The sequence below is a fragment of the Bidens hawaiensis genome, unplaced genomic scaffold (assembly GCF_021521415.1).
Source record: "Bidens hawaiensis isolate Kalapana, Puna unplaced genomic scaffold, B.hawaiensis_p1.1 tig00011819_1, whole genome shotgun sequence".
NCBI lineage: Eukaryota > Viridiplantae > Streptophyta > Magnoliopsida > Asterales > Asteraceae > Bidens > Bidens hawaiensis.
The window spans coordinates 336015-397678 of record NW_027491940.1 but is presented as its reverse complement, the minus strand read 5'-3'; the positions used below and the strand labels follow the sequence as shown (position 1 = coordinate 397678).

The window sequence follows — 61664 nt, the reverse complement described above, 5'->3', positions numbered from 1 at the left end:
CATAGAAAAACATTTTTTGGCTACACTGCTTGTTAGGGCATGGTTTAACTATACTAAATCCAATCACTAGTCATTATTTTGCTAGATGATTCATATGCATGGGAAAATTTTACTTTTTAAGGTTTTAAGGAGAGCATATGTGGTATTATAAAAAAAGTAAATATGTTTTACATGGATGATCAAAGATGGGGTTAGTTTTATAAGGATGAGCGATTGTGTTTTTAACTATGGTTACTTTATACATCACAACCAAGATAGGTCACTGGTCAGTCCAGGGGCGGATCTACGTATATGAATGCGGGTTCACGGGAACCCACTGAGTTTCGGATTTTATATAGAATACCAATATAAAATATGAGAGTGAACCCATATATATTTTGTGGGTGAACACATAATCAATGTGGAACTCTGGTTGGGTGGTAACCTCCTCTGCTTCATACTCTATGTTTCTTGTTCTTTTCCTTTCTCATTTAGTCATTTATTTTTCCGTACTCTTAGTTAAACATTATTCCGTCTATTTTGTTTCAATTGATGAATAATAAATTAAGTTTAGGATTTGGTTTTTTAATTGGTATGAAGCTTTGACTTTGCTTTTTTTTTTTTTTTTAAATTGCAAAATTATGAAGTGTAGCCATTTAGAAACAAGAACATGATAGCTTTGGAGAAATTTAATTCATTCTTATAGCTGCTTAAGTAACTAGCAATGTATGTATAGCCTCACATAAGATACTAAACGTGAGTTAAAAAGAAAGGGAAATGCTCAAATGCTTGAAAGAAACTAAGCACTACTCCGTTAAATACAACCAACTTGTTTCTAGGAGGTGCGGAGGTAGAGATTTTGGTATCAGTGGCTTTACATTAAAACTTAGTGACCCGACCCGGTTTGCTCCGAACCGAAAAGTATTTTAGTTGAGTTAATAGACCTCGAACACTAAAGCTTAGTGAACCCAGTGAAAAAAGTTCCTGGATCCGCCAATACTGGTCACCTACAACTACAAATAAAGGTTATCAAGTTATCATAGGGGCATGACAAGTGGTATATATAAAGAGTGCATACCTGATTAATTTGGTTGTGAACCTCACACTTAAGGTCGGGGTGTGTGGTATGGTGATCGGGACCTTCCTGTTGCCACGCGGTCTAAGAGAAAAGACGATATGATGTGGAAACGAAGAAGGAAGTGAATTCGATGAGTAGAAAGGGATTTGGGTACGATTGGACACATAATTTATTTTTAAAAAGTTATTTAGGTAGGTAGGACCAATTTCACATCCACCTGAGATTATTTCGAGTGTTCGTTGATGACAATGTCCAAACGTGCTATAGTGGGATAAAAGGCTATCACCAGATTTCCAGTATTGGCTATACCACATAGAGAATTCACTTAATTATATATGCATAAATAACGCTACAAAACTTATTTATTATATATATGAGAAGTAACTTTTTTACTATGTCGTACAGTCGTCAATGAAAGTAAAGTTGGTAGTAACTTGAGCAGTGACAAATATGATCAATTATAACTTACCACTAGGCAGTGGTTTGAAACTTTCTACGCAAGTACCCATTCGTGTATTAATCACAACTCGATCAATCACTACTAGTACCCGTCAATAATAACGACAACAACTATTTAAATAATAAGTCAACCCATCATGTCAACTTTTGACTTAATCACCGCAATAATACATTTTCTTTTCTCTCCAACACACACATATGGTTACTCCTTTGTTCATGATATCACTCTCCTAATAATATGTGGCCTTCGAACAACATCAACTCAGTTAGCGGCAACTATTCATGATAAGTTTCTATTTGTGACTTCTTAATCAGTCACCATCTTCCTCTCTTTGGTACTAAATTACTAAGGTGCATTGCATTGGTGGCGGTAACTTAGTTCTTCATTTTTTATTGATGTTACACCGGGATTCCTTAGGTCTTCATGACCGATTCAATGTCAAAGTCCCCCGTTATGAACAATGAGAATCATTCAAGTGTTGGCAGTCATAGACAATATAAAATTCAGTAAATGGTTGATCTATTAGTAACTACCTTCGCTCCTACTCGTAACTATGCTATTGTGTTGTGTTTGCTCGTGTCTCGAAGCAACCCATTTAATGTTTATTTGCAAATATGAGTAATACATAGTGACCTAGTGACCAATTAAACAACCAACTACACCACTTCAAATGAAACATTTTGTAGGTGGTGTATTTGTAATTTTTTGTCTCCGTGTTCTCTATCCTTTATTCCCGATTAACAAGATATATTTTAAATAACTAGCTAAACAATACAAGAAATGAATATCAAGTATTAGAAAATGAGTAGTTTAGAACTAATGAATAAAGTCATCGAAAAGGTCATAAATATTTCACGATATTAAATTAATTCGAAAAGTTAAAGTTAAAAAGGGGAAAACTAAAATATCAAACTTTACATGTTAACACTTTATCCCATCTTAATCTAAACATGAACTCTTTTAAAACCACATAACCGGGTTAATAGGTTAACTAATTATGTGTTTTGCATTAACCCCGTTTATTAAACAGACAATGTTCATCGTGTTCAGCTTGACCTCTTTAATGAAACGATTTATATTAGTTTATTAACTTTTTTCGTGTCATGTCAATTTATTTTACTGGCATCAATGGAAGTCATATAGTATTAGTTGAGAATAGAAATTTTTTTCAAAATTGGGAAAATTTTAAGTGTGAAATGGTTTTTAGGAGAGAGAAAATGTGTCGATGGTAAATAGGAGATCCGTCATTTGAAATGACGGATGTCAAACATGTAGATCATGTAAGATTTTGTCTGGTGAGTTGGACGATTACTAGGTGTTTCGCCATTTCAAATGGCGGATCTGGTATATTTTATTCGTGTTCTGTCATATGAAATGGCGGATATCAATTTATGTGATCCGCCAGTTTGACTAGCAGGTTACAATTCCTAACGTGGGCTGCCTCTATATGTCAAAATGTATTTTTTTCAGACATCCGCCATTTGAAATGGAATATGTCTTCTTGACATCCGTCATTTCAAATGGAAGACGTGAATAATGTACTTGACTGACTGATTTGACAACATCACTACCTTTTCTTTTTATATCAAGTTTTTTATTTTTTTTAAACAATGTTATTTCGAAAAATAATAAAAAGAAAAAATGAATTTTTAAAAGTTACATATATTAGTGTTTTTAATAAAAAAAAAATCTTTTTTAATATTAAACATTTTGTTTTTTTAATAATGTTATTTAGGAAAATAATTAATAATAAAAAGAAAAGGTAGTGGTGTTGTCAAATCAGTCAGTTAAGTACACTATTCATATATGTCATTTGAAATGACGGATGTCAAGAAGACATCTTCCATTTCAAGCGGATGTCTGAAAAAAATACATTTTGACTTATAGGTGTAGTTGGGAATTGTAACATGCCAGTCAAATTGGCGGAACACGAATAAAATATACTAGATCCGTCATTTGAAATGGCGGAACACCTGGTAATCGTCCAACTCACTAGAAAAAATCTGACATGGTCTACGTATTGTTTGACATCCGTCATTTTAAATGACGGATCTCCTAATTACCATCAACATATTTTCTCTATCTTAGAAACCATTTCCCACTTAAAAATTTTCCTATTCTGAAAAAAATTTCATTGACATTATGAATTATTACAAACATCTCACATATGTGATTGACATTTCATTGATTTTAAATATCTAAACATCTATGACGTCGAAATTGGAGGCGTTTAAGAATTCCATACGACTGGGTTAAGCCAGCTGGTGATAACTTTTTGTCATTGAGTCACGTCGCATGAGTTTGCTGGCCACTAAAAAAAGAAAAATAGAAATGCATGCGACATATTTTCTTAACACTACAACTTTCAAAACTCAACCACCAAAGTATTAATTAGATATATTCATATTTGGATGTTTGGGCAACAATAAGTTAATGTTTTTCAACTTAAATAAATGGTTGACTTTTGACAAAAGTTTGTTGAGTGAAGCTTGCAACGTGTATAATAGCTGTACTCTTGATAAGCTTCACCGCATGTATTTTGCATCATCTTTTCAACAAGAGCTAAAGTCTCAAACGAGTGACGATATATATGAAAATTTAAGATGTATCCTAAAAAAAAACTTTATGAATTTAGAGATATATAATATTTGGTTAGGGTACATAAAATGTTATAACCAAACCACTCAATTATTAAAACACAAATGAAATAATCAAACAAGAACTAAAATAACCGGATTGAGTAACCGGTAGTTGAAGGAATTTTTGAATAAATATATGGTTGATACGTCCGGTTATAGTTTTAAGTGTAAATAATGTATGAACCGGAAATAAACCCAACATTCATAACTAATCATAAATAATACATATATGGTGGAAGAGTCTGACGTAAATTTATATAAAAAACATGCTAATTAATCCTTATTTTTGCATTAAACAAAAAAAAAATCTGCTCATACTTTATACAACCAAATGCATTTTCAAATTTACTAATTAAAATTTGCTTGAATCCATAATGAAGAGGTATGTACCCGCCTCAACATCGAGCGGGGCAGGTCAACCCACAATATATATACAAGACATTAGAAATCAAAGATATTATCAAAGCACAAAGCCAAAACTTATGCTCAAGCATCACATGCTTGCACATATCACATATGCTCAAGCATCACATATGCTCACGCATCACATGTGCTCATGCATCACATATGCTCGCGCGTATCACATGCTCACGCATCATATATGCTTATGCATATCACATCGTGCGTGGCGCATCCGCGCGCGGCGCATATCACATGCTCGCGCATCATACATGCCCACCCATATCACAGTTGCGCATGGCGCAGCTGCGCGTGGGGCATCCGCGCGTAACGCGTATTACATGCTTGTGCGTATCACATCTGCGCATGAAATATCTGCGCGTGAGAATAAAGAGAAGACCTCGCGCATCCTCAGGATGGGCGCATATTACACATGCACATAATCAACCTCGTCCTTATCCAAATCAGGATTAGGGCAACCTTGATTGTGCACGTCAGACAACCTTCCAGAAGACATCTTTTTAAGGAATAAGGATATGCTGATGTTGACAGCTGCTAAATGAAAGGTGGACAGCTCAGCATGACTCATGGGTTACCATGTGATCATAACCAATGAAAAAGCACCAGGTGTCTCCAGGGACACGTGGCGCAAATCGATTGGAGGAGGCCAACAAAACCCTAATTTGGTCTCAGCTCAATCAGTGGAAACCCTAGCACTATAAATACATCATAACGTACACAGTTACAGACACATTGATTCACATTGAAGCATATTCAATCACATAATCATACAGAGTAACATACAGTATTCAGCTATTAAGCAATACTCTCCAAATTCCCTTACTCTCACATTATCATCTTCTCCTACATATACTTATTCTCACGCCGGAGGGTTACCCCAAAGAGGACCCCTCTGTCCCTTTCTGAGGGGTAAGTAACGGCGCTGTTCATTTTGTAGGTGGAAGAACACAGATCCAGAAGAACCATCGGTGAAATAGTATAATCACACCCGAGGAAAGTAGATCTGCTACCAGTGAGTAGATCCACATTTCTTCATTGGCGCCATCCACTGTTACATCGGCAATCAGATCTCATCAGATCTACATAAAAAAAATCAATCACCATGGTTTCTGGCGTTCGTAACGTTGATCAAGCTCTGGAGGATATTGAACGTGAGGGTGTTAACGACGGACAGCATGTTCTGAGGGTTCCGCGTGATTCTACGCGTACCACCAGCAACCGTCCCTTCGTCACAACCCCTCACGGCCAGACTGAAACTCCTCCAGACGATCTCACGTTACAAAATCTGGCCGGCGCGAAACAGAAAGGACCAATGGGTCCAGAAGAAGAAACAAATGATCCGAATGAATGGCTCATAAACGAGCAGCGGCGTCTGATGGAAAAATACAATGAAATGGTCAAACAGAAGAAGCTAGCCGACCAAACACAAAGGCAAGCGTTTGATAAGCAGACTACAAAAAGGCCGCGCGCGCCGGAAGAAGGACATTCTGTTCACACTGCACACACTGAGTTCAGTGATGAAGAAGTGCATAGCATGAGGAAGACGCGGGATACTCATGCAGGAGGCTCACAGCTCCGCGCGCCTGTGAACATGGCGCCTGGAGCCAGAGCCGATCTGGATCTGCACATGCCGTACAGCCCACCAGTCAGAGGGCAAGTGGACGTAACCACACCCTACAGACCAGCCATCTTGGTGAAACACTCAAAGTTCACTGCGCGCATCGCGCAGGCTCCCATCCAGCACAAGACCAAGATGCCAAGTGGTTTGGGTAAATATGACGGCACGACAGATCCAGACGATTTCTTGCAAGGTTTTTACAACACGGGAAACCTAGAGAGCTGGACGATGCCAACATGGTGTCATATGTTTGCTCGCTGCCTAACGGGCGCGGCGCGGGTATGGTTCGAGAGCTTGCCGACTGGGCAAATTGATGGGTTCGAGGAACTATTAGAAAAGTTCCAAGCCCACTTCGTACAGCAGCGCAGGCACACGCGCGATCCTGATGACATCATGCACTGCGTACGCAGGAATGATGAAACGATTGAAGATTACATCACTCGGTTCAATCAGGAGTCTCTGGCAATCGGAGGTATAACCGAGCAACTCCTGCGTGTGGCCTTTATACAAGGCGCGCGCAGTGATCAACTACGACGAGCTCTCGTAAGCAAAGATGGCATGCCCACCACGTGGGCCAAGTTAATGGAGGCATCGCGAGTTTTCGCGAGAAATGAAAAACAGATTGCCCAAGATAGGGCAAGAGAAAGAGCGCATCAGGCTGAATCACCGCGCAGCAAAGAGAAGAGGGCCAAACAGAACTCTGTATGGTCCAGGTTGCAGCCAACAAGTTTTTCTTCCGCAGAAAAGCAAGCGCAACCAAGCTCACCCCAGCCCCAAAAAGATGTTCGTAATCGCGGGGAGGGTGACAAGAGGGAGGGCGGCAGAGATCCAAGCAGACCTCTGCCAAGAATATGGACTCCCCTCACTAAAACACCTTCACAGGTGTTAAGTACGGAGAATGTCCAATTCAAGCCCCCCAAGCAACTACACTACAAGGGACCGCAAAACAGTGGCAAATATTGTGAATTTCACAGGTCCCCGGGCCACAACACCGACGCATGCCATCATTTAAAGGATGCGATCGAGAAGGATGTAAAATCAGGCAGGCTGGCTCACTTGGTGAAAAACCAAAGAATAGAAGATGAGCAACCGGAAGGAGCCTCTGCCAGCAAGAAATACAAAAGAATCTGTGTGGCTGAGGGGGGACAACAAGGGCAGACGTCAAAAAAGAGAAGCGCGCAAATCCACGGAGATTGGCGCGAGCAGCAAGTCATCTTCCCAAGAATCAGGGGAGGCCCTTCAATCAGCAGTCCTCTCGTCATCACCACACACATTGCTCATTACGAAGTGTCAAAAGTCCTGGTGGACACTGGAAGCGAATCTGACATTATGTATGAGCAATGTTTCAGAAAGTTAGACCCGGCAGACCAAGCGCGGCTCGAAATTGTGAACGCACCAATCTGTGGTGTTTCAAATGAAATCATCCATCCCCTAGGCCAGATTCAGTTTGAACTAACTATGGGGGATGATGAGCACAAGCGAGCCGAAGTTGTCAACTTCTTGGTCTTGCCCACCACGTCATGCCACAATATGATCCTGGGTAGGGGAACGATTGCCCAATTTAATGCTGTACCGTCGCCAGCGCACGGCGCATTGGGGTTTCCTACACCAACAGGCGTAACATTTGTTTACCGCGATCATTTGTGCGCAGTGACAAGTACGCCGCGGGAAGGGAGAATGAAACTTCCAATGGCGGACAATGCGCCAGAGAAGTGGATTTTAAACCCAAAATTCCCACAGCAAACGGTCACAATTGGCGCTACCATTTCAGACGAAACGAGATTGAGAATGAAAAGGTTGCTCACAAAATACACGTCGGTCTTCGCGTGGCAACACTCCGATATGACTGGGGTCCCGCGAGACTTGGCGCAACATTCTCTTAACACGTTCAAGTCGGTGGAGCCAATTGCTCAGAAAAAGAGAATCATGGGGGATGAAAAGGCGAAGGCCATGAATGAGCAAGTTGAGGACCTGTTGCGCGCAAACATCATCCGCCCGATCCGATACCAGACGTGGGTAGCCAATCCTGTGATGGTAAAGAAAAGCAACGGGTCATGGAGGATGTGTATTGACTTCAAGGACCTCAACAAAGCATGTCCGAAAGACTGTTACCCCCTCCCAAACATCGACGCAAAGGTGGACTCCGTGGCGCCATTCAAGCTCAAATGTTTCCTGGATGCCTACAAAGGCTATCACCAGATTCAAATGGCACCACAAGACGAAGACAAGACTGCCTTCAGAACCGACAAGGGTGTTTTTTGTTACACAAAAATGCCCTTTGGTTTAAAGAATGCGGGCGCCACCTATCAGAGACTTATGGATTCGGTTTTCAGTGAACAAATCGGAAGAAATCTAGAAGTCTACGTTGATGATTTGGTGATCAAGAGCAGGGAGGAGAGACAAATGCTCAAAGACATCGAGGAAACTCTTCAGCGCCTAACGGAAGTTAACATGAAGCTCAACCCGAGCAAATGTACTTTCGGCGCGGAAGAGGGGAAATTTCTTGGTGTAATGGTCACTAAGGATGGTTTCAAGGTGAACCCTGAAAAGGTGGAAGCCATCCTTGACATGCCTTCACCATCCACCATGAAAGAGGTTCAGAAGCTGAATGGTAGATTGGTGTCAATCAACAGGTTCCTAGCGAACCACGCCAGCAAATCTACTCCATTCGTTAACACTTTGAGGAACTGCTTGAAGAAGAGCCAATTCAAGTGGACGCCTGAGGCTGAGCAAGCTTTCAGTGAGATAAAAGAATGTCTCATAAAGCTGCCCGCGCTCACAGCTCCACTTCCTGGCGAAACCCTAACATTGTACTTGTCAGCTGGAGACCGCGCCATCGGCGCAGTATTATTGGTGGATCGCAAGGGGATCCAAACGCCAATATACTATGTGAGTCGGGTGCTGACAGACCCTGAGACGCGATATTCCATCATGGAAAAGTTAGTTTTGTCACTAACACACGCGTCGCGCAAACTTCATAGATACTTCAATGGTCATCCTATTGAAGTTCTGACTGGTTACAACATCCAGCAAGTCTTGCGACGCCCCGCGCTCTCCGGAAGGCTGACAAAGTGGGCGCTGGAATTAGGTGAACACACGATCACCTATAAGCCCCGTCCAGCAATAAAGGGTCAAGTTTTAGCGGATTTCATCACGGAAATCCCAGAGGGAAAGATTGAAGAAGCTCAGCGCGAGGTAGACCCTCCGCGAGCAAATGATGAAGAAGATGTTTGGAGGCTATTCACTGATGGAGCCTCCAACAGCGAAGGGTCCGGCGCAGGCCTCAAACTGGTGGACCCTGATAATCAGGAATATACTTATGCTATTAGGTTGGACTTCAAGAGTACCAACAATGAGGCTGAGTATGAAGCCCTGCTGGCTGGTCTGCGCATTGCGCGCAAGTTTGGAGTTAAAAGGCTAGAGGCCCATGTTGATTCTTACTTGGTAGCTGCTCAGGTCAACGGCCTTTATGACGCCAAGGAGAACACAATGCCTCTATATCTAGAGCAGGCAAAAAAGCTCGTTGAGCAGTTTGACTTCTTCAAAATCATACACATCTCGCGCAGCGAAAACAAGTCCGCTGACGCGTTGAGTAAGATGGCATCAACTAATTTTGATCACTTTGGCAAAGATGTCAGGGTGGAAGTGATGAGCAACCCGTCAGTGCAAACGCAATCTGTCCTTGTAATTCATACAACCCCTTCATCCTGGATAACTCCAATAATGGAATTCCTGAAGGAGGGGAAGTTACCGGACGATCGCGCACAGGCGAGGAAGATAAGACACAAGGCGCAGAACTATGAACTACTTGAGGGTACATTATATCGACGCTCTTATCTTGGACCGCTCATGAAATGCCTGGATGCTGAAGAAGCAAGCTATGTGATTAGGGAGATTCACGAAGGAATCTGCGGAATACACGCCGGCCCGCGCATGGTGGTTGCCAAGGCAATGAGCTCAGGCTACTATTGGCCAGGCATGTACTTGGATGCGCTAAAAGAAATCCAAAAATGCAAGGCATGTCAGAGCTACGCGCCAAACACCATGCGGCCAAAGAACAACTTGATTCCAGTAACCTCCGCATGGCCTTTCCACAAATGGGCCATTGATATTGTGGGGCCCCTGCCGCAAGCGCAAGGGCGAGTGAAATTTTTGGTAGTGGCGGTAGACTATTTCACAAAATGGGTTGAGGCCAAGCCACTAGCAAAAATCACAGCTGAGGCGATGAAGCAATTTATCTGGAGCCACATCATTTGCCGTTTTGGCCTTCCTATGGAAATTGTGAGCGACAATGGCAAACAATTCACTGACAGGAAGATATCCAGCTGGCTCAAAGAATTGCACATCAACCAAATCTTCACTTCGGTCTACCACCCTCAGGGGAATGGCCAAGTGGAGCGCGCGAATCAAAGTTTGTTAAATGGGCTGAAGAAAAGGTTGGAGGGAGAATCCCATTCTTGGGTCGAAGAGTTACCTAATGTCCTGTGGGCGCACAGGACATTAAGCAAAACTAGCAATGGCGAATCCCCGTTCAGCCTAACCTATGGGACAGAGGCTATGATCCCAGCAGAAATTGGATGCCCATCCCATAGGGTACTCATGATGAGCAAGACTGATAACGAGCGCGAAAGAAGATTGGACCTCAACCTGCTTGAAGGGCGCAGAGAAGCGGCTATCATCAATGAAGCCAAATACAAGAAAAAGCTGGAAAAATATTATAATCAGCGCGTTAAAGAATGCCACTTCAAGAAAAATGATTTTGTCCTTCGAAACAATGAAGCTAGTCGCGCAATACCCCCAGGAAAAATGTCCCCCAATTGGGAAGGACCTTATCAAATCTCAGAAGAATTGGGGAAAGGCGCGTACACTTTAAAAGATTTGAATGGAAAAAAGATACCGCGCGCGTGGAACGCGGCACAGCTTAGAAAATGCTTCATGTAAAAATTCAAATATGTAATCAAGGCTTTTAAGCCATCATGAATGATGATTCGCACTATCTTTCAATATTTGTTCTATTACCTTTGCATACATGTTTCACACTTCCTTTATTAATTTGGAGCAATATGACAACACTATATTGACTTCAAAACAAAATAAAACGAAGTAAAACATACATGCGCGAGCCTTAGCTCAAACACGTTAACGAGTCTTAACTCTAAAAACGTCAGGGCCTTAGCCCAAAACAAAGAGCCTTAGCTCAAAACACTCACAAACATCCATCTTACATCCCGCGCAGCCTGATCATAAAAATCCCTAAACACAACTAAGGCAAAGTACATGCCAAATCATAGTTGTTAAGGTCTCAGGTCGAGGTCGCGCGCGGAATCATAGTGGATATCTGAGTAACACATGCTGACATGTAATGGCTAAAATTCATAATTCCATATAAAAAACGCGCGACAACGACGCGCAAAAAAGGAATACTGAAAAGTCATCGCGCGTGTCAGCATAAACAAGATACTGCGAAACCACTTACAAAATAGGACTATGGTTAAGTAAATAATTTCCTTACAACCTTGTTCTTATTTTAACGTGCAAGCATATCTTATATCTATACAAGCAAACATGAAGAGATGAATGGAAATGCGCAAGATGTGAAAAAGGGAAAACAAATTTCATTCCATAGCATTGAAATTTACAAGTGTGATGAGTTACAAATTACAAGTATAACAAAAAACAAAAAAAAAAAAATTAGAAAGATGAAGGGCTTCTCAAGTCTCCACGTCCACGTCAGCCACTTCATCACCCTCATCATCTCCCGCAGCATCTGGCACGGCCCGCTCCTCATCTCCAAACTGACCATAGTCAAGTTCTTCCTCCTCAATGGAGTCTTCTATCACGACGGTGTCAGGAGCAGATTCTTTCGCCGCGCCAGAGCCGCTGGCAGGGGCAACATCCCCCGCGCCACCATCATCGCCACCAGCCCTCTCGCATTCATTGAGCAACTTCTTTAGCGCGCCGAGGTCGGGCTGGTCAGCAAGCGCAGCTATCTGCAAATCATTAGAAAAGTATTGAGTACAAAACACTTGGAAAATTAATCAAGAAAAACTCATTAAGGTCAAGGTACCTGCATAAGGATGGGGATGGGAGTATTCATATACTTCTCCCCCACCGCGGTCATGTCCGCGCAGGCCGCGTCGCTCTTGTAAGGGTACTCGGATGGGTTCTTCTTCAGCATGCCATATTCATACCCATCCGTAAACCCTTCAGCTCGACCCACCAAGCGCGCGGCAGCATTGCAGTCCATCACAAGGGCCTGAAACTCGGCAGAATATTTCATCGCCAAAGCGCAACGAGTCATGCCCTGTGACACCAGCCATTGGCGATCCTGCGCGAGGCCAGCAACAGACGTCTCGAGGGCAGGAACCTGGGAGTTTAATAACTCAACAGTTTCCTTGGTCTTTTTTAGCTCCTCTTTATCAGACGCTGCTGCCGCCAAAATTTTTTCTTTCTCCGCCTGCGCAGCATCAAGTGCTTCCTGGCTAGACGCTGCCGTCGCCAAGGCCTCATCTCTATCGGCCTGCGCGGCCGCCAACTCCTTCTTCAGGCGCGCAACCTCACTCTCCAGTGATGATTTCTCAGTGATACTCTGGACGATAGCTTGGTCACACGCCTCCGCCTGCAGTTCCAAGACACGCACTCTCCGCGCGTACTTGGCAACTTCGGCCTCCGCCACCTGCTGCTTCTCCCGCGCAGCTTGGAGCTCATGCCCGCGCTTAATAAAGGCGGTGTTGGCACTTGCTCGGTTTTCGCTGAGCTCTGCTTGGAGTTTCTCAGCTCGCGCGCGAGCATCAGAAAGGTTCCAGGCGGCCACCTTAGCCTCTCGCTGGGCTTCCACAAGAGCATCGCGTACTTTAATATAATCACGATGAAGCTCTTGGGAAGCAGCAAAGAAAGCCGACCCAGCGAAAATATGGTCATTCAGCAAGTCCGCGCGGGTGCGCTCCTCCTGATACCTCCTTTCAGTAGGAGGCACGACATGAGCCCAGAAGTCCTCGCATACGCCCATGGATTGGAAGGAACTGTCTTCATTAATATTCCATCTCGGGCGGTAAACGTGGTCACCTTCCTGCAAAACACAAGAAATGTTCTAAGTCATAAAACATACTTATATGGAGGTACGCGCAGCGGAGCAACAAATTAAAACATACCTGCGGGGATGAAGCAGAAAAGTCAGCGCCAGCCCCACCAGAAGTCTGCGCTGCGAAGTCTTGTGGCATCGCAGGGCTGGCGCGGTCTCCCAAGGAGTCTTCAGCTTGAGCCCCCTCATCCTCCTCATCTTCTTCAATAGGCCTCTTCTCCTGCGACCTGGAGGGCTCCAAACCAGTCTCGCGGGGAGGGCTGCGTGTAGGAGGAGGCGAGGGAGGTCTCGACGCCGCCAGTTCGGCGCGCAATACGGCTTCCTGCTCCTTGGTAATCCCAATAAGGGGAGACTCAGCACTAGCAGGAGCAGGAGCAGAACCAGCGGCGCCGGCAACGGCGCCAGGAGTGTCACCAGCAGGTTGTACGCCAGCTACAACTCCTATGAACAAATCAACAACAAAAAATGGTTTATGACTTGATCAAAACAAAAAATTCAGAAGACAAATGCGCAAAATATACCTTGGCGCAATTCTGTTCGCGCGGCGAACATCGCCATAAAGTTCATTCTACCCTTTTCTGAGGGTAGAACAGGGGACTTCGAAGCAGCCCCAGGCGCAGCCTCAGCACCTTGTTGCGTCTGCGGCTGATCTGCTACCGTCGCCGGTCCTGCAAACATTCAAAGGAGCAAAGGTTTAATAATAATTCAATTTGATGAAGATAAGCAAAGTATACATGTCGTAGGCGCGGCACTGCTTCTCTCTTCAGCCGCGCGAACGGAGGAAGTGACGCCACCATACCTCAAGTGGACAGGAGGTCTGCCCACTCTCACAGGCAGGGAAGCTAAAGAAACCTTGGTGGTAAACACCTGGGTTTCCTTAGGTCCCTTCGTTTGAGCATGGGGATGAGCGACAGGGGTGTCATCTTTCTTCTGTTTCTTACTGGCCCCTGCGCCAGATTTCCCCTTAGCTTTGCGTTTTAGTAGGGGCGCCTCCTCTTCCTCCTCCTCCTCTTCCGCGAGCTCCAGCTCGTAGTTTTCGAGCGCATCTGCAAATACAAGCAACAGAACTGTTAATAAACTTTGGTATTCTAAAGGAATAAGCATAAGTGCGAAGGCTTACCAGGCGCGTCGCTATCAAAGTCAAATTCCAGATCCACAGGGATGAACATGTCATCGAAGCGATCTGGGAAGCCCACCTCCCCAGCGCCCAGCGAGATGGAGCCACCCTCCACTTGATCGTCGTAGGCGGCGTGGAAAAACTCCTTGGTTACTGCGCAAAAACAAGACAAATAATATCAGCAAGGGCAAATTCTATTAGCGCGGAAATAAAGCAATGCGATAACTTACGCAAGACGTCCACTTGGATGACAGGCTCCAACGCGCTGTCGGCCCACAGCCTACTCATGCCGACCCCCACCAGCGCCTCCTCGCGAATTTTCTTGGCGGGGAATGGTTCGGCGGTCAGTTTCTTAACCCAGGCGCCGGTTGGGTTCTTAATAACATCCGCATCTGCGGGCGCAGAATCGATCGCGCGCATCGTCATGCGGATGGGGATTACACCAGCCCTGATGTAGAAGAACCTCTCAGACCAGTCATGAAGGCTCTTGAATGACACGGTGCTGCACTTAACCTTCTGACTGCGAGGAATAAAGGAGATCCAAGAATCTTGGATCTTGGGCTTGTAAAAAAATTGAAAGCGCCGAGGGGTGGGCTCCTCGCGCTGTGATTTGCACATGAACTCGAAATGAGTCATGCGCACAAGTCCAAACGGATGGACTTGGGATATATGAATCCCGAAAAACCGTAACACCGCGCCTACAAACCTTGTCATCGGAAGACGAAGGTTGCAGTGGGTGAAAAAATGGGTGTACAGTGAAATATAGCCGGGAGGCGGGTCCGCCGCCGTTTGCCCGGCCACAGGCAACATGCAGCCAAACACAGGGAGAAAACCCTGTGACGAGATGAGGCTGTCGAGATCGGCCTGCCTCAATTTGCAGGGGATTTCATTCCACCTTTTCGTGGCCTTGGTCCTCCCTACTTCCTCCGATGTGGTCTCAACAACCCTCTTCCCCTTGCCCTTTTGCTTCAATGTCGACATCACCACAGATTTCACACGGCATCTTCGAGAGGCAACAGAGGTGATTGAGGGGTTAGAGGAGTCTGAGCTATCAGACATACAATAACAACAGCAACAGATAACAGGGTATTTGGAAGCAATAACCAGAAAATCGGAAAGACAGAAGCTTTGGAACACACAACAATGAAGATGAAGATAAAAATTTTTTCCTAAGGGCCTGCTTTTATAGGCCCAGGAGAGAGAAAATTGGCAACTGAACGGATTTCACGCGCCCCCACTCGCAGGTGTAAGCCAACACGGGCGCGGCACGTGTCCCTAACACTGTTGAGGGGACATAAAAACGTCACGGAACTGCCACGGAGCAGAGACGCGCCCCCACTCGCAGGTGCAAACCAATGAGAGCGCGACACGTGTTTCAGACAGCTGTGCGAGGGGACATGAAAGGCAACTGTAGCACCTCGAGCACACGAAACGTCTGACACGTTTCCGGCGCACGTCACCACCAACCAACCACGTCTTTGGACCCTTCGTTTCAACCAAATGGATAGAACTTCGCGCAACGATGGAAACAACCATGAAAACGACAAAACCCCATTAAAAGGCCAAATCAGTAAGTCTAATATCTATCTTACCGCGCTCGCGCGAGATAAGACACACATTAGACTGGGGGGGCTTGAAGAGGTATGTACCCGCCTCAACATCGAGCGGGGCAGGTCAACCCACAAGATATATACAAGACATTAGAAATCAAAGATATTATCAAGGCACAAAGCCAAAACTTATGCTCAAGCATCACATGCTTGCACATATCACATATGCTCAAGCATCACATATGCTCACGCATCACATGTGCTCATGCATCACATATGCTCGCGCGTATCACATGCTCACGCATCATATATGCTTATGCATATCACATCGTGCGTGGCGCATCCGCGCGCGGCGCATATCACATGCTCGCGCATCATACATGCCCACCCATATCACAGTTGCGCATGGCGCAGCTGCGCGTGGGGCATCCGCGCGTGACGCGTATTACATGCTTGTGCGTATCACATCTGCGCGTGAGAATAAAGAGAAGACCTCGCGCATCCTCAGGATGGGCGCATATCACACATGCACATAATCAACCTCGTCCTTATCCAAATCAGGATTAGGGCAACCTTGATTGTGCACGTCAGACAACCTTCCAGAAGACATCTTTTTAAGGAATAAGGATATGCTGATGTTGACAGCTGCTAAATGAAAGGTGGACAGCTCAGCATGACTCATGGGTTACCACGTGATCATAACCAATGAAAAAGCACCAGGTGTCTCCAGGGACACGTGGCGCAAATCGATTGGAGGAGGCCAACAAAACCCTAATTTGGTCTCAGCTCAATCAGTGGAAACCCTAGCACTATAAATACATCATAACGTACACAGTTACAGACACATTGATTCACATTGAAGCATATTCAATCACATAATCATACAGAGTAACATACAGTATTCAGCTATTAAGCAATACTCTCCAAATTCCCTTACTCTCACATTATCATCTTCTCCTACATATACTTATTCTCACGCCGGAGGGTTACCCCAAAGAGGACCCCTCTGTCCCTTTCTGAGGGGTAAGTAACGGCGCTGTTCATTTTGTAGGTGGAAGAACACAGATCCAGAAGAACCATCGGTGAAATAGTATAATCACACCCGAGGAAAGTAGATCTGCTACCAGTGAGTAGATCCACGTTTCTTCACATAATGTTCAAAGTCGATGGTTAACCATACTATCTTTTTCAATAACTGGGTTCACAAAAACGTTATAGCCAAAACCGTTTTGTTGTTAAAATATAGAAATCAAAACATTGATTGTAGATGCGATTTAGCCAAAAGAAATATTAACGTGGGCCCGATGATTTTTAGGTTGTGTGAAGAAGAAGAAGAAGAGTGAGCATCTCCTAATATCGTGTCACTTTGCCACTTTGATCTAGCAATTCATAAGTAATATGTGTCAAGTCCCCCAATATTTGCTTTTACGGTGCATGGCCTTTAATGGTGCACGAGTCTAGCACCTTGGACACCGGAAGAAAAAGGTGTTGCACGTGATTATCCTTGCGTCTTGTTGGTGTATTTGAAAATCAATAAATGAAGTTGTCTTAGAAATATAATTCCACAAACTTAAGTAAAATTTTGGAAACATTAAGCCTTTGGATCAAGAACTGCTCTCCTTTAATTAACATTTCTTATGTTTTTTTGTAATTCTTGGTTTTTCTGTGTTGTTTGTCCATAACGTCTCACTAGTGGATTAATAAAAGTTGTTCCTCGAAAAAAAATGGTACGATTTAGCCCATAACCGATAACCAAGACGGCTCATACTAATCGCTATATATATATTAAAATATTAAATGATGACCTAATTATTAATGTACATTTCATTATTAAATATGTAAACATTTTATTACATGAATTTTCTTATTTTCTAAAAAGATTGAATCCAATCCCACAACCAAAATCATTTTAAAAAGTTTCATTATTATAATAATAATAAGAAAATTAATAGACAAAGACCCACCGTTTACGAGGAAGATTGACTCCACCCTGTTACCGAACAGTCAACATCATTCCCATTTCTTACAAAAGTCAAACCCACAGTCAACACTCATCTCACACCACGTGTCACCAATCCACACCCACCTCCATCTCCACACCTATACACCTCACCACACACAATCCCAAACAAATCCACACCGTCCATCTCTTACATCGTCAAAGTCAAACCTTCATACCGTAGGGTGCACACACACACAATCACACACTCCAACTCAATGTTTGTGTGTGTATATCGTAGAGTCCAGTCGGTGGTGTTAGGGTTCACCGGAGGAGGTATATTCCGTTACGGTTACGTTAACTCCGTTAACCGATTATTACTAACTAATCGATGTGTTTTACTCGCTTCATTCAATCGATGATAATAATAATAACTGTTTGATTAATTACTGTTTGTTAATAATGGACTAATCGTAGTTCATCGGTGATTATCGTTGAATGTTAACATGCATTAGCGTTTTATGCTTCGATTTGATGTTAAGCTGTTGTATGTGAGCTCTAATCGGTGTGGACATTGTGTGAATATGTTAGGTTTTGGTATGCGGTTAAGTGATTGTGGACCGATTGTTAAACTAGACGTTTTATGCACTTTATGCACCGATTATATGTTTATTTGCTGTATGGAAGGTGTAAGTTAGGGATTTTATTGAAATCGGTGTGAATATTGTGTGAATATGTTAGGTTTTATTCGTGGTTTAGTAGTCTTGTAGTGATGTGGACCGATCGATAAACTAGGTCTTTCTTTGACGTTTTATGCTTCGATTTGATGCTCGTTTGCTGTATGTAAGGTGTAAGTTGGGGATTTTAATGAAATCGGTGTGAATATTGTGTGAATATGTTAGGTTTTAGTCGTGGTTAAGTAGTCGTGTAGTGATGTGGACCAATCGTGGAACTAGGGTATGTGTTGAGGTTTTATGGACTGTTTTGATGCTCGTTTGCTGTATATTAGGGATTTGATTGGATTTGGTGTTATGGGAGAGAGTAATTGAGACCCGAATTAGGAGACAAACGCAGGTTATGATTAACCAATTTGGTTTCATGCCAGGACGGTCAACCACGGAAGCGATACACATATTGAGAAGATTAATGGAGAAGTATAGGGAGAAAAAGAGGGACCTACATATGGTATTCATCGACCTTGAAAAAGCTTATGACAGTGTGCCACGCAGACTAATTTGGGATAGTTTAGAAGGTAGAGGGTTACCTGGAAAGTATATAGACTTAGTTAAAGATATGTATGACAAGACTAAAGCTAGTGTTCGTGCGCCGGTAGGAGATACTGATTTTTCCCGGTGGAGATGGGACTCCACCAAGGATCGGCGTTAAGCCCGTTTCTTTTCACGGTAGTCATGGATGAGCTGTCCAAGTCGATTCAGGAGCCTGTCCCATGGTGCATGCTCTTTGCGGATGATATTGTGTTAGTGGCTGAGACTAAACAAAGCTTGAACGAAAGGCTAGAGGAGTGGCGTGTAGCTTTAGAGGATAAAGGTTTAAGAATTAGTCGCTCTAAGACAGAGTACTTTTGTTGTGACTTCAGTGGTGTTGGTGATAGCGAGGACACCCAGATCACTATCGAGGACCAGGTGGTTCCGCAGATAACGAAGTTTAAATATCTAGGATCGTTTGTCCAAAGAAATGGAGAAATAGACAGTGACATAACCCACCGCATACAAGCTGGATGGTGTAGGTGGAAAGCAGCCACTGGGGTTTTGTGCGACAAGCGGTTCCCATCTAAATTAAAAGGGAAATTCTATAGACTCGCAGTTAGACCTGCAATGTTGTATGGAACAGACTGTTGGGCCATCAAGAAGACACAGGAGCGCAGGATGGAGGTGGCAGAGATGAGGATGCTGAGGTGGATGTGCGGACACACTAGATTAGATACATTAGAAATGAGGTCTTTAGGGAAAGATTAGGAATAGTTAGCATATCAGAGAAAATAAAGGAAGGGAGATTGAGATGGTTTGGGCATGTGAAGAGGAGACCGACAACAGCGCCAGTTAGAGTAGTGGAAGCCTTCATTGTGGAAGGAAAGAGGAGTAGAGGCAGACTTAAATTGACTTGGATGAGAGAATTAGACATGACTTGACAGAGTTGCACCTCTCTGAGGACATGGTCCAGGATAGAGATTCGTGGAGACGTAGGATTAAGGTTAGCGACTTCTAGGGGAAGGCACCTAGTTAGCTTAGCTTTCTATTTAGGGTCTAGTTGGCTTGTCTTGATCCTTGTTGTTTATGAATATTTTTTTGTTTTGATGCTGCTTTTTGTTTCTTATGCCCTTTTCTTAGTAGGTTACAGATTCCTTGCTTTTTTGGTAGTTTGTTATCTATGTATTGCTAAGTGTCTTTTGCTTGTAGGATGTATGTTTACTATGATTACCTGTATGTAGCTTTATGAGCCGGGGGTCTCTCTGGAAGCAGCCTCTCTATTCTCTCGGATAGAGGAAAGACTTGCCTACATCCCACCCTCCCCTGACCCTACCGATAGCATGCTATGCGGTGGGATATACAGGGCTTGATTGATTGATTGATTGAATGATTGGATTTGGTGTGGAAATTGTGTGAATAGGCTAGGTTTTGTTTAGTGATGTGGAGGATTGTTAAGCTAGGGCTTGCGTTGAGGTTTTATGGACTGATTATATGTTTATGTGCTATATGAAAGGTGTAAGTTAGGGATTTAATGGGATTTGGTGTGAAAATTGTGTGAATAGGCAAGTTTTTATTCAGTGGTAGATTGATTGTTAAGCTAGGGCTTGCGTTGAGGTTTTATGGAGTGATTTCATGTTTATATGCTGTATGGAAGGTTAGAAGGTGTTAAGTTGGGGATTTAGTCTGAATTAATGTGAAAATTATGTGAATTGGCTAGGTTTTGTTCGGTTTTCAACTAATCGTATAGTGATGTAGACCAATCGTTAAACTAGGGCTTGTACTAGTGTTTGATGCTTTTGTGATGTTGATTGGATGTTTTTGAATGGAAATTGGAGTTTGTTTGGAGTTTTGGAGTGTTTGGTTAAGCACTGAGGTTTTATGCACTGATTTGATGCTCATTTGCTGTATGTGAGTTGTAAGTTAGGGATTTAGTCGGAATCGGTGTGAATATTATGTGAATCGTCTAGGTTTTGTTTGGTAAGTAGGTAATCATGTAGTGATGTACACCGATTGTTGAAATAGGGCTTGCAGTAGTGTTTGATGCTTTTGTGATGTTGATTGAATGTTTTTAGAGGGAGATTGGAGTTTGTATGGAGTTTTGGAGTGTCTGGTTGAGGTGCATTTGTTGCTGTTTGGATGATTTGACTGTTTGGAATAATTTGGATCATTGTTGTTGATTTAGGGATTTTGATTGTCTCAGGAATGGCTAGATGGTTTTCTTATCAATTATGTGCAGAAGTTAAATTTTAAGTGTAATTTTGGATTTTGATGTTGGAGATAATAGTTTGATAGCAAGTCAGGTTCTTGTATGTATTTATATACGTGTTTGCAATAAAAAAGGTTATATGGTTCAAGATATAAAGTTGTGGCAGTACATGTTTTGAGTCTATGGAGATTGATTAACATATATGTTCCGTGTTGGTTAATGTTACACTAGATGGATACATATTGGAATCCCTATAAATTGATTATTTTTTTGAACTTATATGGTAGTAGATCAGCCGACAATGACGTATCGTATCATTTTGCAGTTGCTTTTTCTCGTGACGTATGTACTTTTGTTACTTGACGTACACTACTGTTCTCCGTCATGCGGATTTCTGATTTATTCTAGTTATGAAATGACTAGAAGTTCTTAAAACATATACTTATCTTAATTTTTCTATTTATTTATTTCTTTTTATTTTTTTTGCAGAGATGGAAAACGTTAATTATATAGGAAGTTAAACTGTGACCTTGAATGTATTTTTATATATAACTTTGGTTCAGTAAGATTGCTAATTCTAATGTGTTTGTTTCTCCAAATTTATATAATTTGCTTCAAGTTATAAAATTCTGGTATTACATGACTATATGGATGCATTATGGAAGCCCTAGAAATTGATTATTTTTTTAACTTATATGGTAGTAGAGCAGCCGACAATGACGTATCGTATGATTCTTGTAGTTTATGTGTACTTTTTCTCCTGACGTACTTAATTCCGTAGTTTATGTGTACTCTCCATCTTGTTGGGATTTCTGATTTGTTTTATTAATGAAATGACTAGAAGTTTTTCAAATATATATACTAAAACTTTAATTTACCTTCTTTTGCAGAGATGGAAAACGGTAATATTATGGAAAATCAAACTTTGTCCACCGACAAGGAGAACAATACTGTCGTGAATCCAAACTACTCTGCACAAGATGTTGCTGATGCCTTTGCGAAACAATATTATAAAATTCTGCAAGAAATTCCTAAGGAGGCATATAATTTTTATAAGGATCAAAGCACGCGAGCCCATCCATGTCTTGATGGTTCAATGAAACCAGTAACAACCCTGCAGGTAAAAAATCTTTGGTCAATAACAGGTCTGACTTAATATCACACATTCTAATACAGAAAATTATTAGTTATCCATCTGTGCATGATTTCATAACGTGTAACTTTTGAGTATCATTGAATATTTTGGAGCAGTGTATTGATGAGGAGATCATGGCTTCCAATATCAAGGAATGGAATCCTGATCTGGAAACCATACATGCTCAGGATTCGATAATGAACTCAGTCGTCGTTGGAGTAACGGGCTATTTGATTGACAATGATGACGTGACAAAAAACTTTGCTCAGACTTTTCTCTTAGCCACACAAGAAGGCGGTGGCTTTTATGTCCACAACGATTTTCTTCAGCTTATGGAAATCATGAAGGCACCAGAAGCTTCACCTTCTGTTGATGATGTGGAAGATCCTCTGCCTGCTCAACAAGCTGATGATTCAGGTACTTTTAGTATCTATGTTTTTAAACCGATGATATGATTCCAGTTGGTTGCATCTTTCAAAACAATCTCATCATTAAGTATCTCGCATAATCACTTTTAAAACACAAATTTAAACACACTTTCATTATTACTATATTTTATGATTCCAACTGATTGGATTTCTACTAATACTCTTTGTTTGTTAGCAAAAGACTCCTCCTTGGAGACTGCACAGACTGCCGTCAAGGATCAAACCGAGAAGTCAACACCTAAAAAAGAAGGAAATGATACTCAAATGAAGTTTTCTGAGGTCTTAGAAGGAAAGAAGCCACTTCCGGCTGAACCAAAGAAGAAATGTCAACCTTCTGTTTGGCAGACACCTCCAAAAATCCAAGAAGATTCAAAAAAAGTGTCTTACGCGTCAATTGTGAGCTCTTTTTTTTTTTTTTTAAATAATCTCTATATAGTCTGTGTTCCATATATTCTCTCTAAAAATGTTTACCATATAATCATTGCTTATAACTTTAGTTGGCAAAAGAAGGTTCTGGACCATCCACTACAGACTCACCTCCAAAAGCTGTTGCAAAAGTCTCACCAAAAACCGATAAGCCTGCAAGCACGTCTGCTGTTGTACCCAAACCATCTATTTTTCTTAACAATGGTCCTGATGAAAATATCTATGATGGTAAGATCATTAACTTGCAATCATTATCAAGGTGTTTCAATTTTTAGTTACAAGTTATTTTTTCATAAATGTTGCAGTCAAATCGATTCGGATCAAGGATCTGCCACCAAAAGTTACACAGGAATCAATACTGGAGGTGGTAAAGCAGTTTGGACCAGTCAAACAGAAAAACATCCAGATTAAAGAATATGCACAGGTTCGTAATCATGCTTACTACTTAATGTTAACCCGTTCGCTTATGAACGAGTCAGCCTGGGTTGTGATTCAATTCAAACCAGTCAAATTAGAAAAGTCGGTTGAAACTTGAAAGTTAGCCAAAGTATATATCAAGGGAGAATTACCAAAATAGCCATTTGATCATGATCACTAACTTTGACAAATGGCCTATGATTTCTTTATTTGCCCAAATGTCATTTGACTCTCTTCTTTTAGTTAAGAAAATGGCTCTAGATGGAAATCTGCTACGCCCGACCGAAATTTGATGTGCCTTGCGCACCGGTTGATCGTTAGTCAAGGCTATTTTGTTAGTTTTCTTGGTCAAAATGGATATTTTGGTGATTTTATCATATTTTAAGGCATACGTCTTTCTAAACCGTTTTTTTTTTAAGATTTTGATTATTATTTGTACATTATTGTCTTGGTAATAATTGTTCAGGCTAAAGTATCAGAGAATAACAACCTACTTAGGTTACTAGTTCGTTTTGGTAATTATACTTGACAGTGTTGTGACTTGGTAAATATACATATTTTAAACGGGCTAATTTGGTAACATGATAACTTGGATGACCCGTTTTGGCAACGCAGTAATTTCCTAATTCTAATGATTTTTTTTCAGGACGGATACCGTTACGCTTTTGTTGAATTCGATCATGCAAAATCTGCCATTAGCGCAGTAGAGGTATTAATATGTTATATGTAGTTTCTTAATATTTATTTATTCGATCCATTTAATATTTATAAATTGACACCCTTAATACTTTCCGTTTATCATACACAATCAACACGTTTAAGCCTGCGTGTAACGAAAAAAGCATCGTTTAACTACTATTTTATAAAGTTTCTTCATCACATTGTTTCAGGCCCGTTTCATCCGACTTGATGACAAAGCATGTGAAATTCAATACAAGAAACATTCTAATCAAGGTTAGTGAAAAGCCCGTCTTATACTCGGCCCATTAACAAATGTATCATTTTCCAACCCATGTTATGAATTTGTTTTTACCAAATTGCCATCACAGGTGGAAATAACAACATGAGGAGGCCACAGTTTGGTCGTAGAGCTGAAAATGGTTGGCGTCATGAGGGCGAAGGAAGTAATGGTGGCAGCTGGGGAAATAAGCACGTTGACCATGAGAACTTTGGTCAACATTCTGGTCAAACTCGAGATTATAACCAGGGGCGCAACCGTTACTATCAAGATCGTCGTTGAGTTTAAAAGGTCCAACAAAATGGATCAAAATCCGGTAAAAACTTTTAAAAATAGTTGAAGAGTTTTCGGTTTGGTTTTTGTTTCAAAGAGTCTTTGTCTGAGTGTTTTTTTCGCTTTGGTACTTCTAGAATGATAGTTTAGAGTGGTACCCTAGAAACGGGGTCGTCGGAATGTTTTAACGGTTTCATGGTGTGTTGTTAGTTGACTGTTGTTTGGTTATGGTAGTTAAAACGTTTAGTAATGTTTTAAGTACCGGACCGGGAACCACTTACATGACTGGTCTGGTTGAGTACTTCTAAGCCTTTTTATTTGGCCGGTTAATCAGTGGCTGGACCGGATTTTCAAATTTTGCTTGTTTTTTTCCTTCCAAAATCTCATTTTACTAATTCGTTTACTACTTTAAACTCTCTAATATTTAAGATTTCCGATTTTGTTTTAAGTTGGTTTTACATATTTTTAATATTAAATTTATTTACGTTGTTATCTGGTTTTTAAAACTGATCAGAATGGTCTGACCATCTATGTCTTGGGTCTATACGTTTAAATACTTGTATTTTCAAAACGAGTTAAAAGATAATGGGTCAAAACGAGTTGAAACATGTTAGTTAAAACATACATTTTCAGTGCGAGTTAAAATGGGTTGTGTTTGACAGATTTGAAACACTTTTTTTTCTTTATAATTTTTGACGTGTTATATATGCTTACAAACACGCTATCATAAAGTTATGTTTAATTTATTTAAATAAAAATGATTTTGATGTATGTGATTATTAAATTTTAATTTTTTTAGACCTTTTAATATTATAAGATTGTGTTTTAATTGTTTATAAAAATATTTATCAAAGCTGTGAGCAATTAAAAATTAATTCTTGTTGTGAGGATGATTTAAGCACAAAGTAACAGAAAATAACATTACTATGTTTTTTAATTATCAGTTAAAAACCTAAAGGTCAAAGAAAATGACATTAGTAATTTTTGTAATTTAACTCGACAAGTACAACATAAAAACACTACACAAATTTTGTACAAAATAACTGAATAATTTTTTTCCCAAAAACCCGACCCTTGTTTTTATTTTAAGGCCAATATTAAAAAACGAAAAAGAAAAGGCAACTCATAATGAGCAAGAAGCTCGAATGTACAAACAAACCAACAAAAACCACAAATACATAAACAAACTACAACCTTTGTTGGTTTTCTTCCTAGTCTTCAAAATCATGGACCCAAGCATTTGTCAATCTTACTTCCGCTTGGTAGTTCCACGCTCTTACCCTCCTTCTACTCGATCCATGAATAAGACTTAGTTGTTTCATGCTCTTATGTTTGTAGAAAGAAATGCGTGTGAACTATGTGTAAAGTATTTGTAAAATTTGTGTAAAAATGGTTAAAAAATATTGGTATTTAATTATTTTATAATGGCTTAAAAATTTATTTAAACTAATTTCTAATATGAAATTGAACCGTTGGTTGAGTGAAAAGGGAGTGGAGTGCGAGTGACTCATTTCTTTGATGGAATAAAATGTGATGAAAGAGACTAGAGTGTGATATGACGTTTACGTGTCATGAAGTGAATGTTAGCATAGAGTGGTTTATATTACATATCTTACACACAATCACCGAAAAATATACAATCTAAATTACCTATTGATTGAACTAGACAAGGACTTTACCTATGATTTTAACCACAACTTTTCTGCCTTTTTCAAAGTCATTTTTATTGGAACAACAATGCTCCTTTGACTCCTTTCTATATTTTCAATTTTCAACCATGAAAAACATCCGAACATGAAGAGAACAAGACTTGTTGTCAATCTATGATGGTCGATGGAACCTCCGGGTTTCAAATCCCTTTATACGGTCGGCCTAACATTTTTGAAGGCCTAAAACGAAATAATAATTCAGTGTCTTTTTCGAATCTTATTATTACAAAGCAAAGCAACTAATTACGAATATATTTGTTTTTTTCAAATAGCTTAACCGATAATTTAGTAATTTTTTTTATCTAACTCTAGTTTAAATTCGAGGCCCGATCTAAGTGGGGCTTGAAGCTCTAACTTTATTTATAATATGTATAATATAAACAATATTTTCTATTAATAAAACTTAAAAAGAGAAAAAGTAAAGTTGAAAAGAAAGCAATAGGAGCAGAGAAAATGTTCAGCCTTTCACTTCAAAGACAACATTATTTTCAATGCATTTGAAGTAAAGATACTAAGAGCCTGTTCGTTTCAATAATTTGTAAAGAATTCTAAGGAATGGGATTTTAAATCCCATGAATTGATATGTTCGTTTCATTAAATGAAAGAATAGGAATGAAAACTAAATCCCATCAAATCTCACATTTCATGGGATTTTAAAATCCCACCTATTTGAAAGGATTGTTAAGGATTTTCTTATTAATAATAAAAACCCCTCCAAAATAAATTCAAAAAAAATAATAAAAAAATCATAACTCAAAATATAAATCAAAAACGAAAAATGTAAAAAAAGTAAAACGTTTCCGCCTTTGCCCTCGTTCTTAAAAAAAACCCAAGAATGAAGAAGATTCTAATTCCAATACATATTAGCCAACCAAACATATGATAGGGATTATCAAACATTCCATTCCAATTCCAATTCTAATTCAAATTCCTATTCCTATTCCTATTCCAAATCCTTAAAAAAAGTCCGTGAAGCCAACGCGCCCTAAAATCATTCACTAATGCAAAAGGTTATTATATTATTTTACTTTTTTTTTCTCTATCATTTTACTCAACTTGAACTTAAACAAAAAGTTAAATATGTTTTGAATTGACTAGTCTAATTTGTTTAATATACCATGTTTCACTTGTTTAATAAACGATTAACGATAAGGTTGTAATATATAAGTTTAACACCATAATCCGTTTACATGTTTATTTAAATCAGGTACGACCCAACCTTTTTAAAGACCTAAAGGGAATTAAAGATTGAATCTTGTTTGTTAATATGATAATATTTTATATTTAAACTTATAATCCGATTTTATTACACTTGTTTGAATGTTTGATAGATCATTGTATCAATGCCACTGTTTCGAAAACCCCAATGGTCTTTATATCATACAACTAAACAAATAATAACTTCTTTTTATCTCCAATAGACCACATCGAATTTAAGTCCCTTGCAATGATATGGTGGACATGGAACAAATAGAACTGATTTCTTTGCTTTATGTTATAAATCTTTCAATTCATAAATGAAACATTGAAGATGGAAACTTTTACTTTTATTATATAGTGGTACCTTAAAGAATCCGAAAGTTGTGTAACTGTAGGGGTCTAAAAAATTTGTTCACTTTTTTCTTATACATCATGGGCACAACCGCCCAAATGATTACTTGTTTACAACTTGCTAACACGTTTATAAACATAATCATTTAACTCGTTTACAATTTGATTACAATTCATGTACAACCACATAATCGTATACAACCGTATTAACCCGTTGATCCTTTCAAATAACACATACACTTGAATTAGGGTCGATCCAGAACTCGGTGATCGTTTTAGGCATGGTTTCGGTACGATTCACAGTTTTTTTTAAATACATATATAAGTATTTTAAAATATTAACAAATGAAATTGCGTCAAAATAACTTAAAAAGAGCCTAGCTTTGTATGTTATGAATTTAAATCACTTGCAACGATATGGTGGACATGGAACACGTGGAACTGCTTTCTTTGCTTTATGCCATAAATCTTTCTATTCACAAATCAAACATTGAAGGTAGAAACTTTTACTTTTGTCATATAGTGGTACCTTAAAGAATATAAAGGTCCTGTAAATGTAGGGGTCTATAAGACAATTGTTCATATTTTTCTTATACATCATTACCAGTTTATCACACATAATTACTTGTTTACAACTTGTGAACACGTTTATAAACAAGATCATTTAACTCGTTTACAACTATTATTTAGTCTGTTTATTTTCAATTGTACCAAAACACTGGAAAAAAATGCTTAGTAACAACTGAAAATGAGCACTCGAAATCTCGAAGATGACACTGATCGAACATTCTAAAAAATAATTTTTTTCAAAACATATTTAAAAAATAAAATAAAAATGTTTTAAGAGGTTTCCATGAAATCCGGAATATCTTTAAAACACTTACATTATTAATTCGACAACCAGATCCATGTGTTTGATACGAACCAATGTACTTGCTGCCTTACGTGGCACCATATTAAAACTAACGCCAACATAACATTCTGACACGTGGCGGATCCTATAATATTTTGACACGTTGCATTACGTCACTGTACCTGGACAACTCTTTTTAACCATTAAAATATTAATATTAAACCTACGTGTCAGAAGACAGCACTGCCCTTGTTTTGTCCTTGTCTAGGTACTTTCGTTATAGGTTTCCAGGGGTAATTTCGTCATTTGGTTATTAGTTTTGTATTGCTGTCAAATACCCCTTTTGAATAGAAGATGTATAATTCACCCTTACACTTTTATTTATATACAAAATTCACCCATTAGCATTCAAAGGTTATGCCAAAAAGTAAATAAAATTTCAGATTTTTTTAAAAGCCAAATTTTATTAAAAAAAACGAAAAAAGGGATGACTTGCAAGTTGCAAGAGACCCGAACATATAATGGAAAGGAAAATTAATATATGAGTGATTTTAAAAAGAAATCAAATACTAAATAAACTTATTATATACAATATCTCAAACATGGGTTGAGTTATAATAAAAAGATTAGTTTTCTTAAGAATGATAGGAAATAATCTTGTCTATTTATTTTAAAATTGAATGGTTGAGATTAGATTAGAGAGATCATCAAGTGTAAAACAAAGGTAAGGGCATAATAGGGATAACACATTTGTTGACTTTCTCTCTCCACATGCCAGGCACATGTCAAATTCCCCAATCATTTTAAAACGTCCATAATTTTTTTATACGATATTTTTTTAAAAAAATATTCACCTTAATAACGAGTTTTTTTAATATTTTATATGAGTACCATATTGCAATATAAAAAAAAAATTCGTGGGTTTTTTAAAAGGTGTGTTTTACCAAAATTGTGTTTTAGAAAATTGTGTTATACAAGTGTGTTTTATTTTTTCATAGTGTTTTTTGCATTGTGTAATTTAATTGTGTTTTTCATTTTGTTTTTGTCATTGTGTTTTATTTTCGTAGTGTTTTTTTCATTGTGTTTTTTCATAGTGTTTTCCATTGTGTTTTATTTTCCGGCGAAATTTCCGAAGACTTTTCCGGCAAGGTGGTGGCGGTGGATAGCGGTGGGCGGTGGTGATTGTAGGAGATGAGTGAAAATTTAAGTGGGTTTTAATTAAATGAGTTTTTGAAATTAAATTAAGTGCGTTTTTAATATTAAAGTAGTAGACTAAATTACCCTTCTTTCTAGCATTCTTAGAAAAAACAAACTTCTTATTTGAACATTTCTCTCTCAAACATAATACATTTTATAACAATTTGTAGTAACATATACAAAATATTACACAGCATTTAATTATCATTAAAAATAAATAGTTTTAATCGAGATCATTAATTAATACCAGTTTAACCATGTATATGTAATTATAATGGCTTCAAATCATGGCCTAAATGTAAGATAATAAAATAAATAAACACATAATTGTCTACATAAACAATTACATATATCAGATTTGAAAGGGAAGGATTATAGGAGAACTCTTCTTCGTGAAATAACTAAAGAACTATATACTATATATGTATATAGTTCTCTAGTTCTTTCATAAAAATGAACTCACTCGTTATCATTATCTAAAATTTAAATTTTCATTAAATAAAATGATTTTACATACTCTTGAAATGCATTCAATTGTGTGGGTGAATTATAACGTCGACTAATTAAACCAAAAAACCAATAAAATCTTAGACTCGAATCTTTGTCGTTTTCGGTTCCATCACTTATTAGACTCGATATTTTGTTGTTTCTGACTCCATCATTTAGTACCATCGTAAATCCACACTAAAAACACACCTCATATTTTGAATTCCTTACGCACAAGCGTGCACGCTACACCCAGTCAAAACACGAAACACTGCATTACTAAGGCGGCCAGTAGAGATGCACAAAAACCCAAACCCGGAACCGAATTCGAAAAAGACCCGGAATCGAGTTTTTTGTACCTGGGTTTTACTACCCAAACTTGTACACGAGAACTGATTTGTACCCGATAATACCCGAAAACTGGAACTGGTTCCATATTCAGAATCAGGTTTTTTCAATACCCGGTCATACCAAACCCGATTCCATACCCGCGACCCGATTTGATCACCTCTAGTGGCCACTTCAATAACCGAGTAGCCGACCGACAACCGATACACTTAAAACTTAGACCAAAGTGAAACATCTGTCCCCTCCACTCACTTTTCCCTTTTCATTGATTCTCTTCTTCTTCTTCTTCTTCTTCTTCTTCATAATATTATTATTATTATTACTTCCAATTCCAATCAAAACCCCACTGTTTCTTTCCTGCAACAACAATTGCTTCTTCCTCTGCATCCACTTCAATCAATCTTCAATTACCCACAACTTCAAAATCACAACTTTAACCAACAAGAATGCTGATAATTACACTCCAATTATCTTCAATTACCCATTTCTAGTCTTTTCTTTATAAAAACATGACCGACCCATCAAACAATGAGATGGGTCATTCCTCTTTCTCCATGGACTTGCTCCAAAAACTCACCGGGTCAAAAGACCAGACCCGACCCGGATGACGACCCGGGACTGAACCTCGGGTTGTCACTGGGCGGGAGGTTCGGCGTGGACCGGACCCGGATAGTCAGGTCGTCCTCCATTGCCGCCATTTTACCCGGGTCGGATCCGGGTTGACCCGGGTTGACCCGAACCGGGTCGGGTCCGGGTCTGGTGAGGACGGCGTCGTTGCCGGTGGAGACGGAGGAGGAGTGGAGGAAGAGGAAGGAGTTGCAGAGCTTGAGACGGTTGGCGGCGAAACGACGCCGTTCGGAGAAGCAGAGGAGTGTGAATAGGGGTGAGAGGGAGGACTATGTGATGGCGATGGGCCGGGCCGGGTTGTCGGTTGGGCCGGTTTTTGGATCGGGGAATTGGGAGTTTGGGGGTGGCCTGGATGCGGTGTCGGAGGGGTCGGTCCCGGGCTCGGGTTCGGTTGATTCGCATGGGAGTGTGGAGAGTAGGCATCTTCAAGGTATAATGTTATTCGGGTCGTACTTTCGGGTTTCTTGGGTACATGGGTTTGAGAATTTTAAGAATAGAATCAAAACCCGACCGTTGGTTTTTTGGGTTGGGATAATCAGGTTTCAAGTACTTGACATAAAAATTTAATAAATAAATAACTAAAATAAAATAATAAATATTTGACCGAGTATTGAGAACAGAGATGGATACAATGGAACAAAGGTTGAACAAAAACATGTAGAATTATTTTTGTACTTTAGTGTAGAATCCTATTATTATTATTATTATTATTATTATTATTATAATAATGTGTAAAACGTAGAATGTGTTTTTAGGTTGACCCAAAACCAATAAATTTGCTAATTTGTACCTACATTGTTGTTTGTAAGTTAGTGTAGAAACCCTTTTTTTTATAAATGTTTTAAGAACATAATTTAGTAGTTCAAAAAAAAAGTTTTAAACCCTAGTGTCACGGAGTTATCTTTCATCGAATTTTTGAGCCGTACTTGGTCCTTACTAAGTCTAGGTTCTTGTGATCACATTTGACACGATTCGTACGACATAAGAGGAATGCATAATATGTAAACAAAGAAAGTTTCGTGTTCAAGAACGCGTTAACAGAAAACTTGCAGAATAATTTTAAGGTAGTTTCATTTAAGGCTAATTTGTAAAAGCTTAATATTATCGTTATTATTATTATTATTGTTTAAGGATCGGGAGGCGAAAGCGAAGCTAGCCCCGCAAGTGTACAATCTAGCCGGGAACGGACAAATAATAATGGTGCCAATTCATCCCGGTCAAAGCCTATGGACCCCACGGTGCGGCCAATAAGACCCAAATCCGAGAGCTTAATAAATAACAAAGGGAAGGAAATAAGGTCAAACGCACTCGACATGCCGGGTGTGTTTACGCAAGGGGACGGTCCGGGTGGCCGAAGAATTGAAGGGATTCTTTATAAATATGGTAAAGGTGAAGAAGTGAAGATAATGTGTGTTTGTCATGGGAGTTTTCTCACACCGGCTGAGTTTGTGAGGCACGCAGGCGGGACGGATGTTGTTCATCCGTTGAAGCACATAGTTGTGAACCCTAATTCGTCGTCTTATTTGTAATGACAGTCGTTGTCGTGACGGTGGTAGGTGACTAGTGATGGTTGTAATGGTGGTTGGATGTGTGTGTGTTTTGTCATCCTCCATTTGAGAAAGATTTAAAAACCTAAACATCACTTCCATTAAGAGGGAGTTTGATTATTATCTAGTTTTTTCTTTTCGATGGTTCTTTAAAATTTTGGTTTGGTTTTGGCAGGGGTGCAAACGAGCTGATCCATGCCTGAGATTGACTAGACTTGAGCTCGGCTCGTTTCGAGCTCTATTTTCAAAGCTCGAGCTTGTCTCGTTTCAAGCTCGAGCTCGGCTTGTTTACTAATTATCAATTATTTTTTATATTATCTATAACTATTTGTTATATAATTTTTTCTATTATAATTTTATGTATAAAATAATGTGTATATATAATTTTATGTATATAAGTAATATATATTATTTAGTTATTTTTATTATTTTTTCATAACATTATGTATATATATTAATATATAATTATTAAATATATATATTTTAACAAATAATATAAATGACATTCTCGTTTAGGCTTGCGAGCCGACTCGAGCTCGATAAGTGAAGCTCGGGCTTGATTAAGTTCCGCTCAATCGAGCTTTTAACAAGCCGATCTCGAGTAGCTCACGAGCAGCTCGGCTCGTTTGCACCTAGGTTTTGGTCAAAAGTTGATGCCTATGGTGTTTATATTCTTCGTGTTGGTTCAAAGAGATTGAGTTAGACGAGGATCACTTGATTCATGGTAAAAAAGAAAAAAGGTTGATTCGAAACAATGTTCTTGGATATTGTTGGCCACTCTGATAAAGTGTATGAAAGTGTAGCTAACTTTATACATTATTGCAAGACTTCGCTTATTTAAGAATCAACAAAAAATTGAACAAATCGGGGTTAGCGATGATCAATTAACAGAAAATTATTTTTATATACAAACCAAGACGTGCATATTCACATGTGAATATTCATATGTGATTACTTAAATCTCGACCCTTCATTTTTCTAATAGGGTCGTTATATTCAAACACCCCCCACCCCCTGCCCCCCTCTAAAGTGTAACAACTTTATACGGCTCGTATACACATGATTGACTAATGTGGGTTGAGGTGCATATGAAAGAAGGTACCGATTACTAAAGATATGCATAATGTTATTTTTATAAGACCTCTTATTATAAAAGAACAAATTAAAATTTACGGGTATTACAGATGAAACTTGTATATACTAAGAATTATAAGTACCTGTTTACACACCTTTAACCTCAATCCTCCCATTTTGTTTTCCAACTCGTCTTAATCACGGTCCCAAACAGTCCGATCATCATATTATCATCAAGCTGCCACATAACAAATTCGGGCATTTTGAGCTGTTTGATGAACCATTAGCAAAAGAAATAGAGATGACAATTTTGACATATTATGAAAATGTTAAGAAAATGCAACTAACTTTATACATAGAGTGAACTGCGGTTTTCGTCCCTGTGGTTTGTCCAAATCTGCGGTTTTAGTCCAATAGTTTCAAATTTGCAATTTTTGTCCTTGTGGTTTCATTTCACTTGCAATTAAACCCGGTCCCACTAATCCCGTTAAGTCTTGTCGTTAAACCCATTAACGTGCCCCTCACGTGAGGGGCAGTTTTGTCCATTTTCTCCCCAAATAAACCTCAATCGTAATTCACAAGCATCCTCATGTGAGGGGCTGGACTCTGGAGTGTATTTGGTGAAAAAAAAAATTAAAAAATTAAAAAACTGCCCCTCACGTGAGGGGCACACTGATGGGTTTAACAATCAAAGACGTCAGTGTGGTCGGGCTTAATTGCAAGTGAAATGAAACCACAGGGACGAAAATTGCAAATTTGAAACCATTGGACTAAAACTGCATATATGGACAAACCATTGGGACGAAAACCGCAGTTTACTCTTATACATACTTTCATTATAAGACTATATTTGCAAATATATAAAAATTTGTTTATACGGAAACGAATCTCAACGCTTGGATAAAGATTATAGGGGTTAGTGATGAGTACTCAAATGAGAATAAACTACAAATAACATTCGAACTAAGACGCGTATATGTAGTTATGTACGTGTATATTCATATATTCACGTGTAATTACTTAAATCTCGACCCTTTATTTATTTATTTTGTATCATATTTAAGAAAATAATACTTATAATTAATTTTCAAGTTTTTCTACAACCTTCATAATACTTCCTAAATTAGATTTTTTTTAATAAAATCGTCAAATTACATAAATTCAAAAACGATTACAATAAAGTGGCAGCACTCTATTGCGGAAGGTTGTAGAAAAACTTGAAAATTAATTATATGTATTATTTTCTTAAATATGATACAAAAAATTATGATTAACAAAAAACACAAGGATTTCAAAATTATGATTAACAACTTTTGTTAGATTTAAAAAGCTAATGCTCAACTGGGCTCGGTGCTAATAATGTTATGATTCGTCTTTTCACAAGAGTCATATGTCTCCACCTGACCTTATTAACATTTACAGAAAAACTTTAATACGACGAACGACGTATCAAATACTGAGTTAAAAAGAAATGGCAGAACTGCCACCATCTTTGGACCGGGCCCCATGTGGCCCCGGTGCAAATGAAAGAATGTTATTCTCATAAGACCTTTTATTATGAAAGAACAAATTAAAATTTATTTACGGGTCCTACAGATGAAACTCGTGAAAGTTAAGAATAATAATAAGTACCTGTTTCCACACCATCAACCTCTATCCTCCCGTACTGTTTTCCGACCCGTCTTAATCACGGTCCCAAACAGCCCGATCATCATATCATCATCAAGAAGCTGCCACATTACAAATTCAGGCATTTTGAGCCGCTTGAGAAAACATTAGCGAAAAAATATAAGAAACCGACTTAACCCACTAACCTCTTCAAAACATTGAAATATAAGACACTGCTAACTTGTGATGTTCAAATGGATATTTCACCGAGACAGCAATGGCAATAACATGATGAGCATGGATTTTTGCTAGGGAAACAAGATTTAGAACAACATCCTTTTTTTGAACCCGCTTTTTGATCCGACTTCTTGGGTCCAGCGCTCCGAAGGTGAATTTGTTTCCTTACTGCAAACAAAAAACCAAACTCACTATATTGTTTTGTTATAGAATAGTTAACAAGGAAATGAAAGCAACAAATTGTTAAATGTACAGGTGGAGTTAATTATGTCCCTTTTTTAGAAACATTTAAGGAGTTATATATATTACAAGAATTATGGTATTACAATAAAGGCTAATCACTAATGTCACATAACAACAATATAACTAGGGGTGTGTGTGGTGCAGTTCGGTGCAGTTTTTTGACTAAAACTAAACCGTTCGGTTTCGGTTTTCATTTTGGTTTCGGTTCGGTTTTGGTTTTTTCGGTTTTTGTCATTTGAGCTTGAAAATTTTAGGCCGAAAAAAACTTTGCAAAAAAGTAATGAACTTAGGTGTAAATAATTTTGTTAATTGTAAAATAACAGACTATTATACATTTGATATTGGAGTTACATATTTATTAAATTCTTATAAATTACTTAATATAAAATATTAAAAAAACAAAAATTTAGAAATTCGGTTCGGTTTTTTTTACATGCAAAACCAAAACCGAACCGTAAGTGCGGTTTTTACAAAAACATAAAACCAAACCTTCGGTTTTTGTTTCGGTTCTGTTTTTTCGGTTTTTTCGGTTTCTTGCACACCCCTAAATATAACTTTGCCTTTATTTCATTTGGTGAGTATATATTTTTTTTCAGTCCATTTTGGTAATTCTAAGTCTAGGACCGGACTAATTCAGTAATTATGGCGTAAAAAGAGGATAACTAGTGCAGAAGTTAGAATTACTCGGCGTCTACCCTTATAATAATAATCTAATGTTTTAAAATATAAGAATTTAGAAGGCTTTTATCACTAAAATTACACTTTAGATGGAACTTTTAACCCCTGTTGACCCGTTATGCTTTTACCTAACTCATAGCATAAACAAACTGTTAATAAGTAAATAGATCAAAACTGCCAAACTTACGGATGCGAGGATTTTTTCGGTTTACAGTTAGAACAGCACATCCACTTTGGCACTTTACAGGACCCACAGTTGCATTTAGACCAACAAGACTTGTTTCTGCAACAAAAATAAGAGATACTTCATATCTGCAGCATACTCGAGGGTAAAAATGGAAATCACATTTAAAAAAACTTGAACTGTGCATATTTGTCAAGATTCAAACTTATGTTATTCATATTCTGCATGTACTTCATATTAGAAATTTAAAAGTTTAAATGTCAACCCATTTACTTAAAAAATGGTCAACTTGTTACTTGATAAACAACTTAAAGCGGGAACGGGCTAAATGGGTCGTATTGGATAAAGTGATACAAAGCCGATTTTTAAGCATACAGCCTCCTAAATTATTATAAATAAAAGGTTTAGATGATTTACCATTATAAACATTATTTTTGTAATTATGCGACATTAACTATACATATAACTTTTTTGAAAAAAGACAGAAAAGCATTTGAGCCGTTACCCTACCCAACCCATCAGGTCTGTCCATCTTACCGTCCAAAATTCATGAATTATAGTAATATTCCACAGAATGACTGTAAATGTAGGTTAAGGTTTTTTTTTTTTGTTTTTGTTTATTTTGTTTTTTTTTTAAATATTCACAAGGATAATGATTTGTTTGCAACAACCAAATGAAAAAAATAACAAGATGGACATGCTGATAAGTCATATTATATAACTTCTTAAAACATTTGTTCTCCTAATGCCAATATTCATATAATATATATATAACTTACTTTGGTTCAACAAGATAATAACTTCTGAAAAAGTTCAAAGAGCAAACATATATAACTTACTTTGGTTCACTGGATTTATGATCTGTTAACGGAGACGATTCCAGTTGTTGACTTTGAGAGTTGGCTCCTTCATCCGAAAGCCGTTCGACTTGTGTTTTCCACCTAACAACCTTTTGTGGCTCATCTAAATCAGACGCGTGATCATTTTGATCCGAATCATTCTGACCCGAATGTTCCACATCAGCAGCCCCTAAATGCGCTTGATCATGTTTGTAACTATTACTATGATGAATGCTGAACAATGACTCACTGGAAGCCGAACTCCATTCCGATGACGGCGATGAGCACCTACTAGAAAAGTCAAAGTCTTCGGGTCTTTCCATTACTTGAACGGGAGGTGATTGCGTGAGTGATGACAGTATGGCATCAGATGAACGGCTGTTAACGGTTTCGTCTTTGGTAGGGGAGGTGGGCCCGGATGGCGGGTTTGGATCCATTTGGTTTAAATTTACTCGATGTGGAAAAGGAGTGTTTATAGAATTTCTTGCTCAAAGATTCTCGTCATTCAAATCGCTGATCTGAAATTCTTCCTTTTCCACAATAATGCTTAGGATCCCGTCTAAAAACATAACAAACTATATCAAGAACACATGCATAGAATCTCATCTAGTGAACAAAAACTTACAACCAACATGTGAGTTCTACTAGCACTATTAATAACATATTCAACATATATTTATGATTATGATGCAGAATATGCAGATGATCATAGGAGTAACATCACTAGTACCGATCACAACAATAAGCCACAATGTATTCTCAAGGTTTTTTCCGGCTTTCATCTTCTAACGCTTCATATACGAAACATATGTGTCATACTAGTCTCTGGTTTTTCATTTTTGCAAGCATTAATGAGCAACATCTAGAGCCAGCAATTTTTGTTTTTGGTCAATATATGAATACATATTGAAATGGTTAAATACAATATATATGCATACAATTCAAGTCTAACCGATCAGCTTGGCAAACACCCAAATTAATTAAACGTTTCAAATGGTCGCATTTGTATGAAAATTTTCCAATATATATACATCATTATTGCATATTGATGTCAGTACCAATCACAACTGCGAAGCCCGAAATGAATATGTACTAGGCAATAACACTTGTGCAGGGAAACCCATCACGGTTTCCAATTTCTGAACATAATTTACTGAAGGGAAAATTACCAAAATATGCATCTTTGACCAAAACGTTTACAAAATAGGCATTGAAAATGTACCCAACCAGCATAGGCATATCCTTTCAAAATGACTTGGCACGTCTCTGATGATGACATGCATGTGTCCCGTGCAGGCTAACTAGTTGCCTAAACTTGAATAAGTAGGCTAGACATTTGCTTGACTGACATGGCTACAACGGAGCTCTGACAAGGCACCTTTCTAGCCAAGGCAAGAAAGGTGCCTTGTAAGGGCTTGTTGGGCTCCGTTGTAGCCATGTCAGTCAAGCAGGTGTCTAGCCTACTTACTCAAGCTTAGGCAACTAGTTAGCCTGCGCGGGACACATGTCATCATCAGAGACGTGCCAAGTCATTTTGAAAGGAAGACATGAAACTTGAACAAGTAGGCTAGACATTTGTTTGATTGCAACAAGCTACAACGGAGAAAGGTGCCTTGTAAGGGTTGCCTACTTGTTCAAGTTTAGGCAACCGGTTAGCTTAACTCGGACGCATGTCGTCATCATCATAGATGTGGCAACTGGCAAGTCATTTTAAAAGGTAGACATTTTAGTCGTTCAAAATCAATTACAAGATCAAGTTATCATCAATACCAATAAAAACAACATCACATATCGGAAAAACAGAACTCGTTGAAACTTGATTCATAAAATTAGCTAGTCGTCATTATATAACAAAAAACCGTACAGAAATGAATCTGAATTGTACACGGAAACTTGAATTTACGACAAATATACATACGCGATTATTCGAATCGAACAATTACCTCGAGTGGAGCTGCCAATTGGATGATGTTCCCCCCTTTTAATTGTACGTAAAGGGGTAATTGGAAGGATTACAAAATTAGGGTTTTTAGGGTTTGATGAAATCAAAGGAGAAGCGGTTATTTCGTTATGTTTCTGTTTTTATTCGCGCCAACATGCAAACGACGTCGTTTCGTAATACTTTATGTTATTATTATGAAAAATAATATACTAGTGTAATTTTACCCGGCAACAGGTAATGAAACCCGGGTGTTGGTAAAACCCAAACGTTACGATTGTAAGTTGACACAAATTTGACCAGTTACGGCATACACACTGTTGGTAAAAACTAGAAAATATATTTGTCAAATTAGCATATAAAAAGATTAAAAAATAAAAAAATTAAATGACGTTTATTTGGCCGGTAAACCCGAACTTGGTTGGTTTTGGCTAATTTGTTACGGTATTGGAGCTACAAATTGAAAAAATATATAAAAATTGAAGTGGATCAATGAGGTGGTGTTGTTCGGTCAACTTGTGCGTTGTTGGTCCCCGACGATGAGTCTACACGAATTCAGTCGAGATCCGTCACGCCTGTTACGATACCAGAATTAAGACAAAAAAAAGCAAAATTAACATTTGGTGGTGTTCATTTTGTTCGTTAATGTACCGAAACTAAAAAAACAAATATCAAGGATTAACAAGGTGCCGCTAAGTGACCCAGTGAGACCTTAACAACACCAAAGTACTTAATTATACTTATACTTATTATTATTATTATTATATAGATAATAGATAATTATGTTTTTATGATAAAGTTACCGACTATAAATTTGATGAAAAATTAATTATTAATGGGTCATAATGCCATATAAGTTACGAGCTAGTTTTTTTATGAACAATAAACTCGAGTTGAATACGAGCCCACCGTCTAGCTCAGATTGAATTATATCTACGGTTTTAGTCGCATTTGATTAGATTCGACTCACTCTTTTGTATATCGAATTCATTTATGTAAATCAACATTTTTGTAGTGGTTCATGAGTACTTGAGTAAGGGTGCAAACGAGCCGAGCTGAGTCGAGCCCGAGCTCGATCTTTAGTTCTAAAGCTTGAGCTTGGCTCGTAACTAGTTTTTCAAGCTCAAGCTCGGCTAGGCTCGTTTACTATGTATTAATTAATTTTTATATTTTTTTAATTATAATTGTTTCTTTCCAATTAAAATATGTTAATTTATTAGTTATTATACACATATATATACATGTAAATATATATTGTATGTATATATATTCTAAAAATTATAAAAATGACATGCTCGTTCAGGCTCACGAGCCAGCCTCGGGCTCCTTTATTAAACGAGCTTGCTTTTAGGCTCGAGCTCGTTTATGTTTGGCTCGATCGAGATTTTTTATGAGCTAGTCTCGAGTAGCTCGCGAGCATCTCGACTTGTTTGCACCCCTATTCGTGATGAACTAGTAATGCACGGTGAGTCGGTGACACAGTATGTACAAATGATTCATGTATCTTGCCATCTTGGATATAATAGATTTAGTTTCTTCAAATAAATGCAATAACATATATGGACATTTGGTCTAGTGGTATGATTCTCGCTTAGGGTGCGAGAGGTCTCGAGTTAAATTCTCAGAATGCCCCTTTATATTTTTTATTTCATAATCTTGTAAAATGATTTTTTTTAATACTGATTAAATCTGTTTTAATTTGTTTTTATGTAAAATATGTAGTGAACTGTTTCATGGACTAGAGACTAAAACAAGTCTATAATAATGTCCTAAAGAAAATATTTAAGGGGATTCTAAAACCGATTCTTTCATGAGCATTGTACATATCTCGTAAATGAAAAAGAGATGCTCAAACAACAACTGAATATATGCATATAATGAGCTAGGCAAATTTAATGTTGGATAATTTAACCGAACACAATATTTTGTTTTAACATATCACGACTCTTTCAATATTATTAACCAAATTGAAACTTGAATCTAAAAGTTAGAGTACCCTATCAATCTATTTATATGAGACTCAAAAAGTTTTAAACCAACTAAGACTCACCAGTAAAGTTATCTTAATAAAGTGGAGAATAGAGGTGGGCAAATGAACCGGTTAACCGATCCTAAAATTGAACCGAACCGAACCGGTTTGTAATTTTCTTCACAAAAACCGGTTCCAAACTTAGATATATTCCAAAACTAATACTTAAATAACTAGATAAACTTAGATAATAGATTCCAAAACTAATACTTTAAAATTTTATCAAGATTAACCATTTATTTTGGCCAAACACTTAAAGCGCAAGCTAAGTTTTTGTTTGTATGTGTAAGGGTAGAGATACTGTAGGATAATGTCTTAACGTGCGATAGGTACGCGAGACGCTCAAAGGCAAAAAACAAAGGCAAAAGTACTAAAACGCTCAACCAAACCCTAAAACGCTCAATAAACGCTCAAAATGGTTTTCGTAAAAAAAGTGAAAAATTGATCGATTAACCATCCAAAACTGTTTTTTTCGGTGAACCAATGATTAATTGCATATGTATTGATGATTCCGAGATGTTGGGATGTGATTTCATGGATCGATTTTCGTGAAAAAATGGATTCGCTTACCTATTGTACGTTAAAATATTATTGTATTGGATCTTTTCCCGTATGTGTAATGGAAAGTTTTGATAAAAGCATTGTTTAAATGGTGTAACTTGCAAATTTGCAATATGTATACCTACTGTTCTCTACTCTAATCTAGTCAAGTTTGCTTCAAAGCAGAAACAAACCGTTTACACAGAGGCGAAAAATATTTATTTAGTGTTAATCGTATGCGAAATAAAATCCCAGTCAACCCCTTAAAATTAATACTATGAAAATATAGAAATAGCATCAAAAATCAAATGTAACTTAGCAATACCAAATCATGTTTTATCTTAAAAGTTACTTGTTAAAAAGAAAAATGTGAATTAATACTTTATACATATAGAAAAAATAATAATATTCTTTTGAAATAATAAATAAAAGGTTGAAATAAAATATTAAACGCTAGAAGGAGGGCTTGAACCTCCGACCTTGTGGTTAACAGCCACACGCTCTAACCAAATGAGCTATTCCAGCCTTTGTTATAGTTTTATAAATAGAAATATGTTAATGGTATTTAGTTTATCATTTAAACAATAAACCAAACTACAATATATTTAAATAAAACAAACTTAATATTATAAGTGTTTTTTTTTTCTTAGTAAAGGTGTTAAAACTTAAAACTAATAATTAGGAATAAAAAGTTTTTAAGTTTGTGTTTTGAATCATATATTTAAGTACTTATTTACTCTTATTGAACCTAAGGTGGCAATATCCATGTGAACCTAAGGAGTTATATACATGAAAAACAAGATAAGGATTAATGTATTGATTTCATTTGATAATACGATAAACAAATATTATTTGATAAAGATCACAAAGCTAATAAGGTAGACATACTGTAATGTGTAGACATTGATAAGGTCACACGTTATGTTTCTAGTAGGCCAAACCTTGAGAAAAAAAATTGTCTTGTCGTTCGTTACATGTTACGTGAAATTCTTGTATTCTTCGATCATTTTTAACCGTCTCTTAAGTTCTCTTGAAACTATGGTCAGCTAAGGACTCTAAAGCGACAATGAGTGATTTATAAAGAGTATAAGAACATTAGGGTTACAGTAGTATTAGGTGTTATCAAAGATAGTTGCTTTGATATCTTCATCCATAAAACCTGCTTCGATTTATTAAGAGGATTTTTGATAAATCACACGGTTTGTTTGTGCGATGTTGCGTACAGGTGAGTTGGATCCGACTAGTGTTTCCAATAAATAAAATTTTGATGGATTCTATCCGTTGCATTTTAACTAAGGCAATTACAAATCACGTCCTTTACTTGAAAAGTTATCACTTTTCGTCATTTTCACTAGTTGGTGTTAATTTTTCTTTTAGTTTTATCAATAACTGTAAATTAAAATTACACATATTTATTACATATTATTGAAGAAAATTAAGTATCTTTCCGCTCCAAGTTTTCCCGTCACTTGGTCTTATGTCCGTAATCACGGATTACAAAAGATTATACATTTAGAAATCTTGGTAACTAGAAGAAACCTTCTATTTCCCCCTCTTAATATTGAAATTATTTTGTTAAGATGGATCTTATTACCCATTATTACCATCCAACTATTTAAGAAACTAAAGTACCAAAATCAAGAAAGATGAAGTTTCAAAACAATTTGAGTCCTTCAACCCGCATTAATTCACAATTTGTTTGTTGCTTTGTCTGCTCTTAAACATGTCCCTTCTATTCCGCATCCGCTTCTATGTGGTCTTCTGAAACAATATCATACATTGTCAATTCAATAACAAAGATTAGAGAGAGAGAGGGAGATTTATAGTACAAGTTAGAGGTGACACAATGATAAGGTTAAAAGATAAGCTAAGAAAAACCAAAAGCTAATAATCATTTATGTTGCATCTTTTCTTATTTTTTTTAAATATTAATATATTGCATATGACTATATAAAATACAGACAAAATTACAGAAAACATACGTTATATTTCATCCTTAATGTTTTAAAATCACGCCAACCATCATTTATTTTTTTATTGTTGTAACATATTACATTATTTTTTTTGGCAAACTCTATTTGTTTATAGAGTTCAATCAAGTCTCATGACTTTTTTGTGATAGTAACTTGGTACTTTTACAAGTGTTATATTAATTATGTTGATTATTTATAAAATTTTAATATTTGAGAACCAACCAAAATTATAAAAAACATCTGTTATGTTTCATACTTAATTTTCAAAAATCTTGCTAATCATCATTTATGTTTCATTATTGCAACAATTTTCGTCTTTTGTGGCAAACTCCATATGTTTATAGAGTTCAATCAAGTCATGTGACGATAATTAGGTACTTTTACAAGCGTCACATTAAATTTTGTTGATTATTTAAAAAATTTTGAAATCCGACCAAATGATAGGAAGATCAACCCAACTCGTTTTGACACGGTCCAAATTTTACTTGTTTTTGACCCAAACCCGTTAAGGCTCGTTACCCGACCCACCCATTTAGTAATAGAGAAACATAATTATATAAATGGAGTTAAATAATCATTAGTCAAACCCTTTTTTGCTCTTCAATATTAGCTTTGATCAATGAGTAGATTGCAACACCAGCAATGGCAATTGCTGTACCAATTCCTGTTTGTGTAGATATCTTATTACCTGCCATTAATAATAATATTTACATTCATTAAAATCTCAAAAAAAAAAATCAACATTTTTCAAATAAACTTTATTTGGATGTTTGTAATATATAAGATTACCAAACACAACAATGGAGAAACCGATCACAAAAACACGTTTTAGTACGTTTCCTACCGCGTGAGTCAGTGGGGCCACTCGCTCTAGAGTGTTGGTAGCAATCTTGAAATAAAATAAATTATTAAAAAGTTAAAACGCGAATAAAAAATGTTTGAATTGGTCATATGTTGTTGAAATGAAGGATTCGGGTTTACTTGGTTGTATAGATGGTAAAACATCCCGATCCATAATAAGTCTGACACGAATTTAACGATTCCTACTCTGGCTATCGCGTCGCTAAACCCGTATTGCATTAGTTTTGGTCCTTCGATCTGACAAAGAACATTAAATGTTGAGTTTCGGGTTATGTAACATGTCAAATAATTATTTTAGTACGAGTTAGAAAAAGGATATAATTAACTTTTTATTTAATATTTTATTTATCAAACTTATTAAAAGTTTTTCCTAATATACTTTTTTGAATAACATAATTTAAAAATGTTTTATTACTTTAAAATATAGTTTGGGTGATTTTTCTAAAATTTTCTTTAAACATTTAATAATTTTTCCTGTTTTGAATTTACTAGATAAAACATAACCCAAACCGATTTATTATTAAATAAATGGGTCAAAACGTTACGTATTAAAAAACACATGATCAAAACCGTCTTACAAGTATTGCTGGCGGGAGGCAAAACAAGAGAGCGATAATAGAAATGTACGCGTACACATTTGTGCTATCCATCCCCGTCTGTCAAACATACAAATCGGAACAATATACTCGTTTAATGACGCTTAATACATATTTACCTTAATTCGTTGCTTAAAATTAACAAAAGCTTGATATTATTATTATTATTATTATTATTACCATAGCTTTCTTTGAATAAATGCTCCTATAAGTGAAAGAAATATTGGAAATCATGGCACTTGTGAACCCGAGCCAGTTGAATGAAAGCTCGGTCAATGACGCCATTGATACGCCTACAAACACGACTCATACACCGTTAAAACCGATTAAATAAAGTGTCTAGTTATATAAAAATAAAGTAGATACACAAAATAATTTTACTAGTTCATGATCATTTATACAAAATTTTATGACAAAAAATAAATATTTTTCTTTTTTTATATAATATTGTTTTTTTATACAATATTCACCTATAACAACAGGAGCTAATGAGAGCCATAGTGGAAGTGGAATCTGGTGGCCCAAAATAAACTGAGAAGCTGCAGCATTAAAGAATGGCTCCAAAGCTGATCACACCAACAAATATAAAATGTTAGCATAATATTAATTGCATAATATTAATCAGGGTATGCATTAAACTGAAAAAGCTGAACTGAAATAACTGAATCAGAAAGAAAACCAACGGTCTGTTGTTATGTATTTGTAAAAACCGAAGGTACGGTTCAGTTTTGGTTTTGCATGTAATAGAAAATAAAAAATCAAACTAAATTTATAGTTTTTGTAAATTTTATTTTTACTAATTTATAAAAATTTAATAAATATGTTACTCAAATATTTTAGCCAAATTGTATAATAATCATTTATTTTTTCATTAATTTAAGCCAAATTTCTCTTTCAACCAAAAAATTTCAAGCTCAAACTGCAATACCGAAACCAACACCAAACAATTTTCAAAATCATCAAAATCCTAAAAACTAAAGTTTCGGTTTTGGTTTCGTTTCGTTTTAGGGCAATACCGAACCGTATTATTACCAATCCAATTTTCTCGAGTCAATAAAGCGAGTTGACTCCATGAGTCAAACTCGATGCATTTACCTTTTACTGTTAGAAATATTCGAATCGGAACAAAAACCGGCGGTTTGGTTTTATATACTTGTAAAAAACGAACTTACGATATGGTTTGTCTTTGGTTTTGCAAGTAATAAAACCAAAAAAAAACTAACCGAAATGAATTTATAGATTTTCATAGATATTTTTTTAATTTTACGTAATTTATAAGAATTTAATATATGTTTCTCAAAAAATTTAGCCCAAATGTATAATAATCAATTAGTTATTAATTAACAAACTGACTTAGGCCCAAACTCATTATTTTGACCAAAATATTCACAAAACCGAAAAAACCCAAAACCGATCGGTTTTTGGCTCGGTTTTAGCCCATAATAGTTTTCTCGAGTCAACAAAGCGAGCTGACTCCGTGAGTCCAACTCGGTGCGCTAACTTACCTTTTATTGTATGTGTAAAAGACACCGCAACCGCAGCAAACGAAACATTAGACATGACATGTCCGAGAGCATGACACGCTGCGACGGGAGTTAGAAGCCCGAGTTGATCCTTGTTGATTGGCTGGAACACGAAAAATTAAAGTAATGCATTGGTACATGTACATTGTGCATAAAACATTGTACGATGCGAACAGAAAAAAACTCACAGCGCGTTTAGGGAGGCCCACGGACCAACTGATGAGACAGTATGCGACGCCGACTAGAAGATGAACAACCGAAACAAAACTGAAATTCGAAAAATAAATATTTTAATTGTGACGTATAAATTAAACCGAACTATTAAACCAACAAACCACGATTTATGAACGATTTATGGATGCGTTCAAAACGACATTATGATTATGTATATTGGAAAATGATTAGATATTAGGCCTGTAAACGAACCGAACGTTCGGTGAACTGTTTGTGAACCGTTTGGCGGGAAGTTCGTTTATGTTTGTTTATTTAATAAACAAACGAACATGAACACATGTTCCGTTCGTTCGTTTATGTTCAGTTGTCTATGTTCGTTTATGTCTATTTATTTATGTTCGTTTATGTATTAATAGAAAATAATTAAATATTATCTGGACGAGTCATCTACTTACATGTTTTATATTTGTTAATTTGTATTCACTTAGGTGTTTTCATTTATGTTCGTTTAGCTTTGTTAAGTTATGTTCGTTTAGATTTTAAACAAACGAGCATAAACGAACACCAATGTTCACTTTTTAAACAAACAAACATGAATACAAATATAAATATCTGTTCGATTAAGTGTCCGTGGCCGTTTAAAGTTAAATGAACGAATACGAACATGCCCTTGATCGTGTTCGTTCGATTCGTTTACGCCTTTATTCACATTAATGAATATATCAGTCTCAATCTCTAAGCTCTGCTGATTTTATTTGTGTCCGTTTGTGTTTATGTATGTGAACTATTCGTGAACATATTCATTTCCTTAATTAACGAACACGAACATAAACTTCGTTCAGTAAGTGTTCATGAACTAACATTCATGAACATATTATTTCAAACATGAATAAGGCTTTATTCGTGTTTCGTTCGATTCGTTTACAGTACCATTAGATATACTTACTAAGGGTATGGGAAGTAGTTGTAGACCTTCTTGTTGAGTATGTTGAATATAACATTCAAAAAGTACCTACATAAATAATTTCATAAGACAATAAATAAAAATAACTATGTCACGTTCACATTAGCTAAAGTGTTACTATTTTTAATATTGCAAATGGTATTTCAACTTAAAATATAACTCACAATTGTGTTGAAAAAGAATATGATTTTTTTAAAAGTACTTTATAGAGAAATAAACGAATTTAATTTTAAAGTTTAACTTACCAGGTAAAGAAAAAGAATCCAGTAACTAGAGCCGGGTATCGTTCAAGAAAGCTCTTGGGAGGCTCGACTATTGACAACCTGTACATAATTCACGATTATACTTGTATTAGTTTGTTAAAAATTGTACGTTGATATTTTCAAATATATTTCTCGTTATTTTAGTTTTTATACTATTTTGTTTTTCAAAATTTTAAATATATCATCATCATCATCATCATCATCATCGTACTCAGTATATCCCACCAATAGCAAAGCTATGGTAGGGTCTGAGGAGGGTAAGATGTAGGCAGCCTTACCTCTACCCCATAGGGACAGAGAGGCTGCTTCCGGTGAGACCCCCGGCTCGATAGTAGTTTTGCATCAAGCCTTGGACATAAGACACATAGCACTCAATCATCGGGACACCGGCTGATCGGTGCATGTACCCTTATCTTTCAGCTATCAACGCCACTACATGATGCCTGATTAACCGTCCGTCACTTTTAACGTTATTTTCACGAGATTAATAAAATAACGTCAAAATTAATGCAATTTCACTTTTGCCCACCCGAGGGTTCACACATACATACATCATATGTGCGCACCGCAAGCAGGCTTAAAATTTTAAATATATAAAAACTAAAAATTAATGAACTAGTAGACTAGTATATTACTTAACAACAAATAGAAATAAAATGCTTATGGAATATGGATATGGCACGGTAACAGTGTAACACACGTGTACAGTTTGGCTAATCGGTTCGGGTATCAACTAATATATGTTATTGACCCACAAATTATTAAAATCAATCTCCAACTTAGTCTCATAAAACTAATCTCCAACAAATTATTAAAAGTTTAAAACCATCATACTGGAATAGTAAAAAGAAAGAGTAAACTGCAGATTTCGTTCCTGTTGTTTGTTTAAATCTGCGGCGGTTTTAGTCCAATAATTTCAAATTTGCGATTTTCGTCCATGTGGTTTCATTTCACTTGCAATTAAACCCGAATTCATTAATTCCATTAAGTCTGGTTGTTAAACACATCTGCATGCCCCTCATATGAGGGGCAGTTTTGTCCTTTCTCTCCTCAAATAAGCCCTAGTCCTAATTCGCAGGCCCTCTCAGGTGAGGGACTAGGGACTGGACTGGGGTGTATTTGGGGAAAAAGGAAAAAAAGGACAAACTACCTGTCATGTGAAGGGCACGCTGATGGGTTTAACGACCAGACTTAACGGGAATAGTGGATTCTGGTTTAATTGCTAGTGAAATGAAACCACAGGGACAAAAATCGTTAATTTGAAACTATTGGACTAAAACCGTAAAGTTGGACAAACCATATGAACGAAAACCGCAGTTCACTAAAATATTAACAGAAAATATTTCATAAAAAAAAACTTTGTTACATAGAACATACATACAGTTTATATTTAATGTTAACTTTATTAATATTCAAAATCTTAACCATGAATATGAAAGACACAAACCCTTCATAAATCTCAGTCTCCTGATCACCACCATCCGCCGCAGCCTCAGCCGCTTTTACCACCGGACTTCCAACAAAACCCGGACGTCTCAAAATATGACCCCATCCGTAAAATCCAACTCGTATCTTCTCTGGCGAGTTTTCAACCGAACCAACAATCGGTTGACATCTACGTTGAGCTAAAGAAGGTGCAATCCTAGTTGTAAAACCGTTAACATGTAACGGTTTTACAAGCCGGATTGACAAATGAGACATTAATGATGACATTTTTTTATTAGGACTAGACAATAATTTTGGAAATGATTTATGGGAAGATTAAAGAAGAAAATGGTATATTTAACGTTGGAAACAAGGTTGGTTAATGCATGGCGGATGTAACAGAGAGAAAATGAGTTGTTATTTGTTTGTAATTGTAATATTATAAAAATTGTATGAATGGAACAAATGAAACCCATGAAAATGAGAGGAAGAATGGGATTCTAGATTGGGAATATTTTATATTTCGTTGTTGGTATAAACTTTTTCTTTTTGGATGGAGAGTGAAACCAGTGACTGACTCAAGATTTATTTTTTACTAATAGATCATTCTACCCATTCTAATTATATAATATGTTTATGCTATATGTTATTATTTTAATTTTAATCGACTTTTCTCACCGTTAACGACAACTAAATCGTCTCTCGTCACTTCTTCAAAATTGCAAACTATTCAGATTTATCGCATCGAATGGTCTACATTATAAACTTATTATTGCATCTAATCAAACTAAAGTAATATGATCATTTTTGTAAAAAAAATTATGAATTGGGTATATATGATATATTAATAACTTTACAATGGCATATATGATATTTTTAGTTTTTCTTGGGTATATATATGATATTTTCAATATTTGTAAATGTATATATGAAATTGTCCCTATACAAATATATATAAGATTTGATGGTTATAAAGGTTATCGGAATCGTTTAACGGCTTAAAGTCGAACGATGTGAGGTCTAACTCGTATCTAGTTTGAGATATAATTTGAGGGGTATAATAAATAAGAGTTGGGACAAATGTCATGTGTACAAGATTTCGGGAGACAGGTGGACGGACAAGAAGGGGAAAAAAGTTTATCTTCTTCACACGCAAGTCATGTGTAAATTCTCTCATTATTTTTAAACGTCGGTAAATATTTTATGTCATTTTATAAAATAATATTAATTACACCATAAAATCGTGTGTTTTTTATATTTAATACGAGTATTATACTATAGTTATATTTTTGGGGGAAAATTCGAAAACCCATTTGCATAAAACACAATAGACAACAAAAATAAATAACATTATAGAAAAACACAATGACCAGAATCTATACCACAATACATTAAAATATGTAGAGATTTCCAAATTTTTGTCTAAAGAATAGGTCATATCGATTACTAATCATATAGTCCAATCGGTATCTGTACCCAGTGGCGAAGCTTGGACTGAAGCAACCGGGGGGGGGGGGGGGGGGGGGCTCAAAATGTATACAAAATTTCACAAATGAGGGGGGGGGGTGCGAGCTCAAATTTTCGGCCGAAAAAAGCTAAACTTACACTACATATAAAAATTTTCGCCCGGAAAACGGGTAAATTTACACTACTGCGTAAAAAAAGGTGGTCGTGGCCACCCCAGGCCCCAACTATACTTCGCCATTGTCTGTACCAATTTGATACTCATCCCGTACTGGTACCCCATGCTAATTCACTTTATTTGTTACTTGTACCTATAGCTGTACCAAAATCGTTAGAGATGAGAAAAAAAAAAGGTAGTACTAAAACGGGCATTGGACTGAAATACCCGTATCGTAAAATAAATTTGGTACAATACTCGGTACTCATTTTTATTGGTTTTCATTATAAGATTTGGTGTTCATCTTATACAATGTATTAGTCATGCAATATGTTTTTATATACGGGTTAATTTTAGTTTGGGTTTGAGTTTGAAAAATGCTTATTGACTTATTAGTTTTTGGCAAAAAGCAAATAAGTTAAAATATTTTTGGGATCGGGTTAACTTTGTTTTCAAAAACCAAATAAGTTAAAATGTGTTTGGCAATTAAAAAAATATTTTTTAGTTTATCTTCTTGATAGGGTTAAAAAACAGTTTTCCAAAAGGCCCAAATCCTGATTTTGTAAAATGGCTTTTTGAAAAAGCCAATAAGCATTTTTCAAACTCAATCCCAAACAAGCCCAGTTTGGGACGACTTATACAAATATATACTAGTCGGGTGCCCACTCGGATAAGACAAGGTACACACGTAAACTTTACGACATCGAACCCGTGACCGGTGTCACCGTGTCAGTATACTACTCTTCTCTTATCATGATGGTTGTTTTGAACATATTATAATACTGTTCTTACTCTTATCATGATGGTTGACTAGTTGCTTTGAACATATTATAATACTACTCTTACTCCTATCATGGTTGTGTGATCTTATGGTGTTAAAAAATCATGTATATTTTTATAGCTCCATGAAATTGGAGTAAACTTGATTAAGTCATAATCTCATATGGCCCAAGTTAAAACCTAGTATTCTCAAGACAAATGATCAGAAACATGAAGCATGTAAAATTAATGCTTAAATAAGCTCAATCCTTGTGAAGCAGTTTAACTTATTTGGGCTTACATTAGTTTGGGCTTGAATTTAAGAATAGTTGGTCCATAAAATTGACATAATCTAGAAATAGATTTGTATAGAAACTTAACTAATGACTATAAAATATTAGAAGTCATGAAACTATACTGATGTGAGAATGTAGATTTTTTATGGCTTTTTAACCTGAACCAGTTTGGGTCCATAGCCCCATTTGTACACTGACTAATCCATTTGGGCCATCACAATGGCCCAATCACAAAAACACACGTAAAGCCATTCTTTCCAGGCCCAAATATTTTAGCTGGTACTTTCGAGTTTCGACATGCCTAACCCGGCCCAACTAAAAACCAACACATACCAAACTAGAGGTGTACAAAACCCTTTTTTTACAAAACGAGCGGGTTTGATTTTACATATTCCAAACCGTTTTAAGCATAGAAGTAGCCAAACTGATCCAGACCGGTTCGGGTCGGTTTTAAACCGGTTTTACTGAAATATACCCAACCGCTATACGAACCGACGGTTTGGTTCGGTTTCCGGTCAACCGGTTCCGAAACGGTTTTTTTTTACACTTCTCTACTAAACTGTGAAAGTGATTCATTTTTTTTTACCTTGTGATAATAATTGTACCCCTAAATAATATTTGCATGTCCTATCACAATACTAGATTCATACATGCATTTCAACATGTTAATCATCAAATCAAAATACTGTGAAACACCACAATAGAACATCAGATTCTTACTTACTACATGTTATCATATGTTATTGATTATTATTATTATTTTTTACTACCTTTTAAATTACCCGTCTACCCCCAATACCCGAGTGGATCTTTTTGAAATGGAATGTCAACCATTCATACTAATTTGGACATTTCCGAGCTAACTCACCAGGGTTGACCTGGTCATTGCCATTTTTTCGTTTCATAGGGTAAATATTCACGATTTTGTCAGAAAATTTTATAGGTATTGAGCACGGTCATCCACATGGTTTCGGGTCCGTGACTTTGGTCACTGCTGTGACTAAGCCCAAGCTTCCCCCCTGTGACACACCTAGAAACATTAACAAAGAGAAAATCCACTAATATGAGAAATCCTATTTATTCAGGTTTAAATCAGAAATCTTAGTATCTTAAGTCTTAACTATTACCCGACATTATTGAACTAAAAAACCCAGTACATGTATAGATATTATCGATGATTGATTAAATAAAAGTCCAACCGTCTATGAAGTTGTATATCAACTCTTGGATAATGAAAGTACGAGATCTTTGATGTTATCCACTTGCTTTACTTAGGTATTGGGGTTTACAATGACTTTTTTTTAACGACCAACTAAGTAACGTCGGGTACCTCGTACGCGGCTCCCATTGGCTAAAGGTAGCCCGAGCCGGCCACTAGTCCGGACGGACGAAGCCCCTAGCGGTCCACCTGTTGAGGGATTCATCGGATAAAACCCGACCCTCACGCCCGCCAAACGACACGACAACGAGGAGCCGGTAAAACCGGGTGAGATCAGGATTCGAACCCTGGCAAGCCAGGGTCATCCCTCATATCTCCCATATAAGTTGGTGGTAGTGAGGTTTGATCCCCCTAGCTCTCACTTGTAAAGTGAATGCTCTACCATTGAGCCACAACCAACTTATAATGACTTTTCTTTTTCATTATTTTTTTATCAGGCAAATTGTTTTATTTTTTTTATCAGGCAAATTGTTTTATTCATCTCACATTTTTTTATTGTCTGATTAATTCATCTCACATTTTTTATTGTCTGAGAATAATTTTTAACTAAGAATATTTTTCTTTATATAAAAAATTTTCATTGGACCACCGTTAAAAAAAAATAACGGTCATAAGTTTTTTCCGAATTTCAAACTGTTTTTATAGGGTTGCTTATCGAAAGGAGGATACGAGTTAATTGATGTAAAACTTACCTCGAAAACAATATTTCAATTCAGGTGTTTGAACTTTCAATTAACAATCGAAAACAATATTTCAAATCAGGTGTTTGAACTTTAATTAACAAAAATCAAGTCGTTTGAAAGATTGTTTTGAGATAAAACTAGTTTTACATCAATTGGCTCGATTTCTTCTTCAGATAAAAAATTATAAAACATCATTTTTAAAATTTGAAAAAAATTTAACGCCGGTTAAACATTTTTTTAAAAGCACAGTGAGAACAAAATAAATTAATATGAAACCTTCAGCATGAATATTTTCAGTTAAGATTATTAATGATCAATCGCAGACGAAATTATTAAAATCCAATTACTTTTTCACATAAATACGAACTTTATTATTTTATTAAAAATATTAATTTATGTAAAATAAATATTAACGCCCGTCGATGCACAAATTTATATTTGGTGCTGTGCAATGATACATAAGAACCACCACAAATCTCTTCTTCTTTTATCGGCCAAACTTTATTAAAAACTAATCATAACTTTACTATATATGTTATTATTAATCACATAATAAGATGTTTGTTAAATCATTTGGACTAATTAATCATAACTTTAGTGTCTTTCTTATTAGGCTGTATAGTGGAAGTGCTATAAAATTGGACGATTTGTATAATGTGACGTCCAGTTAGATTTTTGTTTTAATTAAGGGTGTAGTGGTGTTATAGTCCAACAAACAATACTATTATAATAATAATAAACCAACACAACAAGCGACAAAAACCCGCCCCCCTGTCGCACCACTTAGCGCCGGGGGGGGGGGGGGGGTTGCCTAACTTATGCCCCAGTTTTATGGGATTTATCTCTCAGTACGCTTACCCTTAAGAGTTTGAATCAAATACAAATAAAATTAGTTTGCTAACTGTGAGAATCAAGTTATGTAATTATATATCCAACATAGTGTAATTATAGTGTGCTGTAATTGCACTACGATGTAATTAGATAATTACTGATGCAACGGTAAAACGAAAATGAAGATCGAATCACGTTGATTCAACGAATACCCGTGATGAACTTCCAAAACCCTAAAAATCCCACCCAAATGTCAGGGAAAATGAAGAGAAAAAGTAATTATTATAAAATTCAAGTCTGATTGTTCATATTACATAACCAGTATATAAATAGAGTCTAATACAAAATGGGCCTAAAATGAGCCATGGGCCGATCCAAAAATAAAAACATAAAAACTGCTGAAAAAACATAAAAAGGCCCAAAACTTTATTTAGGAGGCGTTTTTGGGCTTCGGACAAGGACCAAACCGCCATTGGCGTTTGCCACAATGTGCTCCTCGTCTCAAGTTTCGATTTGACTGGTAATAGACCTGAACGGAGCTTCGTGTGCCAAGTTATGCCCGTTTTCATGGGCCACATTTTATAGCGTGATCTTGGGCCTTTAAATACAAAATAGCCCAGTCTTCAATACTTGGGCCCACATCAATTACACTACTTGATTTTTACCATTTAGAGTATTCACATCAGGTCCTCTAAAAACTTTGTGAGAGAAATCTCTAAAAAATTTTAAAGAATGATAAGTGATTGTGAGTAGAGGAGAGAGAAAATTTAAGAAGAACCACTGTTCATCCTCTATTTAATTTTTAATATATTTGAAAGTGGTTGTGAGTGGAGAAGAGAGAAAAGATAATGATAAAGATGTAAAAAAGTATTATTTAATTGTATATGAGAGAGAAAATATGGTGTTTTTTGTGTAATTATAGAGATGAAGATGAAGAATGTGATGTGAATGCTCTAAACACATTAATTTAACTTGTATGTTAACTTTTCCTCTTTTATTAAACCAACAATATATATATTATTGTTTTTATATCCTTTACCAGGGAACAACATCATTCCAAAATCTTTATATACCATACAAAAAAGTTTTTAGAACAACTTAAAAAAAAACTTATCTACTAAGAAAAAATAATATCGGCAGGTAAGGTGAACAATATTTTAATAATTAAATTTAAATATTATAAAATATTAAAAAAGAGGAAGAAAATATCAATCCTCTTTGAGGGTTCAAGTCTACGGATTTTGTTCCCCTACTTAAATCAAAATCGAAACACTTAATCAAACAAAAAATTGAATATCATTCTTGTTGTCACTTTCAAACCCACCAAGCAAATGAACCATCCATTTATTACATTAAAAATAAAAATAATAATTAAAAAATAGAAAGGAAAATTCTAAGTTACAAAGTAAAAGACTAAAATGGGAAATATGATGATGCGGTGACGTGGAGATAAATATTTAAATATACAATAGATTAATATTATATATGTCTTAATCTTATTATCTTAAATATATATACACAAAACCTCCCTTAATTTCTCAAACCACCAGATTGCTTTATTTATAAATAAAGACTTCCCTTGCATTTTACCTGAATTCACGGGTATTAGTCTTACCAACTCATATAGCTCTTAAACAGGTTATAACATCTCATTAAATTAAAAACTAAATCTTATCAAATATTTGATATGAAAATCCTATAAAACAGTGATATACTAAAATATAATATCCAATTTATTTTTTTTAAAGATATTATTTATAATTAAGAAACAATTTTATAGTAAAAAAAAGTGGGCCACGAGCCTCACCAAACTCAAATAGTTTTTTAAACCGGGTTATAACATCTTATTTTGTCACACCCCAAACCACGGCCTAGGCGTATGACATATATGTTGGTATCACAATTGTAATTAAATCAGAGTTACGTTTTAATAACGGAAGTCTTGAAAACATGTGGATTTAAAATGTAATATTTTACAAAAGACGAAATTTAAAAGTTTCCCGTTTGATGTTTAAGGTTTACTTGTTTTACTTTACAAAAACCACCATTAACTTAATTTAAATTTAAATAAAAAGATCCTAGCCATCGGATATCTTGAGCACTTCGTTACTCCAAACCCTAACCTTGATCACCTGCAAAATGTTAAGAAAATACGTCAGCAACGAAGGCAGGTAAATATGCAGACGCTAAAAATATTTTCTTTACTTAATCCCTCGTGACTACACAGGTCTTGGCCCATCGTGGCTTAGGAATAACCAAGTTAAAACAACACAATTCATAAACTCAAGTCTCTACACTCGATTCCCCCAGCAAACACCGTAGCGTTCGACTAGTTGAGTGCCTATACGTATACACAAGGTCATACTCACCGCAGGCGAGCGTAATTGTGACCAGGTGTGACGTGCTCATCACATATGTAAGGATCCAGACAAACGTACACGATAGCCTGAGGCCAGTGATTATATTCTTGTTTATAATTGTTTTAGAGACACTTAGTCTCATTTGTCACTAACCAAGCTAGTGGTTGTGTAATTAAGTTTAAACATTATATATACATATTGTTTTTCATAAAAGTATATATATATAATTTTTTTTAAAATCCGGGCCTATCGGGTGTCGGGCTGGGATTCGTCGACCAGTCGGCCCTGCATACCGTAAGAGTAGCTACAAGACAAAATAAAAGTTAAGTGCAGGTTACACGGAAATGGCATTTGCCAAGTTTGCACCAGTTGAAAGGAGGGTTGACATTTTCTATTTAAGAAGCTTCAGCTTCCCCGAAGAAGCTTTCAAAGTGTCTATAAATACAACATTTCATCAAAGGTATTCTCTCATTCTAACTCATCCTATTCTCTTTAAAATCTCTCTATACACTCATACTATATCTCTTGTATCATATCACTGATTCTCACGATGGAGGTTGATCGTAGGAGGCTCCCTCCTAAGATGAGACTAACAATTGTGTTTTCTTTGATTCTTAATACTTTAGGAAGCTTTGATAGGGTTATACTCTTAAACCGTCATACTCTCATTGTGTGTTATATTCGTTGTAGCAATAAGTGACGCCCACCGTGGGGCTACTGCTACTTAGAACAACAATTCCGGTATCTTTAGCTCCATTGTTTTCAAGTATTTCCTTTTAATGTCTGAAAAGATGATCAACCGGAAAATGTTGGTCGTAGTTCATCGGAAATGAGCAGACCTTTGGTCACGTCATCACGATCTTTTGAGTTCCAAAGTCCACATCTATAATATATATATATACATATAAACGAAACCTTTAAAAGCTTTCTGGTTGCTTACTACATTCTCTCAAGCCACCAGATTGCATTATTTGTAAAGGGAGGTTTCTCATGCATTTGACCCGAATTCACGGGTATGGGTCTTACCAAACCAAGATATTCCTTAAACGGGTTATAACATCTCATTAAATTAAAAATTATTCTCACCAAATTATTGGTATGAAAATCCTATAAAATAGGGATAAACTAAAAATTATTTTATGATTTTTTACAAAAAAAAAAGATATTATTTATAATTAAGAAACAATTTTATAGTAAAAAAAATAACCGGGTCTTATGTCTCACCAAAATTAGATAACTTTTAAACCGGGTTATAACGTCTTAGTTATTTGTGAAATCCTTAAAATAAATAAAGTTAAACTCCAAAAAAGTATTAGGGAGTTGTTTTACACTGTTCGTTTTTAATATTTATAGATGTTTTTGGTGTTTAATTTTATTTATTGTAAGGAAATAAATAAATTGGTATGCAACATAGTGTTTGGGAACTCAGGAATGTTTAATTTTCATCATTTCATTAAATTCAGAAACACGAAAGATAAAAACTAATTATTAATAATTAGTTAGAATTACCGAATTCCTAAGGACCGGCAAAAAATAACAGCTGTTAGCGGACGGAAACGTCAGATATTTTGTGCTCCAAAGGCCTCCGTTGAGCGGGCTATGCGTGATGACAGAGAGCCCGAGGTCTTCACATTTTTCAGGGTAAGAGGACTCAATCTACCAATATATATCAATAGTTGTAGTAGTGAAAATTTTGTAAATATATATGTAAAGGAAAAAAAAGTTAAGAATTATACCCATGATCGAGTTGAGATACAGTAAGGAATAGTCACCAGAATCGGTTTTATCAGATTAAGTTTCTCGGCTACTTCACAGGTACATTTGACCATATATTGATTGGCCCAAGTAATTGATTTTTTTTAATGGTTAGCAAAAAAAAATTATAACTTCAAAAAAGAGACGTTACAAACAAGATACGCGCAACAAACCTCCTAATACAAGTGAAAACGCACCCGAAAGACACTCCTAGCACTTGCAACAAAGACACCCTAAGTAATTGATTTACAAATGAGTTAATGAGTTATAAATGAGTTGATATATAGAACTTATAATTTAGAGTTACTTTAATGTCTTATAACCAGAAACACCACCATTGTATCCATCGCCAACGTATGACCACATTAGGACCTCCCCTCATGATCTTCTACATCTTTCCCACGGATATGGTTGTCAACTATCACACTAGGACCTCCCCTCATGATCTTCTATATTTTTCTCACGGATATGGTTGTCAACTATTGACGTATGTAACTGTATATATATGAAACTTCTAAAATCCTACGTGTCACACTCTGGTTGTCAACTATTGACGTATGTAACAGTGTATATATGAGAACCACCAGATTGCTTGATTTTTAAATGATGAATTCTCATTGATTTAACCCGGTTTAAACTCGAATAACCCTTTAAACGGGTCATAAGATCTCAAATACCCTTTTCTTGTGAAACCTAAAAATCAGTCGTTCTCATAAACTGTCACACCCCAAACTTCAGTCTAGGCGTGTGACCCAATGTTGGTACCGTTTTTGTAAATAAATCAGAGTTACAGGTTAATGAAGAAATATTAGCATGGACTTAAAATATTAATATTTACATATCAAAATACGGGATTATGAAATACTCGTTTAATGTTTACAAAAGATTCATTGTTTATATAAAACCACCATTCAAGTTTAATATTTAACAAAATGATCTGAGCCATCAGATCGCCTAGCGACGACTTCGATTCTTCAAGTGTCTATTCTATGTTACCTGTAAAATAGTTTGAAAATATGTCAGCAACACATGCCTCTAAATAAGCTGACGCATAAAATATTTTATTTTACTTAATCACCCCTTAAGACATAACTTAGGTCTCGGCCCATCGTGGCTTAGGGACAATCAAGTTAAAAACTTAAAACACAATTACAATTCTCACAATCGGGAGAAAATAAATTATTGAGGCTCCCGAAAATCAACATAAGTTGTATTTACCATACTCACCATCATTAACCTAAACCTTTGAACCACCACAAAATACCAAAATCCCTACTCACACAAAACCAACCCATATTACCTTTTGATCTATCCAACCCTACACAAAGATGGAGATTTAAACTTGTTACAAACTTATTTATCATAGATCACATTTTGGCTAAGAGTGTTCATGTAACACCCCAACCCGGAACAGGCTAACGTGTTACTATTACAGATATCAAATCAACGCCACAATCCAAAATACAACAAAAATTAATGCAACCTACGTCATATTATTAAACAAAATGAATTAACTTTTAGAAGCTTGAACTTCATTTTGTTATCTCTCATCACTAAATTCCCAGAATCCCGATTACCTGAAAACAAAATAAGAAAAACAAAACAAGAAAACACGGCTGAGCCAAAAATTGCCCAGTAACGGAAAGAACAATAGTATAGGTAAGGACAGACGTAAGAGAATAAATATACGAACTTCAATTCAAACTCGAAACCAACCCTTTTTACCTAAACATATACTTA

The 61664-nt window shown here is 36.6% G+C and overlaps 2 protein-coding genes, 1 non-coding gene and 1 pseudogene across 4 annotated transcripts; 2 read left to right on the top strand and 2 right to left on the bottom strand.

Moving 5' to 3' along the window:
- Positions 1 to 22189: 22189 nt before the first annotated feature.
- On the top strand, positions 22190 to 25216 carry LOC143539160 (nuclear transport factor 2-like). Its single transcript, XM_077032562.1, has 8 exons — positions 22190 to 22415; positions 22547 to 22847; positions 23034 to 23254; positions 23356 to 23512; positions 23590 to 23708; positions 24348 to 24410; positions 24592 to 24655; positions 24751 to 25216. Exons 1-8 carry the CDS (start codon positions 22206 to 22208, stop codon positions 24939 to 24941), a joined length of 1326 nt encoding a protein of 441 aa, XP_076888677.1. The 5' UTR covers positions 22190 to 22205; the 3' UTR covers positions 24942 to 25216.
- Positions 25217 to 31374: 6158 nt separating this feature from the next.
- LOC143539173 (ninja-family protein AFP3-like) lies at positions 31375 to 33327 on the top strand (annotated as a pseudogene). The gene is made up of 2 exons (XR_013136384.1): positions 31375 to 32133; positions 32835 to 33327. The product of XR_013136384.1 is annotated as a ninja-family protein AFP3-like (transcript).
- Positions 33328 to 43072: 9745 nt separating this feature from the next.
- TRNAN-GUU (transfer RNA asparagine (anticodon GUU)) lies at positions 43073 to 43146 on the bottom strand. The gene has a single exon. It is a non-coding gene; the product is annotated as a tRNA-Asn (tRNA).
- A 1087-nt stretch (positions 43147 to 44233) lies between these two features.
- Positions 44234 to 50816, bottom strand: LOC143539159 (triose phosphate/phosphate translocator, chloroplastic-like). The gene is made up of 12 exons (XM_077032561.1): positions 50423 to 50816; positions 48958 to 49035; positions 48695 to 48760; positions 47763 to 47841; positions 47557 to 47677; positions 46522 to 46617; positions 46232 to 46344; positions 46034 to 46111; positions 45576 to 45692; positions 45384 to 45483; positions 45182 to 45282; positions 44234 to 44382 (listed from the first exon to the last, which is right to left on the bottom strand). Exons 1-12 carry the CDS (start codon positions 50686 to 50688, stop codon positions 44371 to 44373), a joined length of 1227 nt encoding a protein of 408 aa, XP_076888676.1. The 5' UTR covers positions 50689 to 50816; the 3' UTR covers positions 44234 to 44370.
- Positions 50817 to 61664: the final 10848 nt, after the last annotated feature.

Coding starts and splice junctions, on each gene's coding strand:
- LOC143539160 (XM_077032562.1), top strand. CDS start 22,206: ATGGAAAATCAAACTTTGTCCACCGACAAGGAGAACAATACTGTCGTG. Junction 23,513..23,589: donor TGATGAAAATATCTATGATG/GTAAGATCATTA, acceptor TAAATGTTGCAG/TCAAATCGATTCGGATCAAG. Junction 24,411..24,591: donor CTGCCATTAGCGCAGTAGAG/GTATTAATATGT, acceptor ACATTGTTTCAG/GCCCGTTTCATCCGACTTGA.
- LOC143539159 (XM_077032561.1), bottom strand. CDS start 50,688: ATGTCATCATTAATGTCTCATTTGTCAATCCGGCTTGTAAAACCGTTA. Junction 46,345..46,521: donor ATTAGCTCCTGTTGTTATAG/GTGAATATTGTA, acceptor TCGTGTTTGTAG/GCGTATCAATGGCGTCATTG. Junction 45,693..46,033: donor GCCTCCCGCCAGCAATACTT/GTAAGACGGTTT, acceptor GTTCTTTGTCAG/ATCGAAGGACCAAAACTAAT.